This window comes from Gastrolobium bilobum, unplaced genomic scaffold, assembly GCF_033153095.1.
Source record: "Gastrolobium bilobum isolate Gb01-03AN ecotype WA unplaced genomic scaffold, APGP_CSIRO_Gbil_v1 utg10862, whole genome shotgun sequence".
Taxonomy (NCBI): domain Eukaryota; kingdom Viridiplantae; phylum Streptophyta; class Magnoliopsida; order Fabales; family Fabaceae; genus Gastrolobium; species Gastrolobium bilobum.
Genome location: NW_026897833.1, coordinates 242,234 through 294,685, shown reverse-complemented (window position 1 = coordinate 294,685; position 52,452 = coordinate 242,234). Strand labels below are relative to the sequence as shown.

The window sequence follows — 52,452 nt, the reverse complement described above, 5'->3', positions numbered from 1 at the left end:
GGGCAGATGTTGTACTCATCTCTTGTTTTCTCATCAATCGCATGCCTTCATCTGTGCTCCACAATGACATTCCTCATAGTCTATTGCTTCCAGATGTTCCTCTTTATCCTCTAACTCCACATGTCTTTGGTTGTACTTGTTTTGTTCATGATCTCACTCCTGGTAAGGATAAGTTAACATCCAAAGCCTTTCAGTGTATCTTTCTTGGTTATTCTCGTCTTCAAAAGGATTATCGTTGTTATTCTCCCGACCTTAAGCGTTACTTAGTTTCCGCTGATGTCACTTTTCTTGATCAACAACCCTTTAATTCTATCCCATCTCAGATGTCACAGGTTGATCATGTACTTCCTGTCCCTTTTCTTGACTTGTCTTTGCCAGCTGCAGGTGCTTCTATTCCAGATGAACAACCTATTGTTTCTATACCTGAGGACCGTCCACTTCTCACCTATCAGCGTCGCAAAACTGTGCCTCCTGTCGACTCGACTCTTGCTGACTCATCGCCCACTGTTGTTGCTTCTTCCCCTCCGGATCCTTCATCAGAGACTCTTCCCATTGCTCAAAGAAAAGGTACACGTACTACTCGTAACCCTTATCCTCTTTATACCTTTTTGAGTTATGACGGTCTTTCTTCACCTCATTTCACCTTTGTTTCTAGTCTTTCTTCTATTTCTATTCCTAAGACCACAGGTGAAGCACTTTCCCATCCAGGATGGCGCCAAGCAATGCTTGATGAGATGACTGCACTTCATTCCAATGGCACTTGAGACCTTGTTTCTGCTCCTCCAGAGAAGTCTATAGTTGGTTGTCGCTGGGTTTTTACTGTGAAAGTTGGACCTGATGGCCATATTGATCGTCTCAAGGCACGTTTAGTTGCCAAGGGTTTTACTCAAATCTTTGGCCTTGATTATAGCGATACATTTTCTCCGGTCGCTAAGATGGCGTCAGTCTTCCTCTTTCTTGCCCTTGCTGCTGTTCGTCACTGGCCACTCCTTCAACTTGACATAAAAAATGCCTTTCTTCATGGTGATTTACAAGAAGAAGTTTACATGGAGCAACCACCTGGTTTTGTTGCTCAGGGGGAGTCTGGAAAGGTGTGTCGTCTTCGGAAATCCTTATATGGTCTCAAGCAGTCTCCTCGAGCATGGTTCAGTCGCTTCAGTTCTGCTGTTCAGGCGTTTGGCTTAATCCGCAGTAAAGTTGACCATTCTGTGTTTTATAGGATTACATCTCCTGATAAGTGTATCTATTTGTTAGTCTATGTTGACGACATCATTCTCACCGGAAGTGATCAAGGCGGAATTCGTCAGTTAAAACAACATTTGTTTAGTACATTTCAAACAAAGGACCTTGGGAAGCTGCGTTACTTCTTGGGAATTGAGGTGGCGCAATCAAGACATGGCAATTCTATCTGTCAAAGGAAATATGTCTTGGATATCCTAGAAGAAACTGATATGTTGGGGAGTAAACCAGTTGATACACCTATGGATCCTAATGTCAAGTTATTACCCGGACAGGGGGAGCCGTTATCTGATCCTGGACGTTATCGGAGGCTAATTGGGAAGCTCAATTATCTTACTGTGACTAGGCCAGATATTTCTTTCGCTGTCAGTACGGCCAGTCAGTTCCTTGATTCCCCTTGTGATTCACATTGGGATGCTGCTGTGAGGATCCTCCGATACATCAAAGGAGAACCAGGAAAAGGTTTGTTGTATTCGGATCAGGGAAATACAGAGAAATTTGTGGTTACTCAGATGCTGATTGGGCAGGATCACCCTCGGACAGACGCTCTACTTCTGGTTATTGTGTCTTCTTCGGAGGAAACTTAATCTCATGGAAAAGCAAGAAATAACCTGTTGTTTCCCGATCTAGTGCAGAAGCTGAGTATCGTGCAATGGCAAATACTACCTGTGAGTTGATCTGGTTAAAGCAGTTGATTCAGGAGCTTCATCTTTGTGAACAGAAACAACCCATGACACTCATCTGTGATAATCAAGCTGCGCTACATATATCCTCTAATCCCGTTTTTCATGAGAGGACCAAACATATAGAGATTGATTGTCACTTCATTCGGGAAAAGATTCAGTCAGGAGAAATCAAGACAGCTTTTGTCAACCCGTCTAATCAACTAGCAGATGTTTTCACTGTTAGATCGATCATGTTGATCCAACGGTTATATTTATTTCCATCTTTGTATGGTCATGATTCCCCATATTTAAAGTGAAAGCATTAAATATGGGAAATCATAACAATACAAAGGTGAAAATAAATATAAAGTATTAAATTTGGAGAATCATGACCATACAAAGATGAAAATAAATATAACCGTTGGATCAATATAATCGATCTAACGGTAAGATTGATTGGTAGTCACTTAGTAGTAACACAACTTGGTTGTCACAATATTCTTTTCCTTGCAAGTTTATTCAAAATTATTGTAAACTAAATTATAGGGTGTCATTTTTATTTTTATTTTCTACGACACTGTTGTGCACGCTGTATTGATACGTAAAAGTGTATGTGTAATATTTTAGAAGTTCAAAAACGTTAATAGTATAAAGTCCAAAATATTTATTACAGCATATAACAAATATATGATCAAATCTTCAAATTTGAGTTCATTTATAATTTATTTATGAAACGAATAATCCAAACCATACAAGTGCTTCCCTCAGTTTTGGTTTTTCGTACAAGAGAAGAGAAGAACCATTGAACCCGTACACTGTACCACTTCTGAGTATCAAATCGTAATAATAATAATAATAAAATAGAGTGCACCTAGGAGGGTCAAAACCGTCAAAGCGGTCGAAAACCAGTGGCAATCTTTTTAAATATAGTCGAAAACAATGGACATTTTGGCAACCTCAATCCTATATAATCAAACGTCAAACGCTGCTCCATCCAAACACAAAGAAAACCTTCTTTGGATACAAGAGCTTCTAATCCTCTTTTCTTCTTAGCTAAGCAGGGAAAAAAGCACAAAGAACAAAGAGAAAGAAATGGGAGGTTCAAGAGCGAGTGGCATGATGAAGGGTGGAAGAAGCATTCCTAGAAGATATTCAGAGCGTCTACTTCCAAAGAGAGGACAAGTGAAGATTGGAATAGTGGTGGGGCTGGTTATCTCTGTTGCTTCCATTTTCTCTCGAAGTAGAGCTTCAGCGGGTGCTTCACCCTCTCACCTCGTTCACTAAGACATAGCTCGCTGAGGAAGTAAAGCAATCAACGAGAAATTTTTTGATCCTTTTTTATTTTGTACAATTTGGGGTTTTCTTATTCCCTTCTGTTGTGTTCATATGTAAATTTTTGATCCTTTTTTGTTGGTAAATCTCTTGTTTTCTTGGGAATTAATCTAATCGGTTCTTGTTTACCTTCTACGGAGTACAAAATTTTTAGTTGGATCTGCAACATTGGATTAATTTTAGGCTTATCTAAGGGCAAAAAAATTTATTCATTTTAATAAATTAATTTCGTATTTATTACAGTTTTGAAAATAATTACACATTTATTTATTGTATAATAAGACACTCATTTTGGGTGTCACCAATAACGTTTAAATTGGCGTCACTCAAGATGCAATCACGCCTAAATTTGGACATCAATCATCATGCGTTGACACGTGTCATATTTTTTTTTCAAAAAAAAAATTTAATCATAAAACTTCTGAAGACCATAACTTTTAACTCGAGTATCCAAATCAGATAATTCTTTTTTTGATTCCACATAACTTTTTGAGATTTACGCAATGACATCTTATTTGACATATTTTATTTCTCACAAACATAATTTAAATTTGCAAGAATTATATTATAAGAGCAATTAAACACACAAGCCTCTGAGTTCTGGGTTTGTGATTTAATATAAATAAATAAATAAATAAAATTTTGATTTGTGATTTAAATTTTTTTTATAATAACAAAAAATTGGTTTGTGATTTAAATTAAAAATAAATATAAAAATAATTATTAATAAAGAAAACAAAATAAAGATTTGATTTGTAATTTAAACTAAAAAATCAATTTGAAAAATATGTAGAAATAAAGACAATAATTAAATAAATATTCTAAATCTCTAAGGAACAAGGATATTATTTTTGAAATTAACGATTAATGCTATAAGCTTCTGGGTTATTATTCGTGGTCTGAAATTAATGATGGCTTATGATTTATGAATGTTTTTCAAAAATAAAATTACCTAAATTAGGTGTGATTGCCTCTTGATTGAAACTCAATTTAGACGTGATTGGTGACGTGTCAGGTGATGACACGTGTCACATTTTTAAACTCAGAAGCCTCCGAGTTCTGGGTTTGTGATTTAATATCAAAAATAAATCAAGATTTGATGTGTGATTTAAATTAAAAAAATAATTTTTATTTTATTTTTATTATAAAAAAATTAGGTTTGTGATTTAATTTAAAAATAATAATTACTATTAATAAGGAAAACAAAATAAAGATTTGATTTGTGATTTAAACTCAAAAATCAATTTGAAAAATCTGTATTGATAAAGAAAATAATTAAATAAATATTCTAAGTCTCTAAGGAAGAAGGATTTTATTTTTGAAAAACATTCATAAGCCATCATTAATTTCAGACTACGAATCAAATCACAAATCAAATCTTTATTTATTTTTTAATTTAAATCACAAATCAAATCTTTATTTATTTTTTATATTAAATCACAAACTCAGAACTCAGAGGCTTCTGGGTTTATCCGCTCTTATAATATCATTCTTACAAATTTAAATTATGTTTGTGAGAAATAAAATGTATCAAATGAGATGTCATTGTGTAGATCTCAAAAAGTTATGTGGAATCAAAAAAATTACCCGATTTGGATACCTGAGTCAAAAGTTATGGCCTTCAGAAGTTTTATGATTAATTTTTTTTTTTTGAAAAAAAATATAACACGTGTCAACGCCCTGATGAGTGACGCCCAAATTTAGGTGTGATTGCCTCTTGAGTGACGCTAAATTTAGGCGTCATTGGTGACGTCCAAAATGGACGTCTTATTGTGCAATAAATATGTAATTATTTTTAAAACTGTAATAAATACGTAATTAATTTTTTAAAAAACATTAAATAAATTTTTTTGCCCTTGTCTATGTTCCAAAAGGAAAGCCACTAAGATTTAAAAAAAAAATGTCTTAACTAATAGACTATTTTTTTTTAGGTAAATAACTAATAGACTAGTTTTAATTAACCATGCCGGTCTTCAACTTTGAAACAGAGGAGAGATTTGGTTTTTTTTTGAAAAAATATATATAAAAACTGGAAAAAGAAGAATAAAACAGAGGAGAGAAAAGATTTTATCGGAGAATAATGTTAGGATTTGATTTTTCTCATGTTACATGAAATAGTTTCGCATATAACACATAAAAAATGAATAGAACCCACTTTAAAAAAAAAATAAAAAAAGTGAATTTCATTCATTTTTTTATATGTTATATGAGATAAATATAAATTATTTCATATAACATAAGAAACTCATTTTCAGTAATATAAATGCAAAACCATTTTACTCATATATGTCCTGCATTGTATCCGAGCCAAGGTACCCTCATAGATGCCTGAGGCACGTGGAACTTGTCACATTATGAAGATATAGAGACTCAGTGGGATGCTGTCATTTTTTGTCGGCAACTTTCCCTAATAGGCATACTGTCCACTCCACTGTTATGTACTTAGTTAATGAATCGTGTAACAAGTGTACTATAAACACTTGTTAAAGAATTAAAATATAAAAAATTTAATAAAATATAAAAATTAATAGATTTTATAAAAGTTATGTTGAAGAAAAATTGATTCTATAATGTTATAAAGATTCATTTTGCGTGTCATAATTTTTTTTTTTTGCTTTAAAAAATATGAACCCCGTAAAATATTATGTGTATAGAAAAAAAATTTATATCATATTTAATGATGAATACAAACCACAAACTTAATACGTTGAAACTTTAAAAATTATATTACTACTAAAACTATAATTTTACTGTCACAGTGAGTGAGCTAGTTCCAGTACCGTTTATCTTTCCAAGTTTATGAAACATGTTTACGTACAATGTATCATCTGAGCAACGTATTAACTAAGGCAGCCTCCCCGCCATAATGAATCCTCACGTGTAAAAAAATATGATATGATTAATAATTATGATTTTATAATTATCTATTGTAATATTTTTTTTTATTATTATCATTAATTCAGTATAATTATGATTCTCCACATGACCATATCATTGTTGTTACATAAGAGCAGTGTTGTGAAATCCGGTCAAATTGATTCAGATCCTGGTGAACCGGTCATCGGATCGGTTCGAGTCAAATACCGGACCAGACATGTATTGACTCGACCAAAATTGGCAAAACCCAGTCAAAATCGGTGACCCGATTGGATCATCCATTTTTATTAAAAAAACAAACAAAAAAATAAAATTGTTTCATCTTGTCAAAAAAAATGTAAAACTCATTTAAATTTTTTTATAATTTTATTTGTTAGTAGTATATTTTTCTATAATGACCTCAAATTTCAGCTTACAATACTAAAACAATTTGCAGAACAAAAAAATAAGAGAATGTGACATATGTCATTTCAATGTGAATGAATTTGAAAAATATAAATTCACAACATCTGGCTTTTTTAATGTCATTGAGAGATATATTATGGGGATTTTAAGTTGCAATTTAAATTGACATACTAATAACGTGCATTTTCATTTATTTGTGCTTTGTGAACTTGTAAAAGTATGATTAAGTAACTTTTGAGCTTATTTAGTAAATCTTGTTTAACTTATTTTATTTTTATTTTTCGGTACAATATTTAACTCATTTTAGATAAGAAGAAAATAATTAAATCTATATGTTCATATTTATATATCCGTCAAATGGTCCAACCAGTGACTCACCGGTCCAACCAATGATCCAGTATCCCGACCGGATTGATAATCGGGTCGAGTTTAATAACACTGCATGAGAGGGTCTAGATCCCTTCCTCACTTATTAGGGTGTAGGGGTGTAAATTGGCTAAACAGGCCTACAAGGACCTACGACTTAGCCTATATCAAGACAGACTTGGCTGATTACATATAGTCATATAAAGCAAGCGTAGACTTTTAAAATTTTTATCTAAAAAGTAGGTCGTGAGTTTTTTTTTTTTACATGTCGGACCTATAAACTTACAGTTTAGCATATATGGTATTATTTATTTTAAATAAAATAAATAAAATAATTTTGATAATACAATAACATTATTTTAATTATTTTTTAAATTATTGTATTTAATGGGCTTAAATAGACTAAAAGATCTAGATCAAGGCTTTTATTTTTTAAATATAGATCAAAATAGACTTATAATTTAAACTTATACAAGACTAACATGCTAGGTCAAACTTAAAATATTTTATACAAATATAAATTATTTAACTCAAAATTTAGACTAACCTAACCTATTTACGAATAAATTTTTGGTGCCACAATTGTACCTAGATTTAGTACATTCCACTAAGGAGAACATTATATTTCAGCCAAAAAAATTTCTTCTCTGTCAAGTTTTCTCTCTCTTCTCTAATATGTAATGTTCCTATTTGTAAAATGCACTAAATCTAAATATAACAATAATATCAAAGATTTAATCCCTATTTACGGGAGTATTGAGTAGAAAACAAATGGATTTGATTAATTGAGCACAAAAGCACTCAATGTATACCCTTTGTGTCGCCTTGTTGTGTTGTCAAATCAAAGATGTGGTTTTCAAAAGCAAATGTAGCATTAATTAGTGGCTAAGAATCTTATAGTTGGAAGTGGAGCTGTACTACGTTGCGGCATTCCTTCCACCAATATCAATGAGATTCTCCACGTGAATAATATGCAACTTGACACAAAACAACAATAGCATTGTTTTCTCAATTGAAAAATTAAAATTGAATAATTGGATTCTATTTTTATATCAAACTTGTATTGTAAGATCTTTAATTTAAAATTTGCATACGTTATTTTTGTTAAATTAAGGCAAAGATTTTTCCATGTTTTGACAAACTTGTGCACTATATTCCTTTTAAAAATTCATCTCCCTTTTAATTCTACCCATCCTAAGTTACGACATGAGTGGCTTTTTTTATAGCTAAAAGCGTCAAAAATTTCATCAATAGAAAATTAATTAAAAATTATATAAAAAAATCAGGAGCCCGAAGTGGGTTAAGGTGTAATAGTGAGGGGACGTTGCTTGTTTCTACAGTTCCAATCTTCTATGACAGTAATAGAAACAAACCACAGCCAATTCACGAAACAATTGAAATGATTTCTTGGTTGCTAGTGAGTGCATGAGTTATTGATCCTTCAAATGTCATAACCAAACGTGTTTATTGCTCTCCAAATTCCATCTTCACAATCACCTTTTATGTACTAAACTTGTGGAGAGTGCAGAGTACCTAATTGGGACCAACCGATTTCATAACTAGTCCTCCTCCAGCGATGGAAAATGTCTATAGGCATTGTAACTTTTTATGAGGATACCACTTTAATAGATCCAATCCACTTTTAACATTAATGGCAGCAATCAATCATAATCTGTGGGACAATGTTAAGTGTTCTAAAGTATTGCCTTGGTGGGCCAGCCATGTCTATGACTTGCGATACAAACTTAATTTAAATATTAAAATTTGCGGTGTTGCCGATTTGTGGCTCTATTCTCAAAAGTCAAAAGCGACATACTAGATAACATAAAAGAGATATAAATTACAAATATGATTGTATATTTGAGGATAATTCATGATTGGAATTGTTTGAACTCAAATATAGTCACTAATGAATTTTAAGCAATTTTAAATGAAAACTTTATATTGCATCTGCATTTTGGTTTAGTGGGCAAGTGATGGTTGAATTAGTTGTCTGTAACTTTTTTGATTTTATAAGATCTGTGATTTAATTAAAGATAGATTTACTTCAGAACTATGAGATTTAGTATTTACAAGAATTTTTGTAAACAATATAAAAATTAACTAGTTTATTGCTTGTCTCCTAGCTAAATTTCTTGAGATTACATGTGAAACATTGTCGTACACTTGTACTTTGTTGTAAATATTATAAAGTAGATGAAAATAAAATAATACACTGAGGACTTCCGTTTTCTTAAGCCATTATGAAACAAGTATATTTAGAGTTAATAACTCGTAGTAAAGGAATATATGACGAGAACCCCTCATCCTTTTAGGCAATGGAAATAGAGCTTGTTTGGATGAGTTTTTTTTTTTCTTTAAAAGCTGTTTTTTTTTAAGAAAAAAAGTACTTTTCGTTTTTAGTTTGTTTGGATGTCTGCTTTTAGAAAAAGAAGAAGTCAAAAAAAAAGTCAAAAACCTACTTTTTTCAGAAGCTAAAAATTTTAACTTAAAAACAGAAGTGAAAAGCCAAATATATTTTTCAAAAACTAAATATTTTTATAAAAATATAAATTGCTTTAACTTTTGTAAAAATACTTTTAAAATAAAAAAGCGATAAAAGTTATCTTTTTTAAACCGAAACAAACGACCTCATGAGATATACAATGGAAAATTATAAATTTTAGCTTCTTCTAATAATTCGCTGTCATGAAATTTTCCTTATTTTCTTATTTTATTCACTCCAAATTTGAATTCATTTATAATTTATTTATGAAACGAATCGAAACCATACATGTGCTTAATTCAGTTCTGGACAAGGAAGAGAAGATGCACTGAACCCGTACACTGTACCACACCGTTTCCGAGTGGGAAAAAATAAAATAAGACCATCAAAGTGGTCCAGAACCAGTGGCAAACCTTTGAAATATAGTCGAAAACGAGGGACAATTTGGCAACCTCAATCCTATATTAACCAAACGTCAAAAGCACTGCCACATCCACAACTCAACCAAACACAAAGAAAACCTTCTTTGGATCCAAGAGCTTCTAAGTCCTCTTTTCTTCTTTGCAAAGCAGAGAAAAAAAAAAACACAAAGAACATAGAGAAAGAAATGGGAGGTTCAAGAGCTAGTGGCATGATGAAGGGTGGAAGAAGCATTCCTAGAAGATATTCAGGGCGTCTACTTCCAAAGAGGGGACAAGTGAAGGTTGGAATAGTGGTGGGGCTGGCTAACTCTGTTGCTTCCATTTTCTCTCGCACTAGAGCTTCAGGAGGTGCTTCACCTTCTCACCTCGCTCACTAAGACATAGCACACTGAGGAAGGAAATCAATCAGCGAGAAAAATTTTGATCCCTTTTTTTTTTTGAACAAATTGGGGTTTATTTTATTCCATTCTCTTTCTGTTCATATGTAAATCTCTTCTTTTCTTGGTAATGAATCTAATCGATTCTTGTTTACCTTCTACTGAGTACAAAATTTTTTGTTGGATCTGCACTGCAACATTGGATTAATTTTAGTCTTGTTTAAGTTAACAAGAGTAAAAAAAAATTACAAAGCTAATGGACCAATTTTAATTAACCATGCTGGGCTTCAACTTTGAAACAGGGGAGAGATTTATTTTCTTTTTTAATAAAATATATAAAGAATACATCTATCTTTTTAAATGATATAAGTTTATATCTTTTTAGATCCTAACTGTTAATTTTCGTCCATCAACGATTATAATTTATTGGATTAAAATGATTAATTAATTAATAATAAATTTGGTCCATTAAATTTGGCCCAATAAATTATAATCGTTGATGGACGGAAATCAACGATTAGGATCTAAAAAGATACAAACTTATATCTTTTAAAAAGATATATGTTTTTTCCAATATATAAAGGGTTTATTATTATTGTAACTTGATAAATTTATTTTTTATATATATAAATTGTATGATTTATATTTTTAAGAAAAGATTATATTTATAATTTTTTGTTTTCAAATTAATTTATTTAATCGGTTATATATTCTTGATTGACGTCGAATCGATTATATATAGTATAATTTATAAATTTGTAAAAAAAAAATTATAAATGAATTTTTTTCTCATACTTTTATTATCTTAAAGAACATAAAAAATATTAAACTCATATTGAAAAGAGAGAGAATAAAAAATCAATGGTGTCGCTGGAAACATGAAACGTGCAGCAATATCCCACGGACAAGATTTTACTATGCTTATTCCGATATTCAGTGTGATCTAAAACCCACCAAAATTGAACAGTGTAACACTAATTCATGATATGTTCTATAATTCTCAGTGTAATTTGACTGTCATATATTTCATCTACACGTGGCTTCCATTTTTTTTAATTTAATGTTCTGTCTACTGAATTTTTATTTTTACTCCTTAGCAGCAGGGAGCCTTTATCAAATATAATATTTTCTCCTCACCTTTTCTAGTGTTGGAGAGTCGTCATGTCAAACTGTGGTCTTTCAAATTAAGTGCTTGACTAGGCTAAGCAAAGCAACAACTTGTCTTAATGTAATAGTCAATAATTGGGATTAACAATGAGTTTGGCAACTGTCACTCATATTTTTAAAATCTCGCTAATATTTTTTTATTCTTCGAATCTTTTTTTCTCTCAACAGAATCGGATATGATTTAATCAATGAATTTAAATATTATATTTGCAATACATTGTATTTGTCAAAGATTCAATGCCCTGCAATTTTCTTTGAATACAAATTGATCTACTGTTTTTCTAAACCTACTTTTATTTCATTTTTTAAAATTTAATTGGTAGCCAATGTTTAATTCTTTCTATTATTTACTATTCTCAAATATTATTATAACTAAAAAAATTCGAGTAATAGTTGTTTTTTTACAGTTTAAAGTTAAAAACTTATTCCTATATAAGAAATTATATATTTCGTTAAAAAAATTCATCCTCGATAAGATTTGAAGAGGGTATTTGGTAAGGAATTTTTTTGAAATTTCCGGAGAGTGACAGTAGTAATTCCATTTATTCACATTTTAGTATAAAGTTTTTGAAATTTTTTTTGAGAATCTGATTTTTTTCAAAATTTTATTTTGTGTATAATTTTGTTTTTAAAATGTCATCAAGAATACCACCAAATGTGTGGTATTCTTGGAATCTCATTGAGAAATTTTTACTTTTTTTTTTTTGAGACAAAATTTTGTATAATATTTTAGTCTGTCAAATAATTTTTTAATAACATTTTTAGAAAAATGATTTTTTTACCATATTCCTAAAAGTCACAGACAAATTTATTTCCTACCAAACACAAAAGTTAAGTTATAGGGAACAATAAAATTAAATTATAAAGTTGAAAGATTCGTGTCTGGATATGTAGGACGTAGTTATCAGCAGCAGGTTATGATTGAAACTTCATATATTGCAAATTGAGCTAAGGTGGGTTGCACCATGGTTTGGATGTAATAAAAAAATGGTAGGGCCTTGAGCTAAACGACAAAACGTCACCGCAAAGGACTGCGATTCTCCAAATTCAGAACCGCCTGTATGTGCCATCCATTTCACACTAATTAGAGGAATCGTGCACGTGTTTTTAATGCAACAAAGATGATAATAATAGACATCATCACAACTCACAAAGCTTACGCTTATTTTAATCTCCCCAAATTAAATTATGGAAAATATTATTCTCCTTTTACATAAGATTACTCTTCTCTTATTCTCTCACTTTGATATCTGTACCTCATTTTTTTTTTCTTGTAATGGTGGGACCCACCTATTTTGTCTCTACAACATAAGATTTCTTATGTTGAAGGAGAATAATAAAACTCTTAAATTATATATAAACCCCATGCTGCTGGCCATTTAAATATAGCCGGCATTCGGGACCAGCGTTATGTTGTCGCCTACTGAAATTGATTTGATAACGATATTCTTCATTTTTAATTGTTTTTTGTGATCATCTTTATTGACAAATAACACACACTATACCTCTACATTTTAAGGCCCAAATTGTATGATCTCATTATTACACAGCAAAAGGATTTAAAAATATTAATGAAATAAGTTATCAAGAAGCACACTTCAAAATCTCTGACATATTGTGTCTGATATTTGATATTTTTTTACATTCACCGACATTTTAATATTCGCTGTAAATATTCAAAAAAATTCAAAGGTTATGTTGCGTTCCATTTTAAATTTCAACTATTAGATTTGTTGGATTACGATTACTATTTTATTGAGTTTAATATAAACATTTGAGATATCTTATGTTTATTTGTAAAATTGAGGAGTATTATGACTTACCAAAATAAAAGTAAAAATTGTGGAGTATTATAAGTTTAGCTTTATTTTTTTGTTAAATTATTGAATATTAAATATAATATACACTACATATATTAAACATATTATATAATTTCAAAACGTGTTCTAACGTGTCGAAATTTAATATTATTTAGAATTAACGTGTCAAAATATCGTGTCATATTGTATTTCGTATCCCGTGTCGGTGTCGGTGCAACATAAAAAATAAGTATAGTCAAATAATAAAAATTATATAAACATAAAGTAGAGTATGTAAATATATGTTACTAATATCATATATATATATATATATATATATATATATATATATATTATTTAATATAAATTCAAATTATTAAATCTTACTTTGATCACCCTTATCACTTTTTTCGTATTATGTCATGGCAAAACTAATACACGCATTTTGACGTGCAACTATATTTATCTATTTTTCAATCGAAGTCCTTTATTTTTCTTTTTGCAAGATTGGCAAACAATCAGATTTTCTGGGCCATAAACTTATGCTCGTTAGAAATATAGGGCTCAACCATCTTAACATCAAAATGTCACATTTTGGCATCATATTTACTTTAAACATTTTCACACCAAAATAAATATGATTTTAGCTTTTATATTTTATTAGTCTAAACTCTACATATTTTTAATCTCATGTATGACAGGATGTTACAAATAACCTTTTTGTTTTGGTTAAAAATTACAGCTATGAATTTGTATACTCACTGTTGAGCATTAGCATCTTGACTATTGACCCGTTTTTCTTTACCGTGTGTATCTATTTGCTTTGTTAATGAAAAAAAATTACTCTTATGCAATATTAGAGTAGTTTATTTCCTACGCACTCATTGAAAACTGTAACACTCCTTTTATTTTTATTTTTTAAAAAGGTGGGCCTCATCACATATGTAGTTTATCTTCTCATATGTTGTATGAGAAGATCTCTCATACAACATAAGATTAAATGAACCCTTGTTAAATATATTAAAAGACCAAATTATTTGCTCTAGTTAACTAGTGTTGACCATTGACCTTGCTATCTTGCTGTATTCTATACAATTTAAATCCGTGGTACACTGCTACTGACCATAATTAACTGTTGACCTTGTTATAATATGGACAAACAACGCTTGTAAGTTGTATTTTTATGCACAAATACATGTATTATTTAATTGTTTTATGCATATTATTTATTTAGTTTTATCTCTTTATAATTGTTTTATATCATTCGGACAAGACGAACTATATACGAATGCTACTTAGTTTCTCTTTCTTTTTTTATAAATCAAACTATTAAAAGCGATGTTACTTTTTTTTTTATAAAGAGTACTATAATAAATTTTAGAGAATGATCCATTTACAAATTTTTTTAACAAAGTACACTAAGTATGACCGGTTATACACTCTTGATTGAAATATGACCAGTCATACTTAATATAATTTGTAAATAAAAAATTTACACATATAACCTTCCCCATAAATTTTAACAAAAGTTTATAATGACTTATTTTTATTTTATACTCTGTAATCCTTTTCAAGCCCTATATATTGGATCCAATATCAAAGCCTACATCTACAATCTTGTAGAGGGCTCCCCCATCAGCATAGGATTCCCTCCCCCTCCTTTGTTTTGCGCTATTGTCTCTGTACATGGACAATAAATTCAGCATGCTTAGCCTGAGAAAATTAGGCTGGCTAAGTGACAACTCCCCATTTTCTCTCACAAGCTTGATAGATAGAGGCATCTTTTCTCTAAATACCCGTCTCACATATTGAAACGACATCTTCTCTTCTATACAACTCAAAAGCTATTATTCTGCACATTTGTGGAGCACTCTAGCCTCTCTCACAAACACCCATTTGATATGCTGCATCATGGAGATCATCTACAATATTTTGGTCTCTACAATTACCACCGTAAACATTCCTATATCAACATATTATATCCTCCAATGATACATTGATGAACCTCCTCCAGCTCACATTTACAAATAAATTTTGTCAATGTGTTTTCTCATCTTTCCATAAACTATTTTATTTATTTAAAAATTATTAACTTTTTTTTTATAAAAATTAAGAAATTAAATATCTTTTATTTTAGCTCTTTAACTTATTTCCTAGTAATTAACACACATTAACAGAAATAACTTTTTTTCATCAAATAGAGTTGAACTTAAACTTTAAAAACAAAAGTGTTCCAATATTTGCTAGTAACTAATGAAGTTTTTTTTTTTTCCCTTTTATTTTTGGAGAAATAAGGTGAAGATGGAAATATCAAAAGGTAGGTTTGACTTTAGGGGACGTTTGGTACACGTCATTCTTCAGGATTTTCGAAAAACTGAATTTTTCTAAATTTTTAATTTCAATTTTTAATTTTCGAATATTATTGTAAACTGAATGTAAAAGTTATATTTTAAAAAATCGAGATTTTCGGACAAAAAAATATTTCTCCTCTACCAAACGACCAATGTTATGCGGTCAATATCAAACAAAGAGAAACAGGTACACCCCCTCACGAAAGTCGTAACAAAGAAAGGCTGCACAGCTAGCAACGAATGCAATGTCAAAATCGTCACCGAATGGTTAATGAATCAAAACCCACGACTCCGAGAGACAGCATCTTTGATTGAGACATAAACAAAAGAACAACATTTAAAAAAAAATGTAGTAATTTATTAGAAAAGAAGGGGCACTCTAATAAGTTCAATTCAGCATCTATATATAAGTGGAACTCTACGAATTATAACGATACAAAGCCTTGTGTTTGTGTTGTGTGTGTGTCTCTATTGGGGATAGCTGGTTAAGCAGCCGTTGAGGCTAAACTTGATTTTGAAGGAAGAAGAGAAAAAAGGAAGCTAGGCAAGGCAAAGATGGGTGTGGTGGTGATGATCACAAGAAGGGATTTGATCAACGGTAGGCATTTGTCCAGCACGAATATTTCTAGCCGCTTGATCCCGAAAAGGGGCCAAGTGAAGTTGGGGATTGTGGTGGGTCTGTTTCACAGTGTCTCCTCCGTCTTCTCCTCCTTCACCACCCGATGTATTCACTTATCTTGATTCTTTCCACAACCATGTTTTGACCCTTATGGAGTTGCTAGATTAATGGTATTTTGTGAACTAAAAAGTTGTACAAAGATCCTAATTTGCTTATTAATGTTACATACATAAATTGTAGTTTATTTCCTAATACCATCTAATTGATTGATTGATAGTTCTACCTTATAGGTATTTTGTGGTCGAGTAAATTTATTCTAACACAAACCCAACAAGCCGTGGTCCATGGTCGGAATTTCTGTTTATCTTTATTGCAATGGAAACAAGAAATAAAATAATCGTAATTTTTGTCTGAGCATATTTTTATGCTTCTCTAAACAACATGCGTTTCACAATTCACGAGCAACGTCATGTTTTAATTCATTATATATTTATCGTTGATTAGACCTATAGTGTAACCGACAAACAATCCACGAATTCAATGTAGCGGTTAATACAACGAAAGTCAATAATTCATTTTTAATGTTCAATACTGACATTATTTTTAGGGTGCATATCTTCTTATGTTGTAGGATAGCAGGAGAGAAAAAAAATAGAGATAAGTTAAATGTGGGTCCCACATTTTAAATTAAAAAAGAAAAGAAAAATCAATTGGCACAGAAAACGAATTTGTGTAGGAAAAAGTTCTTATCTCATGTAGAAGGAGATAATGATTTCCCTTATTTTTATTAAATAATTCGGATTCATCCTTTATTACTGAAATCGGTATAAAATATAATTCAATATTAAAAAAGTATTTAAAAAATGTTAAGAAAATATGTAACTAATATTATTTTTCTACGCGTTCACAACCTTTTCAAAAAACATAAAAAAGGAATAAAAACCCTATTTGATACTCGATAATAACCTTGTCTTAAATTTGGAAGAGAACTAAATTTCTCCTTCTTGTTGTACATTCGATGATTATATAAAAGTCTTGAGTTATAGTAAAAAAAAAAGAGAGTCTAGAGTTATACAGTTAAAGTGGGATCAAATTTCAGGGATTTGACTTTTTATAAAGGCAGCTTGCATACTTATGAAGTGAAGGGAAAATAAATAAGAGTTACACAAAAAAATTATTAGCTATTAAGATCATAAAAAAAGAGTTTAAAAAATTGGGCAAATTTATCCATTTTTCCATGGGAACAGTAACAGCGGGTTAGTGATAAAATATTAAAAGCATAAAAGGAATTTTTGAAACTTTTTCCTTGCAATAATTTAAAAAAAATAATGTGAAAAATAATATGAAACTAAACAAACTAATGAGGTATATGACCATTACAAATAAAGATTGTTCCGTTCAAATATCATCTACATGTATCTTTTTATGTTGTCATTTATATGTATCTTTTACATTTGTCGATTATTGTATTATTATTATTTTTTGTGAACTTCGATCATTGTATTTAAATACATCATTGTTATGTGTCTATATTTATATATATATATATATATGATTGCTAAAGAAAAAAATAATATTATCCCAATAGTTTAATATTTTGTATTTCATTTTGATTCAATCTATTTATTTTTTAATAAATTAAAAGTTAATATTTGAAAAAAATAGAAGACTAAAATAATATATAATAGAGCACTAATAACATATTTATTTATATTTTTTTTAAAAAAATTATGCTATCTAATCTTAATTTAAGTAAATTACAAGAGTGCCCAACAACTTAATGATGAGCATATTAATTTTGATTTGTTTTCACAACGAGAAAAAAAAATACAATTATAAGATTATTAACATTCATTTTCTTTATATATTTTATTAACACTTATATTATATTTCTTCATTTGTTTTCTTAAAATAAACCTCTAATTACTTTAAAACACGAAATCCCAAAATCAGCATGTCTTCACGTGGGCAAAAAAATTAATTTAATGCTTTTTAATAAAATAATTATGCGTTTATTACAGTTTTGAAAATAATTACGGATCTATTACACAATGTGACATCCTTTTGGGCGTCACATGAGGCGTCTCATCCTAAGGGGAGACGCCTCAATGGGGCGTCACTCATCAGGTGTTGACACGTGTCATATTTTTTTCTAAAAAAAAAAATTACTTTAATCATAAAACTTCTGAAGGCCATAACCTTTGACTCGGATATCCAAATCAGGTAATTCTTTTTTTGATTCCACATAAATTTTCGAGATCTACGCAATGACATCTCATTTGACATATTTTATTTCTCACAAACACAATTTTAATTTGCAAGAATGGTATTATAAGTGAAATTAAATCCAGAAGCCTCTGAATTTTGATTTTGTGATTTAATATAAAAAAAAAAAATTTGATTTGCGATTTAAATATTTTTTATAATAACTTTTTTTATTATAACAAAAATTTGGTTTGTGATTTAAATTAAAAATAAAAATAAAAATAATTATTAATAAGGAAAACAAAATAAAGATTTGATTTGTGATTTAAACTAAAAAATCTGTAGAAATAAAGAAAAAAATTAAATAAATATTCTAAATCTCTAAGGAAGAAAGATATTATTTTTGAAATTAAAGATTAATGCTATAAGCTTCTAGCTTATTATTCGTGGTCTGAAATTAATGATGACTTATGAATATTTTTCAAAAATAAAATTACCTAAATTAGGCGTGATTGTCTATTGATTGAAACCCAATTTAGAAGTGATTGGTGAAGTGTCAGGTGTTAACACGTATCACATTTTTAAACTCAGAAGCCTCCGAGTTCTGCGTTTGTGATTTAATATAAAAAATAAATCAAGATTTGATGTGTGATTTAAATTAAAAAAATAATTTTTTTTATTTTTATTATAAAAAAAATTGGTTTGTGATTTAAATTAAAAGTAATAATTATTATTAATAAGGAAAACAAAATAAAGATTTGATTTGTGATTTAAACTAAAAAATTAATATGAAAAATCTGTATTAATAAAGGAAATAATTAAATAAATATTCTAAATTTCTAAGGAAGAAGGATTACCTGATTTAAATTTAAATGATGTTTGTGAGAAATAAAATATATCAAATGAGATATCATTGCGTAGATCTCGAAAAGTTATGTGGATTAAAAAAAAGAATTACCTTATTTGGATACCCGAGTCAAAAATTATGGCATTCAGAAGTTTTATGATTAAAAATTAACTTTTTTTTTGAAAAAAAAAAATATAACACGTGTCAACACCTGATGATGAGTGACACCTAAATGAGGCGTCTCTCCTTTAGGTGTGACGCCTTAAAGAGACGTTACATTGTGTAATAAATATGTAATTATTTCCAAAACTGTAATAAATGCATAATTAATTTATTAAAAAACATTAAATTAATTTTTTTTTGCCGTCTACACATAGACAAGACAACTGTACAAATAAGGTGCAAAATAATACAAACTTTTCTTACCCTATAGCTCTGATTATAAATACAACCGTTTCTTAACTCAACTTTTGATATTGATAATAAAATTAGAGGGAAGATACTCTAATAACTAATTTATGTTACTATTAAATTACTACTAATTAATCTCATCATTAGATCGATTATGTCGATCTAACGGTTATATTTATTTTTATCTTTGTATAGTCATGATTTTTCATATTTAATACTTTATTTTTATTTTCAACTTTGTATGATTATAATTTTTCATATTTAATGCTTTCAATTTAAATATAGGGAATCATAACCATAAAAAGATGGAAATAAATATAACCGTTGGATCAACATAATCGATTGAGATTAATTAGTAATAATATGATAGTAACACAACTTGATTGTTATAATGTCTTTATCCATAAAATTATTGTTTCGATTCTTGAAAATTCCCCATTTTTTTAGTTATTAGAATCTCATCAAATTGCCAATTTAATAAACAGCTGTGGTGTAAATTGGTATTTGAGCGAATTGTATGAACTGTAAGGTGCAGGATACGCCAAATAACCTAAAGTTACTTTTTATAAACAGAGAGAAGAAGATGAAGACACCGAGGATACATCTTCATTGTTCAAAACGATTACTTCTGGTTAAAAAAGAAAAAGAAAAAGAAGAAGAAGAAAACCACTTTCATTTATTTGGCTTCTTGTCTTACCCTTTAATTTCCAGTCACCTCCTATCCTTCCTTCATATAATTAGTGAGGTTATCTATAAGTTCTTTACAATGAATTCGAAAAATCATCTTTTATTGTGAACACAAAATATGAAGAATAATTAATTATCGTAAATTTTTTCAATTGCAATTGCTTTTTTTTTTATTTTTTATTTTTATTTTTTATATTATCATATAAATTATACCGTGATTACAAAGACCAAAAGAATGCATAGGCTAAACAACTCAGCCAAAATAATGAGACAAAAAAGTTGACAGGTTTTGCTGCAACTAAAATGAAATTTCAACCTATTCTGGTGTTGTCTCTGCCGAAGACTAAAGTGGTTGCCCAGTTCACAGCCACGTAAAACCTGTTTCTCCAGCTTATTACACTTGTCAGATATGCAGAACGCCATACCAGCCAGCTAACAAAACCAGCAAGTGACAACCCCTTTCCATCCTACAAAAATATATACATATGTAACACAAAAATCAGATGCTATTTTATGAGTTTACTAAGGTTCTTCTTTGTTTTAATTTTTTTTTTTAGCAGTATGTTTCCCTTTCTAAATTATATATAATTTTGTCTCTGTTCAGATTATATATATATATAAAGAGAGCGAACCAGAGCAATAGTAAAGTTGTTCTTTCATGACTGAAAAGTCATGGATTCGAATTCAGTAAACAGTATCTTTGCAATTATGTAAGAGTAAGGCTGCGTATAAGGATTACCTCCACTTCACACTCTCTAGTCGGGTTTAACGGGGAGTGTTTTTTTTTCAGATTATATATATATATAATATCAATTTATTCTTGATCAAAATTTATTCCTATTTAATCAAAGTGATAAATTTTATTTTAAAGTAGAGCAAAATAATAGATGAGTCTATAACTCCATGCTGGAGGTTAGATATTAAAGATAGAATTACAAAATTTCCTATTATATACCTTTGATTGTCTTAGATCAACCAGTGCTTTATAGCCACCTACTGATGCCATGCTCCCAAGATGCTTGTACACAAAAGGCTCTCCAAGTGGTATGCCTTTTGCAGAGAAAGCCTTGCCTGCATTCTCTTTCCCTATTTTGTTGAACAACTCCACAAGAAACTTACCCTCCCTTTCAGCAACCTGTAAGTGACCAATTTATAGGTAAGTATCCCACTCTTCAGATCATGGGACATGGACAAGCTATTGATGCTTGTTTTTCCAGCAAAGAATGGAATAGAAGCTTTCCTACTTTTATAGTAATATATTATGAATAGAATTCCTATAGTTGCAGGTTAGGTAACTATTATTTTGATGAGCACAATGTCATTACTCATTCATTAGCCTTTCCAGTTGCAGGGAATGACTAAGCCTATAATATGAACAATGACAGATCACATGAATAGTTGAAGTGGAAAGTGTGTATCATTTTAAAGGACATAAAGTTGTGTCATTTTAAGTGAGAAAAAGAGATAAATTATGAGAGAGAATGAGTGGAAAAAAGTTTTAAAGGCGTGAGTTTCATCTCTTTGTGAAAGTGAAAGATATAAGGTGTGTCATTTAAAATGACACACCTTTTTCCCATAGTTGAATATTACAAATAAATGGTGCGTAGCAATACATATATTTTAGTATAGCCTGAGCAACTACCAAAAGGACCATTAGGAAGAGCCTGGATAGTATCCTATTATTAAACTTGTTCCACCAAGCTCAGGAAAAAACATATAGAGATTACAAGCATTTACCCTCATTTGGGAATTTTCTTATTGGATTCAAGGACAACATAGATCAATATAGGCTTAACTTTAATTAGTTCTTTTCTTGATCACTTTATCCATTTCAGTTGGCAAAAGAAGTCAAAGACAAAGGCTAACCTGAGCTAGAGCTGGAAGCACTGGCTTTCCAGTTTGTTCAAGAAAACCAGCACAATCCCCAAGGGCAAAGACATCTTCCACAGAGGGAACACGAAGCCATTCATCAACACCAATTCTGTATCATTCAACAACATTAATTTAATATATATCATAGATAGAAAATGGGCTTTTTGACCCTTATAACCCTTTATTATTAATTAATTACCGATTTGACCTTGATTATAAACTATTTCAAAAATTTAACCCCCTCAGAAAACATAACACCAATCTGCCCCTGTTTGACCGTTGACCACCAAGCCTACCCGGGTACACCCCTCTGTACCCGGGTATTTTTTGAAATTTTTTGTCTACCCGGGTAGGGAGGCGTGTACCCGGGTATTGTTCTTCGCACCTGAGAAATTGCTTGAATTATTTACCCGGGTAGAGAGGGGTGTACCCGGGTAAATCTTCAACCACCCGGTATGATTACTCTTTGGATCTCTCATGCACTCTTCTTCTCCAAGCTTTGAATATGGAGGCACCGACTATCACGTGCTCTGCCTCTGCAACTTTTTTGGGTCTGTAAAGCACACAAATATTTTTCAATGATTATTTCAGAAAGAGAATTCTCAGTTAACAGTATAAATCCACAACCACAAACCTTGTCTCATGCATGTCTTCCCTGAACGTGATAATTCGTCATTTACCAGTAAAATGAAAAGCTGCATGCTCACACTAAATTTCTGTACCATGAACCCTGTCTTTATTTTCTTTCCGTCTCACTCTCCCCAATAGACCCGGTACCACATTTATATATAGGAGCGCGATTTTGACGTACATAAAAGTAGACCCCATCATAATCGATACGAACAGAGACCGCTTTGATGAGCAGTAAAGTGTTGATGTATGGAAATTCCAAATCCATTCTCAAAGCTAAAAGCTCTTCAAATTGGTTAGGCATGCTTAACTTGATAATACTGATCTATCTCATTAGCTGTAAAAAAGAGAGAAAAAATACCAAATGGGTGGTCGAAGATTTACCCGGGTACACCCCTCTCTACCCGGGTAAATAATTCAAGCAATTTTTCAGGTACGAAGAACAATACCCGGGTACACGCCTCCCTACCCGGGTAGACAAAAATTTTCAAAAAATACCCGGGTACAGAGGGGTGTACCCGGGTAGGCTTGGTGGTCAACGGTCAAACAGGGGCAGATTGGTGTTATGTTTTCTGAGGGGGTTAAATTTTTGAAATAGTTTATAATCAAGGTCAAATCGATAATTAATTAATAATAAAGGGTTATAAGGGTAAAAAAGCCTAGAAAATGAGCAAAAGAGTGAGGTGTTTTTATTTTTTCGCTGCACGTACCTTCCACCAAGAGACTTGGGAAGATTTAGTGATTTCACAAACTCAGAGGGACCGACCCCTGTGGACCAGACCAAGAGGCCATAAGGTACATCAGTTCCATCACTCAGAACTATCTTTTTGGGATGCACCTCCTTCACAACACCCCGCATAAGCTGAACCCCAGACTGATACAAAATTGTATGTGTCAGACTTAAACTTGAAAGCTGAAACTATGAGGCATGTAGCAAATCTTGACAGACTAAAATGTATGATCAAAACTCAGATGAATATACCTTTGTTAAGTGCTTTATTGCATATTGCCGGAGGCTAACATCAAAGGATGACAGTATCTCATTTGCCTAATCATGAAAAGTTAACATAAAGGTTAAGTACACCAAATTCAATCTCTACTCACAAATAAGACTTTGAAATATAGAACTAAATTCAAACAGGTACCTCAATGAGTGTGACGTGAATGTAATCTTTAATGTGAGTATAGCGCTCATGAACATCTTTCATGATGAAATCACTCAATTCACCACTAAATTCCACTCCTGTAGGTCCACCTCCAATAACTACACAGTGTAAAAGGCGTTTCTTTTCTTCTTCTGATATGCCTGTTACATGGAAACGTTTTAAGCCTTAGGCTTCAGCAAAAAAATGACTACTGCATAATAGAAACTAAGCAAACAAAATAAAAAAATAAACCATGTAGAACAAATTTAAATGGCTCCTGGAGAAGAAAAATACTAAATGAGAAAGAAATCTCATGCTCTTTTTCAGATGAAGGGATAAATGTGAATTAAAGCCGAAAAAAGGACAACTCAGAATATGTGAATGACATAGAGAATTGTTGCATTGCCCAAGTTTATTTTCTGTCAAAATGACTAAACTAAGTGAGAAGACTTAAACTATGATGTTACATGAAATACCCACCTGGATTTTCAGAAAGCATCAGGTTCAGAAGAAGTCTCTTCCTTATTTCTTGAGCATGGTTCACTTCACGAAGAAAAAAAGCATGTTCCTTAACTCCCTTGATACCAAAAGTTAAAGGCTCAGATCCAGCTGCAATCACAAGCTTGTCATATGCAACTTTAAATTGGTAACGCTCTCCAGCCGATCCACCATTTTTAGCTGCCTCACAGTAGACCTGTTGACATATAACAAAAATCACTAAGCATTTCACAAGAAAGCTTCAGAATTCAGACTGCAGCATTTTATAGAAAAACTTAGTTATAACCCAAATTTACTAGTCCATTAATATTCCACATTGTGCATTCCATGATTTTTAGAATTTCCAAAGCATTTTTAAACAAATAAACAAAGGGTAAATAATTTTACTAACTTCGTGTTTGCCTGTGTCAATGCCAGTGCAAGAAGCTAGAAAGAAGTAGGAGTTGGGGTCCCTTGCTATTGCATCCTGTATTCTGCTAACAGGCTCAGCAACAGACCTGAATTCCAGGGTTCCAACGCATGTTGAAGCCAACAAAGGAGTATAAACCATATGATTCCTCGGAGATATGCACACAACATCATAAATTTTGGTATCTAGCCCTTTAAGGAACCTACAAGCAGCCCAACCCGTACCAAGAACAACCACCCTGGGCTTTTCACCTGGCTTTGTTGCCTCTAGTCCTGCATATCTTGGCTGATCATACTCCAACTCTGACTCAGACTCCTCTATAACCCTCTGTGTGTTAACTGAAGGAAGCTGATAGTATGGAGTTCCTGCTATTCCCCTCATTGAAAAGTTCATATAGTTCTGTTCCTTAATTCTTGGAATATATGAAAACTTTCCACTTGCTTCGGAATTCACACGGGAAGGTAAGGAGCATTTGCATGTGTATGCTCCCTCATTGAACATATCCTTCTCATGTGCATAACTACCAAAAGCACCTCCTGATCTTCTCAAATTGGCCCTAGCAATCCTTGCCAATGCCATTGTTAGAGAAACAGTACTGGAGGCAAGCCTTTACACCGTCTAAGCTTTCTGAAAAGACCAAAGTTCAGAGTTTTTAGTGCTTTCAAGTTTTAACTGTTCAAAGGAGAAGAATGATATGTTTAACAGGAGATAACAACATATATATATATATATACAATTTGGTAAGCAAATTTGGTGCTTCAGAACATGAATAGAGACAAAAGGAAGGACAACTGGAGTTTGAGGGCTGCAAAGAAATCCTCAGTTGACGATCATCGTTTCCAAGAATATGGGACAAGAAAACAAAAAGTTAATATGGCTCTGCTCATCAGCCATTGGCAGATACAAAGAAAGATTCCCGTTAAAGTTTAGAAACTCCCAAAATTTTAACTGAGTCTACAATATTCGACACAAGTAAATGACACATTGAACTTGACACACTTGTTTAGAATATGATGGATACCAAGACATGTCATTTATGTCTAAGGTGGTTTGGTAAAAGATATTTGTATCATTCAATTTTAACGGGTTAACATCATATTAACTTTTGGTGATGCTATCAAACATATTGTCTAAAAAAACTGATCTTATTGAACAAAAAGCTGATCGAGTTAGATTGTCATAAAGATCAAGAGGCTATGCTGTGAATGATTCATGATAAGCGTTATAATTTTTGTAGAGTTGTCCACCCAAAAAAAATAAAAATAAAACCTTTTGTATAGCTTGCACACGGTGGCGAAAAACAAGCTCATTTAATCTCAGATTCAAAATCAGAAGATGAATTTGCATTAAAAGAAAAAAAAAACAAAAAAATTGATGTTCAGAGCTGAGAGGACCAGAAGTTTGGTTTCATTCAAGAAAAATGACCAACTAATTCATAACAAAACAGAGGTATAGAAAGATCAAGAATTTGGTTTTGTCACATTTACAATCCACACAAAAAGCAATGTGACAAAGACATATATAACATCGATTCTCAAAGTCATAACAAAAGCAAGACCACATAAACCAAAGTAAGTTAGCAGAAAGAACAGCTTATTTAGCACAAACCAAAGTACCTTTTTTTTTTTCCCTGTTGGGAGGTTGTAGTTTGGTTATGAAGTGACGAGAGATGAAGATTCAAGAATGAGGCTTTTTCAGGCTTTGTTGGTATGCCAAATTCTCATAAAAAGTTGCAAGGTTTAAATGTGGTGCTTTGCAGGCTGCTATTAAAGTTGGGAGTAGTTAGATACATACGTTATATCTTTACATATACCTTATTCCCATGTGACAAACTGCGCCGCCTTGAGACCCAAGAAATTAGGTTGTTTTTTGAGATTCCAGAAGGTTTTACTTGTTTTTCAAGTATGAATTGTGTGTTTGAAAGAGTAAAATATTGCCAAGTATATAATAATCTAACGGCGGTCCACATGCCCAAGTTATTGGAAAGAAGCACATTTTCCAGCATATGCTATTTCTTATTCTTATGCGGAAGCAACACTAACAGTAACGGTGAACATTTGACATGGTAGAATGTGAAATGACGTTGTTTGGACGAATACAAAGACTACTCTGTCCCTGTAAATTGGCATTTTGTGTTTAGTAAGTGAGAGGATAAATGAGCCTTTACGTCATTTCATACGTTATTTAACAAGATCTGATTTAGATTATATTATTATTCTCTCTCATCTCTCATTATTATTAATTATTTATTTATCAATGAATAATTGTAATTTTTATATGATATGATCATATTAAATACCATATCATGTTAAAAAATGACAAGATATAATAACATCCCCTCCTTCCATATTTGAGGTAATGGAAACTTCCAATTCTCATGAGGCGGCTAATAGGTCAAGTGGACGCGGGAAGGAAAGAAACTGGTCAAAGACGGTGCAATAAAAAGTCTTGCGGTGACGCGGTGATGAAATTTGATCAACGGTTTATAATAATGTGACAACGGGCCCCACAGTTTGTGTCTCCATGAAATGAGTTTTTCCTTGAATCTTCCGTACGTGTCAAGTTCCAGCCTCCAGGTATTGCGGAAGTGTTTTCTTCTTTTGCCACAATGTTGGAGGCCCATTGGGCTGAGTGTGGCAGACATCATTTTATTGTGTGTTTCAAATTCAGTCTCCGCAAGAATGGATCCTCTAGTCTTGCATGATGATATCATGTGAGGCCATCTCTTTCGTTTATAGGTAAATTAATAGTAATTTTTTTTAATATTTTTTCCAATCTGTTTTCTCAATTAATTAATTTATAAATGATCGAGATCTTCTGATATGATGTGACATGAAAATATCCATTTCCCTAGACAAATATCTATTCAATGGTTAACATTTCCTTTACTTTGACAGTTCTTGCTTTATGTCATATTTCCTTGTTGATATGTAAGGGAAATTGACCCTTTTATACTGTTTTGAATAGTATTTACTAGTATGTCACAATTCAATAAAATGCTCCTAAAATATCATCACATTTTTGCTATGCCACCACACGAGACTGGATTGGATACATGACAATGTGTTGCAGGTCACAAATCTCACATAGCAGTGTAGCGAGATTCATAGTCAATGTGGTAGACTACTATATCTGTGAAAAGCTGTCTACGTAGCTAATCTCGCTGGATTGCCCAACGAGAATTGGTATACCTTTTCCACGTGTCAACACCTTAGCCTATCTCATTGGGCTGTTGACCAAAAATGGTTGAAACCGTAAAACCAACAAATGTATGTAATCCACGTGTCACATCCTCACCAATCTCGTTGGGCAGGCTAGCGAGTTATTTGCAGCCAACTCCCTATATATATACCCCACCACCCACTACTCTCAACTTTTTCACTATCTTTTTACAAAATTTGTCTATGTAATTGTGGATTTTCATTTTAAGGTTAGTATTTATTTTTTATTATCGTCTCTGTAATTGTTATTTTTTATTATCCTATGATTTTTTATATTATTTTTATTATCTTATGATTTTTTATATTAACACATGCTAATAACAATAATAATATAAAATAAATACTAACCTTAAAATGAAAATTCACAATTACTTAAACAAATTTTGTAGAGAGAGAAAATTTGTAGAGAGATAGTGAGAAAGTTGAGAGAGATGGGTGGTGGGGTATATATAGGGAGTTGGCTGCGTATAACTCGCTAGCCTGCTCAGCGAGATTGGTGAGGATGTGACACGTGGATAACATGCATCTATTGGTTGTACGGTTTCAACCATTCTCAGTCAGTAGCCCAGCAAGATAGGCCAGAGTGCTGACACATGGAAAATGTACACCTATTCTCATTGGGCAGTCCAACGAGATTAGCCACGTGGACATCTTTTTGCAGATGTGGCAGTCTGTCACATTGTCCATGAATCTCATTACACTGCTGGGCGAGATTTGTTTGTGGCCTACAAGACACTGTCATGTGTCCAATTCAGTCTCGCTTGGTGGCGTAGCGAGAATGTGACGTGATATTTTGAAAAAAATTCATTGCATCGTGGCATACTTTTTTTTTTGTGGAGATTACAAGGAATTGAACACAACACCCTACACTACACACACTCCTAACACACACACCCCACACCACTAAGCTAACCCTAGTGGTAGCGAGAATGTGACGTGATATTTTGAAAAAAATTCATTGCATCGTGGCAGACTAATAAATACTATTCAAAACGATAGCAAAAGGGATGATGTCCTCATATGTAAACACTGTTGCAATGCCAATCAAAGTGGATTTGCTCAAGTTTGCTGTGTTAGTTGCTATATTGCTGCTTTGGAGTTTATTGGATTTACATGTTGCAATGATGGAGATAGTTGTTGCTATGTTTGGATCGAATGAAAAAAAAAAATGATATAAAATTACATTAATTGTTATTGTAACCACATTAGTTTTTTTATTTTGGATTGTTTAAAATCTGGTGATATCCGACTGTTTAATTTCACCACATTTTAAACAATCCAAAATAAAATAACTAATGTCGTTACAATAACAATTAATGTAGTTATTTATATTAATTGGGTTCATCTACTATTAATCCCAATTAGTTTGGGATAAAAATAATGTTGATATTTAAAATCTGGTGATATATAATTAACCTTAAGAAATACATTTTATCCCATTTCATCTAATATCTGCATTCTCTCCCTTCCCATCCAAATTTGAAATATAGAGTGAAATTTATTATTTATTAATCTCTTATCATTTACTCATTTTATAAACATAAATATAAACTTTCCATCATTTTTTCATGAAATATTTAAATAATTCTCAAGTTTCTCTCTTAAGTGGGCAATATATAATCCCAGGAGACGCATCTTACCCTAATTTAAATGTTTATATAATAAACCCCTAAGGGTAGCTCAATTGAAAAGTTGAGCGCCCAAGGATCTGCCTTGTCAATAGTCAATGCAAATTCTTAAAATTTTTTGGGGGCTAGAGTGCGAAAAAAGCTCCTTTTCGGTTGGGATTAGTCTGAGAGAAGCTAGTCTTAGGACCGTACTCTGAGAACAATGTGGTCGGAGGAAATTGAGTAGAGACACCCTAAGTTATATTACAAAAAAATGTTTATATAATATGAGATTAGTATTTGTACTTTTAAAGAACATAAAATTATGTCATTTTAGTCAAAATTGCAGTATTTTATAATGAGTATTAGAGAATAACATGAATTATTAAAAAGGTCGTCATCTAACATAATAGTGAGAGAAAGAATTAAACAATAGAAATCATGGTAGAAGAAAATGAGATTTTTTTTAATTTAAATGTTAAATAAAAAACAGTCATTCGTTTAAAAGAATAAATATTTTTGCCATAATATATTTATACAAACAAAACCAGACTTCAGCTGAAATGCAAGTTATTGAATTTACCTGTTGAATTTTATTTTATTTTATTTACAAAATTGTTCGTTTGGTTGATGAAATGGCTATACTTTCACCTAAAAATAGTATTGTTACAAATTGGGTAGCAATATAATTGTTTTGTTGGTGGGTAAACCTTCACATAGTTGCAGGAAAATTAAGTTATTTTTTACCTATGGGCTGTTGTTGAATTAGTCCATTAGGATCTCTTAAGTGGAATTGTTGATGACTTTGCGGACTAGTTTTTAGGTTGGGTTTTTCATCATGTTAATATTGCATTTTCTAGGTATGGACTGAAAGTATCACTGGTTCCATGGAACAGTCGTTAACCCCAATGTTGATCCTTCTTTTGAAAGACAACTGAATATTCAATAAGGTTAGGTGAAACAAGATTGCTGACCACCAAAGAAGTCCCATTGCCAACTACACTACCTGCATTAGGTAGAGATGAGGAGAGTGTGATGTGAGGTAACTTTCACGTGCCTGTGCCTATTCCAAACCAAACAAAGTGTCCTCTACACAAGGCTCAATGAAGACTCAAATTAATAGGTCAAGAACTAAAATTGTGTTACTTTGAGTTAGAAGAATTGTCAAATGGAGAGCACTGAAGTGAAGGTCTTCACTTTTGGTACACCCCCAATTGACAGCAATATATATATATATATATATATATATATAGAGAGAGAGAGAGAGAGGGGTTTATATTTCTGCGGTTGCTGTACATACAGCAGTCAAATATTTACCATATATATACATGAAAGTATTAAATGTGAGAAATCATAATCATACGTCTGTTCTGTAAAGCGGCTGTACAAATGATTTTACCATATATATATATATATAGGGTAATGTTTTTCTTATGCTGCTGAAGAAAGCTTACCTCATGCCTTAGACTCTTCGAAATTTGAGCCATCAATTTCTTTTTTTCTTATAGTGTAAGATCCACTTGAAAATGTCTCTATAGGAGATACTCTTATCTTCAATGACATGAGAAAAGACAATCCCATATATATATATATATAGTAGGAAATGATCCCCTAAAGATGTGTGTTCAAGCTTGAGCAATTCTAGTCTTAGGAGTAAAAATACGGTTGAGGATAGCTGCTAGTCGCACACCACCTTGAGCCAGCCTTTTCTCCACAATAGGTAGCCGAGAAAGGAAGTAATCATCTACATTATTAAATAGAATAACAAAGTATGAGAGGTCATCCTTTACATATTATGAAATCTAGTAAAAAAAGTTGTACAGTGGTGGCAATCATCCAATGTTGAATAATTTGGTGCATTGTATTGGCCATGTGCAGTAATCACCAAGTACAGAGAAAAATATGAGACAGACTTTAGATTTTGTTTTTATTATTGTTATTTGATAAAATAAAAAAAAGGATTCACTAGAAGAGAAAAAGAATGCAATCCATGAGGACCAGTAGTCCTCCTAAAATAGAAAAGAAAGAAACAGATTCACTCAAAAAAAGATAAAATCAACCCCTTATCATATAAAACAAGGAAACTCCATTGAAGCTAAGCAAAACAAGGAGGCTCCAAAAAACAAAACTACCCCACAAAAGATGAGGAAGAGAAAGTATCTAGTTGAAGATTCTGGAGTTCCTAAAATATTTTAGTTGTAGATGAGAAAGTAGGAAATACCTTCCAATGTGCTTCCTGGTGTGGCATTCTTGTACGCAAACTTGCATGCTAAGCTAATGCTTTCAGAAGCATACCTGAATTGTAATCAATCAAATCATGATATGTAGTTTCTTTACAGAGGTTGTGTAAGAAGTTTTGTAATTTCTAGTAATATGCTAATATAGTAATATGGCAAATCAAGGGGAGCCCATGGCTGTCAAATACACAAGCAAACATTTTACAACACATGGATTAATTAGGGAATTTTCACATCATGAATTCACTGTGTTTTCAAGGTGCAGAGTTATGATAATGAGGCACAGCATATGTGTTACGGAATTAGAGGATGTAGTTCCTAAGAAAAGCTATCCAGCTGTTTGGAGAGTTTATTCCCATAGGCATGAACCTTTTAAAGCTGTGGAAGGTAGGTAGTTAGAAAGGGAACAGTAGTTTGGGTTTTTGGTATAAATAGACACGTGTGATTGGAAACGGATGCTGAGTGTTTTGTTAGTCTCATAAGGAGAGTCTCATTGTGAAGGGAATATTTCCCTTGCTGAAGAGCTAGTCTCTTGTAACATTTCTTTTCCAGAATCAATAAACATTCCCTGTTCCTAAAATTCTTTCTTCTGTTGCGCTAATTTTCCTATTGTGAATTCTTTTAGCTGTAACAAAATGAGTCCATGAAATCTGAAAATATGCATATGAAAATATCGAATGCCAAGCAATACAAAGTGTAACCAGTTTAATTCTCAGCAACCAATCAGACAAAACTAGTGTAAAATGATAAAGAAGGTTGGACAGGATATGTATTATGCATATACCGATCTGGACAAGCTGTGTAGTTGTGTGCACAATGTTCCCAAATCGATACATCAGTTGACCAAATATCCTGCAGAAAGTTAGTAAAAACTATAGTCTCTTGGGCCTATACATAATACAAAATACAAGTCCAAGAAAAGTAATAAGCATGTCCACAAATGAAAAAAATTTCACTTTATCTATGCTGGGTATCTTCATCATTTGAATAAATGCATAAAAATATAGGGGAAATAAACTTACTGTAATATTCCTTTGAATAGCTTGTATCATAATTGAAAGATCTGAACCATAGAATGTTTTCAGAGCAGACTCAATGATCATATTATCCCATACCTGGACCCAATCCAAACTTACCAAATTTAGTCAATTTACTGCATTATTTACAAGGACAGATTGCACAAGCATAATGACAAACAGATCAAAACCAAAATAATATGTGGAAGAGCTCCATGAAAATGTAATTAAGAAGCAATCTCAAACTTTGGCTACACATCCTTAGCTATAGCATGTGAGAATAATACAAGGTTTCTCAAAATTTGGCACCAAATACTAAGTTTAGGAATCTATGCAGAGAAGACATAGAATTGAAGTTAAAATTCAAATTTATTCCCTTTTCTTTAAATTGGATAAAAATCTTCAATATTTCCCTTGCCCATCTAACCTCTTTGTCCCAACCACAATCAATAAAGCCACAGCATAAGAAATCAATAATCATATGGAGTTCTCCAATAAACCACTCCCCAATAAATCCCGACTAGAGAGGGAAGGGGCGAAGGCAATCCTTATACGTAACTTTATCTTTTCATATTTGCAAAAAAGTTATTTCCTAGATCCAAATCCGTAACATTTTAGTTACAAAGGAATAATTTTACCGCTGCACTAGGCTCGCGCTCTAATCATATGGAGTTCCAATGCTGGTAAAAATTCTATTAGAAAAGAATGAATCTTTGATAAAAGACAAGATGAAAAGAAAAAAGCACACTCTCCATCAATCAAAAATACTCCATAAACAATGGGATAAAATGCCTAATACATAATAGTTAGGTAGCATAAAGCAATCAGCCTGCATCAACTAGCATACAATCTGATTCTTAAGACTTACATGATGAAGATTTGTTTTCCTCCGGTACCAACGAACTGTTATTGAGTTTCCACCTAGGTCTCCTGTGAAACCAACATGTAGGGGCTGCACCAGAAAATGGGAACTAAATCGAACCCTTTAACACAAGTTTGGAGAAAGAAAAAAACATATTTAACCATATGATTGTAATTTTTACATTGTACATAGAGAATAATGTCATAACCCATTCCCAGCAATCCTTGTTTTAAAGTTTCAAGTTCTCTTTTGTCAACTTAACTACCTATAGGTAAACTCAAACTCTGATATGCCACTCAAGCAAATCAAGGACAAAGATTTGAAAATCATATGCACTTTTTAGACCAAGTATAAATTTTGCTGTTTATTAGATTTTAAATAGGAACCAGGAAGAACAAACCTGATGAACATCCCCAACAAAATGAGACAAGAACATAAGTGCCTCTGTCAAATTATCTGTAATTGATAAAGAAGGAACAGCAAATTCAGGGACCTATCTTTGTATGGAACGAGCAAGTTAAGAATATATTCAGTAAATGCTCACAGTTTAATTCAGATGAAGTGTCTGCATCAGCTGATTTGAGTTGTATTGTATAATTGTATATCGCTCCGGTAACACATCTATGTTTATGTCCATAAGAATCATGACAGTCTCCTATAAGAACCATGAGATACTTATAGGAGATTGAGCAGTCTAAATATGCAATAATGTTAACCACAACAATTTCATCTAGACAATTGTACTAAAGAGCCAAACTTACTGCAGTATTCATAGTTACATCTGTAATCTGGTGTGTCAACATAATGTAAGGCACTACTCCAACGATAGTGGTAATTATGCCTAACCTCATCAGCCCAAGAGCAAACTGCAGCAAGATCACCTTCAGCAGAATCTGGAAGCAGTTGTTTGACTGCAAATAGAGCATCTTCAGTAAGATACTCCTAGAATTTCAAACATTCAAAGACCTTTGATCAGCCCAACAATCTCTGAACAAAACCTCTTATACTCCTCAATTCAAATTCTAACTTACCCTTCAATTAAATATCAATACTCAATCATTTAGCATTCATGACATGCTCTACACTTCAATATCCCATCTATTATTTATTTATTTATATCTAAACCAATTTAGGGTGTGTTTGTATTGGCTTTCAAAGAAAGTCTTTTTTATCACTTCCTTATTTTAAAAGTACTTTCTATAAAAGTTACAACTATTTAGATTTTTAAAAAAATATCTGATCTTTGAAAAAAATATTTGACTTTTGACTTCTGCTATTTTTAAAAGTTAAAATTTTTAGCTTCCAAAAAAAGTAAATTTTGACTTTTTTTATGACTTCTGCTTATTTTTAAAAGCTAACGTCCAAACGGACTTTTTTCGAAAAGTGTTTTTTTTCCCTTAAAAAAACCAGCTTTCGAAGAAAAAAAAAGTCCATCCAAAGATGAACATCATGGAATATCAATAGGGGTCAAGAGTAGTTGTTTAAACACTAGAAAATAACTGAGATATGAATGTAGAATCAAATGTTAAAATTAAAATTTCACAAGCTTTGGCAACTAAAACAGATGGTATGTTTACCTGTGTTATCTTACAAATTGCGTAGTGACCCTCCTTTCCCCAACCCAGAACAGCTGGCAGTGGCATCAACAACAGAAGAAAGATCACTCTCACTCTCCCATTACACAGTAACTCAGAGACACCCAAATTCATATGCATTTCGTACAACACAAGTTCTCAAATAATGGGGGAACAGACAGACATAGACGAAATCATCGTCAGTGTTTTTTGCTAATACCAGAATGCTAAATGTGCCACGAATATTTTAGTGCTAAGATTCGTAGAGGACCCAAACCCCAATTAACAGGTGACTTCTGTCTAAGGAATGATGTCATGGATGAGTGTATATATAATATTAAATATTGTTATTCAATTAAACTTAAGATTTTCTGTAATGATAAACAAATTTAACAAAAATTAAAAATTAGTATAACACTTTAAAATATGGGGAAAGCATTTCTACATCTGTGCCACAAAAATAGATAGAAAAAATAGAGCGGGATCCTCGTGTCGTGTCATTAGTTTCTCTCTTCATTTTTTTTTTATGTGGCAGAAAAAAACAGACGCAAAAATATTTTTCCCTTGAAATAATATTACATAATAACTTAAATACATTAGTCTTACATAAATATAATTAAAAAAATTTATATTATAAATACTACATATGCATTCTAAACTAAAAGATATATATAATTTATGATAATTGTTTATCTTATTTAACATAAGATAAAATCTTTTTTTTTCTTATACTCACGTATATAAGAGAGAGGAGAAAGAAAAAACATAAATGAATCTCATTCCTATCACTCAATATGTGTGTAAAAAAATGACATTTTTTAAATGACATTTTCACATGACTCGAGTTCAAATCCCAACGGCTGCAGCCGGTTTTCACAACACTGCTCACATATATAAGAGAAAGGAGAGAGAATAGGAGAGAAAAAAAAAACATAAAAGTGTAGGCATTTTTGGATTTATTTTATTTTAGGAAAAATCTTTCAAGTAAAAGATTTTTTGAAAAGATTTTAAAAAATAATTATTTCTTAAACAAATGGGTTTTCCTTTATAGGGAATAGTGGTAAAGCTATAAGTTGAGTTGAGGAGATTATCAAAAAAAAAAAAAAAAAAAAACTAAGAGCAAATATCTTTTTTGGTCCTCAACAAATCTCACGATGTCCGCTTTAGTCCCTAGCAAATAAAAAGGCCCATCGTGGTCCCTAAAAAATTCAAAATATGAGTACTAATATGGGTCTTTTTTGAATTTGTGAAGGACTAAAATTTCAACTAAATGAGTCCATTTTGAATTTTTTAAGAACCACGATGAGCCTTTTTATTTACTAGAGACTAAAGCGGGCATCGTGAGATTTACTGAGGACCAAAAATGATATTTACTAAAAAAAAAAAACTATAAGTTGAGGAGGGGAGTTTCATTCTTCCTATTAACAGTGGTTCTCTTCGTCATTTAATTAGTAAAGTTAAGAAAACGAGTCACTTAATTTGCAGCGCTACAATTTTTTGCAGAATGTTTCTTGAAATAATAACTTTGAAATAGTATCTATTTTTTTTCTAATTATATTATTATTCTTTACGAAATAATCATACTTGATGATCACATTTACTTTTTTTTTTTTTCGAATTGAAGAAGAAATTCAAAAAAAGTTAAATGTAGTTTGCCTTGTTCATGTGATCGACATAGAGTAATTTAACGAACAATAAATTAAACGGGATTTAGAAAAAAATTAACATTTAGCCAGCTAATAAGAGACGTGTCATGTAGGTTAAGACACATTTTCACATGTCTCCACTGAATATGTGTCATTAGTTAAAAAAGTAATAATTTTTTGGGAGAATAGCTCCTGCCGTCCCAAGCAGAAAGTTATTCTTATGCTAGTGATATATTCTTTGCATTTTATTTTTTTTTTGTTAAAATGAAAAAATATTTGTTTTTTTAAAAGATATAATTTTGTATCATTTTAGATATTAATTATTAATTTTTTTCAATCAATGATTATAATCTATTAGGCCAAACTTATTATTAATAAATTAACCTAATAAATTATAACGATTGATTGACAGATATTAACGGTTAGGATTTAAAATGACATAAAATTTATATTTTTCGAAAGCACAAATATTTTTCTCTTGTTCAAATATGATAGGGCCATTCAAAAACTACATCTGCAAAAATTTCTCTTGTTCCGTGAAAGGAGAACAACAAAGCCTAATAATTTTTCCCTCCTTATTTTTATTCCTCCTCTCACCCATTTAGGCAGAATTATCATTTCATATAAGTACGAGTCAAATTGTTATTTTTGTTTATTAGAATAAATGGATATTTGAAGGCCCAAAAGGCCTAATATTTGAAGGCGACATGAAAATTATTCAAATAAAACATCTAAAAAACAATTTTTTTTTAAGAGAAATGTTCATGTCAAATTGAAGCTTTACGATAATCAATTTATTCCAAGCTTGACATGTCGATTTTCAGTATCTCAAAATGAGGAAAGATGTATCATTGCACAAGCACATGATGGTGATAAAGAAATGTTGGGATCCTCTGGTAAGATTTATTTACCTAAAATAATTAGCAGTGTTTCTTTAAGAGGTCATTACATTTTGTTTAAGGAAATTGCTTCCTTGGACATGATGTGCATGATAAATGGTACAGCTGAAAGGAGAAATGACTTATACATGATAATCAATAAAGCTTCCCAGAATTCAAGTACGGCAAATAGCAGCTGTGGAGCTACAAGAAGTAATGTAGATGAATCTCTTCTTTGGCATAGAAGATTGGGACACTTCTCAAAGGATGTACTACAAAGAATGTCTTTGTATTTTCCTTTTATTCCTTCCACACATGTAACTCCATGTGATATATGTCATTTAGCAAAGCAACGAAAGCTTCCTTTTAGTTCCAGTGAGACTAAAACCAGTAAATTTTTTGATTTGGTGCATACAGACATCTGGGGCCGTTTTTCAACTACATCAATAAATGATCATCGTTTCTTTCTTACTGTTGTTGATGACTATTCACGTTTTACATGGATTTTTCTTATGAAAAGCAAGAGTGAAACTAGACAACATATTCATGATTTTGTAGCCATTGTTGAAACACAATTCAACACTTCCATTAAGTCAATTCGAAGTGATAATGGAATTGAATTTGCTATGAATGATTTTGACAAGAAAAAGGGAATTCTTCACCAAACCAGTTGTGTTGAGACTCCACAACAGAATGGTTTAGTAGAACGAAAGCATCAACATTTGTTAAATGTAGCTCGTGCATTTTTATTTCAAGCTAACCTGCCACTCACATTCTGGAATTATGCCATTCTTCATGCTGCACATATTATCAATCTTCTAGTTCACCTCTTCTGGCCAACCAAACACCATATCAGAGATTATATGGAATGCCCCCATTGCTGATTCACCTACGGGTTTTTGGCTGTTTATGCTATGGTTCAACCTTGCTAGCTCATGGCACCAAATTCACTCCTCGAGCTCGCAAAGCTGTGTTCTTGGGATTCAAAGAAGGAACAAAAGGGTACATCTTATATGATCTAAACTCGCACCAAATTTTTATCTCAAGGAATGTAGTCTTTTATGAAACACATTTTTCATACCAACCGAATCATACCATACAAAACACACCTTCAAGTTTATTTGAAATAAGCCATCCAAATGAACCTCCTTATGACAATTTTCTTCCCTCCACACAGCCACCTAACCCCCCACATTCACCATACCTTATGCCAGATGTAACCATTTCTCCCATTCCCACACAAACTCACATCCCATCAACCATTCCACATACCACACCCAACCTATCATATTTCTTACCTCCTTCTGATTCAGACGCCTCACCTAACATCCATGACAAGCAACCAACCTCAGAACATGCCACCTCATCCAACATCAATGACACAAACAACACAGATGGCAATCTTCGCCGCTCCTCACAGGTTCGAGTACCTCCAAATTATCTTGTTGATTATCATGTTGGGCTCTCCACAGCTTCCAAGAGTCCTCCAAGTAGTTCCACATTTCCCACAAGGTATCCCTTATCCAATTTTATTTCATATGATACTTGTACTCCCTATTATCATCACTTTTGTTTGACATCTTCATCCTACACTGAGCCACGCACATATATACAAGCTGCCAAATTCACACATTGGCTGCAAGCAATGGAGAAAGAATTACATGCTTTGAAACTAAACAATACTTGGGTGGTGGTACCATTACCTGCTGGAAAACAAACAATTGGGTCAAAATAGGTTTTTAAGATTAAATATCAATCCAATGGATCCATTGAAAGGTACAAAGCAAGATTAGTTGCCAAAGGCTTTACACAGCAAGAGGGAGTCGATTATTTTGATACATTCTCCCCAGTTGCTAAGCTAACTTCCGTACGCACATTGCTTACCATAGCTTCTATCAAAGGTTGGTTCCTCGAACAGTTGGATGTAGATAATGCTTTTCTACACGGAGACCTCAATGAAGAGGTTTACATGGATCCTCCCCCTGGCCTCTCCTCTTCTGGCAATCTTGTTTGTAAGCTCCAGAAATCATTGTATGGCCTTAAACAAGCCAGTCGTCAATGGCATGCAAAGTTGTCTTCCGCTCTTTTGTCCTTGGGATACATTCAAGCACATGCAGATCATTCTATGTTCACACTCAGAACTGAGTCCTCCTTCACAGTCCTTCTGATTTATGTTGATGATGTCGTTTTATCTGGTGACTGCATGACTGAAATACAACGAGTTAAATACACCTTGGCAAGCTACGCTATTTTCTTGGCTTAGAGATTGCACGTTCCAAATCTGGCATACTTCTTAACCAACGAAAATATGCATTGGAGTTACTGACAGATGCTGGACTTTTGGCTGCAAAGCCTGTCCCCACTCCCATAGTACCAGTTTCATCTACCACTCAGGCTCAAAGTCCTCTCCTATTAGATCCTACAGTCTATCACCGATTGATTGGAAGACTTTTATACTTAACTACAACCAGACCAGACATTGCATATGTTGTTCATCATCTAAGTCAGTTTGTTGCATCTCTGTGTGCTCATCACCTTACAGCTGCTCACCGGGTTCTACGGTACTTGAAGAATGCCCCAGCCAATGGCTGTTTTATCCTTCTCATGGTTCCTTGTCTATACGAGCATTTGCTGATTCCGATTGGGCATCTTGCCCTCTTACCCGTAAGTCTGTTACAGGCTTTTGTGTTTTCATAGGAGATTCGTTAGTGTCTTGGCGTTCTAAGAAGCAGACAACTATCTCTCGTTCATCTTCAGAAGCAGAGTACAGAGCTCTAGCCAGCCTATCTTGTGAATTGCAATGGTTCCAATATCTTTTCCAAGATCTTGGCTTATCCTGGCACACTGCCTCTGTCTATTGCGACAATCAATCCGCTATGTATCTTGCTCACAATGCCACATTCCATGAGCGTTCTAAACACATTGACATTGACTGTCATGTTACTCGAGACAAGATACGTTCTGGTCTAGTCCGACTTCTTCCTGTATCTTCAGCTCATCAAATCGCACATGCTTTTACCAAGCCACTACACTCCTCCACGTTCATTTCTGGTATTTCCAAGCTGGGACTGGTAAATATACTCAGTCCAGCTTGCGGGGGCTCTTACAAGAGTCATCAAACTCAAGCCCAAATCAAAAGACAATTGATCCAGGCCCACAGTATCAAACACAAAACAACTTCCGGGTTCCACACAATACCAAGCCACATGGGACCAATCATAATAGATAAACCAAATCTGTTTCAGTTAATTGTTGAGTTTATTAGAATTTGTTAGTTAGTTAGAGTTTGTTAATTAGCGCTGAACGTTCAAGCTTTACTTTGTAATTATAAATAGCCATATGTAATTCATTTAGTTCAATTAATGAGAATGAGGAAATTTTCAATTTCAAGAATAGAGAAATTGAGTTTAGTGATACTCATGTAAGATACAAAACTTCAAAAAAAAAAAAAAAAAAAACTATGCTTGTAGATAGTAAATTTATGCTTAAGAAAATTATTGGCAACGTTATAATACGGATATGATATATGATTATTTTGATATACATCAATATCTTGCAAGGATTATGATTTGAGCCTGATTTATTTATTCTTAATGATTTAAATCATGAAAGGATTTTTTTGTCAATGCCAGATTTTTGTGAAACCCTTTTCATTGTTACTTTCACTCGTATCAATATCTCATTAAGTGTATTGAAGATAAAAATATCATTAAAAATATTTGTATTTTTTAATATTTAATTATGAAGTTTTGTTACTAGGGCCGTTAATTTTTCTATTGTAATATTTGTATTTCATAGACTTGTTATTTTTTTGTATTATAGAGTGTCTTTATACCTTATGTTTATTCAACAGTATGTAACTTGATATGGTTAAATAATATTTATATCTATATCATTTATTTTATAAAATTTATATTCCTAGTTTCTTTATAATATAAACGTAGTATTTTATTCAGAAAAAAAAATAGAGTACATAGTTAACGGAGGATCAATAATATTAAATGTGGGCTGAAATAAAATGAGGCTGAAAAGTAAGGTTATAGGGCTAGCCTGCGAGCTCTGACCCATTTTGACAGGTTTAAGTGACAACAACATATTAGACGTGTCTATATTAATATAGGTTAATCCAATACATGGACAGGACTGAAAAATGGGGCTGTGATTAGTGTATTAATTTTTGAATAAAAATCATAGGTACATCCGGTATACTAAAAATGTCCACGGACAGGACATATGTGAAAGATTGTTAAATTACTTTTAGGGGGTGTTTGGTTCAAGTTTTTGAAGATGATTATCGGTAATCCTTCTTTGGTAAATGTAATTACCACGTTTGGTAGAAGGAATAAATTACGATTCCCGGCTATCCAAGGATTACCGGTAATTTGATTTATAAAGAAAAGTCACTATTCAGATTACCAAAAATAATATGGTAATTCGGAATACCAATCAGAATACCAAGTAAAGGGAAAGCACAACAATAAATTTTGAGACAAAAATACCCCAATACACATAAAAATCTAGACCCAATCTATCAATTACAAAAGTAAAAATAGTTTGGGGTTATTTTTGTAAAATAACCTCATATTCCAAGTCATATTTCGTTCTAAACCAAATATGGAATCAGTAATTTTTACCCAATATTTCCAGTAATATTTTGGCGAACCAAACACCTCTTTCATAAGATTCCAAGTAAACTCAATTTCTACTGAATTCCTATTAATCATGATTCCCGGTCACCAAAAAATTTCTCTTGTACCAAACACACCCTTATTTTATACGTATATTACCTTAGTACGACTTGTTATGTTATTTAAGACTTATATTTGTTTAAGAGAAATATTTAAAGTGCACCGGAGTACGATGGAACTTCCATTGAAAGCATGACACTTGGATTAACAATACAAAATTCTCTCTCCTCCGTACTGTTTGCACAGAAAATGCCAGTTTCTCATTGGTTTATCTCACCGAATCTCTTGTGTACCGGGTGTAGTAAAATTTCACTATTGTTTAAGATTCATTATGTTGTTTTTTTACTTCGTAGGAGACATGTTATTTTTAATTCAAACATATTATGTAGAATATATCTTCTATTTCATATTTTGATATCTATTTTAGCAGTTTATTATTTTTTTTTAATGTGGTAAACTCTTGAATTTTACTCAACTCAAACTAAAGCGAGTCAAGTGGAAGGAAAAAATTCCTTGACCAAATCCAACGCACTGTTCAAAAATATCCTAAAGAATACCAAGAAAGTATTATTTCTGCTGTTAAAATTTGTTAACTAAAATGTTCGACGATATTTTACACCGGTGCAACATATTTTCGTGTGGACAAATCCGATTTTCCAAATCAACAAAAAAGTGATAAATATATATAAGGATTAATGTTTCTTTAAGAGATAAAATTCTCTCCTACACACACATTAAATTGTGTAAGGCTCATGTGTAGCTATATGAAGAGAAGAGAAAAAAAAATATGAACCCTACACACTCTTATGTGTATGTAAGATATAAAATTATTTATTTTATCTCCTATAACATAAGAAATACTATATATATATAGGAATAATATCTATCCTTTTAAATGATATAAATTTATATCTTTTTAGATCTTAACTGTTGATTTCCTTCCATCAACGGTTATAATTTATTGGATTAAAATTATTAATTAATTAATAATAAATTTGGCCCATTAAATTTGATCTAATAGATTATAACCGTTGATGAACGAAAATCAACGGTTAGGATATAAAAGGATATAAACTTATATCTTTTAAAAGGATAGATATTTTTCCCTATATATATATATATACACTTCTCATGTCGTTACAAAAAAAGTTCTTTTTATAGCAAACACATATTTACTAGAATACGAAGTCGGATCTTGTCATTAAAAAAAAAAAAAATCAATGGGTCACATTTTTTCAATGTTTGCTGCAAACTTTTGCTTTTCACAGGAACTATAGAAAAAGTAAATCTATAAAAAAAAAAAAACAAATTTATAAGTCAGACAAATATAACTGCTACACTAATGCCAATAAAAGAAGGGATTATGAACTCTTATGCAATAAGAGATAGTAGTTTTCTACCAAGACACAACCTTAATAGGTTTCACACTTAAAAGAAAAGAAAATGAAGGCTCAAATCTCTATCTCTATGAGTGTGTAAGACAAGGATGTTTTCTTATACAACATGAGAAGAAAATTATTGCCCATAAAAGAAACAGTCGCGATAACAAGTAAAAAAAATGCACATAATAATAGGGATGTGCATGGGTCGAATCGAACTGAATTGGTTTAAATGGTTCGGTTCGGAAGTAATTCGGTTCGGTTAGAAACGGTTCAGTTCGGTTCGGAATCGGTTCGGGTCAACCCTCTTTTGAAAAGAAAAAAAATTAAAAAGTAAAGTTATAAAAATCAATTTGGTTCGGTTTGAAAACGGTTCGGTTCAATTCAAAATGGTTCGGTTCTTAAACTGGTTCTAAAAACCGGTTCGGTTCATGAACTAGTTTTTTAAAAACCGGTTCGGTTCATGAACTGACTTTTAAAAACCGATTATTTTAAAGGCGATTCGGTTCATGGTTCTGTTTATTTTTTTATTATTTTGCACACCCCTAGATAATAATACTCAACAAAGGCAAGTCCCTTGCTAGTTTTTTGTTTGATAAAACTAAGGGGAAAACGATGCATCTTCTGCTTTAAAAAGTTTTATAGAATTACAAAGCAGAGACTTTCGAGGAATTGAGAAACAAATGCATTTGCTAATATTAATTGTGATTGCCATGAAATCTTCCTGGCTGCGATAAATAAATTTGCTGCGGGAGAAATTGGAAAAAAAGAATGGGGAGGATAAATGCAATAAATCACTAAGCCCTCAAGAAAGTCCCTCACCATTCAAAGGCAATTTAAACAGATGCAGCCTGCTTCACATGTTTCACAACCTAAACACTTTCCCCTAGAAATTAAGACGACGAAAGTAAGTAATGCTGCTCACGGTTCTACTTCTAGGATTGTATTACAACAACAACCGATCTCTGCAAACAAACCAAACAAAAAAAAAAAAACATTATTTTTTCAGAGTTAGATATTTGGCCTTATTTCTCACATCCTATTACATTAAGAAATGTAAAATAAGAACAAATAAACAAAAATCTAGTTAATATTGCTTCAGAAGAGAATGTTTCAAGGATAGAAAACAAATGGGTTCTAACTATATAACTGGCAATCCACAGCAAGCAATGCGTGCTAAAAGTTTTAAGACTAAAATTAAAGAGAAAAGAAAGCGAGCAGAAAATATAGGAAATAATCATTAATTGATGTCATGCTGCTACTGTGCTTCACTAGTTGTTCATAAAACAAATTGACGTTTTCAAAGAAATTAAACAGATTTTTATTGTTATTTTTTTAAAAATAATGACCACAAATATTGCAATGATATTGTGACAAGTCAATAGTAAGCGCACGACATTCAAATGTTTTATTCAGCATCCATACTATTATTCATCGTGATTGAAAAGTGGGAAGGAAATCATTGTGCGCATCGCTTGGCAGCCAAGGCTATGGATGAAAAGTTCAGATACAAGGAATACTTGTCTCCTCCATCTGATTTACTTGCTGAAATTTCTGCTGATATAGATATATAGTCTATCCATAGGAAGTCTTTAGTTTTGCTTTTTGGGCCTATGCCCTCCCTATGTACAAAAAAAAAAAAAAAACAGAGACACAATTACATTCACTACATTCTCAAAAACAATCACAGATGGAGTAGTAGATTAAAAGCAAAGTTAAAACTGTCAATACGTGGGAAATGATCAATTAGATAGAAGTTAGAGTTTGCAAACCTCATTAATAGTTTTCCATAATTTTTTTGAAGAGCTGCTTTGGTGCTGCAAATGCAAAAATGGAATCAAAGAAAGAAAATAAGATGTCCAAACCAATCAGATCAAATAAAGTACAGACCAAAAAACTAGGATCGAAAGGTATATGGAACTTAGTTAATTAGAATTTGTACGTCCAGCTTACCCGGCAATCCAGTAAACTTCTCATACTGTTCATATGCTTGTCCAATAAACATCTCCAATCCTGTTACAACAGTGGCTCCTGATTCTTCTGCTTCCTTCAAGAGTCTAGTCATTTTGGGCGTGTAGACAGCATCAAAAACCAGGGAGTAAGATTTCAAAGCATGCTGCAAAAACAAAGGAATGATTAGTTCTCCAGAATTCAACTTACTCATGTTCCATATCATGAGATTTTGTGCCTTAATGGAAGTTCATACTAATAATATTTGATAATGCACCCATCTAGAACAGAAACACGATGGGCCAAAATTAAATGGATGGTGAAAGTGTGTTTATTTGGGCCAACGCTTGATTTCCAATAAAAAATGAGAATATTTTTGTTGGCTAAGTATTTGATATTTTGCTCAAGTTAAATTCAACTATACCAAATGAACACACAATCCTAGAGAGTTTCAAACCACAAGGTCAAAGTCACAGACAAGGCTTATGAAGCATTTAGGCATTATTAACCATATTGATTTCCAACCAAACTTCTGTTAAGTCAGGGATATCATAACGTAAAATGACATATAAAATTTTAGTGAGATCCAGTAATGAAATATGCATTTCCATAACCAATAATCATATTTGATTTGAATAGAAATCAAATCTTCATTAGGAAACTGGGGGTAGATATAATGGTCAATAACATATCAAATTCAAGACTGCCACTACCGTTTACTTAAATAAATAAATAAAAGAAAAAAAAATCCACTAATAATATTACAAGACCCTAATTGGTATAGCACTGCCATATTAAAGGAGCAAACCTTAGAAATTGGTGTTTCATCGACTTTTGGTTGCATTCCTATTGACGTTGTGTTTGCAAGAATCATATCATCCTCTGGATGGTAATTATCTAAATCAGCAAGGGCTAAAGCATCTCCTCCAATTACATCAGCAAGTTCTCTGGCACGATCTATATAAATAATACATATAATACATCATTTAATGCTTAACAAGGAAGAAAAGTAATAGCTAAGATTGTTTCTGTCAGATAAGCTATACCGTGAATGCAATATACTGATTCCAGGGCAAGCAAAACTATGCCATATATTATATTAATAACTCAAGTACCAATACAGGAAGGTTACATAAATAGAAAATGGAAATTAAGATCTATTGAGACTTGAGAGATCATTTCCTCAATCATATTTAAGTAAGTAACTGATTCTCCCTCTCTCTCTCTCTCTCTCTCTCTCTCTCTCAACACACACGTATGCTATTATCCAAAACTTCTATCAAAATTTTGCATCCACGTGACAATTAACTGAACAAACAAATCTACTGACATGAGTGGAATATAAAATAGTAAATAGATTAAGCCTTCTATTATTTAAGAGAGGAGTTTTAAAAAGAAAAAGGAGAGTAATGCATATAAAGGTAAACAAAAGATGAAAATTGAAACAGGCTAGACATTAACATTTACAGAATGCAAGTTGTTTTATTAAGCTCGTGATCAATATATCAGAAGAAGTACAACCCAAAGAGAACAACCGAGATGCTTCAAACCACTATAATTATTCCCAAAATCATGTAACTTTTTGCTATAATGATTGATTTTTCTCTTCTAGACCAGAAATGTCTCACGAAGGCAATTCTCATCCTTAAAATCAATTATAAATATTCATTACATTATCAGCTATCTTCCACATATGATGTTTTGTCAACAAGGTCCTAGAAGAACCTTTCACAATTCAATGTGTTTTAACTTTAAGCAGGAAAATACAAATAATGAAGCTTACCATAGGTGCGGTTCGCAACCACAATCCTTGCTCCTTTCTCTTTTGCACCATAAGCAAGTGCCTTCCCAGCACCACCAGCCCCAATAACAACAAACAGCTTACCAGCTAATGGCGAAATAGCTGTGCCACTACCATTATGTTTACCTGCCAAGAAATAATTGAAGTACACAACATCTTCAGAAGAACAGTTACCAAAGGCATAAATTGCTTAGCCACTGAATTTCACATCTACCTCGTAGCCCATCCTCAATTGCAGAAATAGCACCAACATAATCTGTGTTATACCCAATCAACTTCCCATCAGTGGGTCTTCTTATAATGCAATTCACAGCTCCTATTAACTGCACTTGTAACCAATTTGAAGTGTTTACAAAAAAGGAATAAAAACTCTTCGAAATACTGATCCATGATTGTCAAACATGCATTGTAACACAACATGAATTAATAACTAAATACCTTAGCCACTGGATCAACCTCATCACAGCACTTAAGTGCTGCCTCCTTGTGAGGAATGGTAACACTGAAATATAAATATTAAAGATCAAACTCTAGTAGCTGTGTGAGAAGTTTAACTATGTAACAGAGAAAAATGGTTGAAATAAAACAATGCACTAGTGACCTGAACAATGAAAAAGAGATAAGGAGTAACAAAAGAATGAAAGAAAAGAGTCTAAAGGGATAATTTGATGAGTTCCAACAATAGGACAATATTTATAGAAGGGGAAGAGAACTAGGAATCATATAAAGGGTTCCTTGGGAATTTAAGCAAGGGTTTAATTGTATTACAAAATATAAAGATATAGATTCACAACTGCTTAATTTTTTCTTACTTATATACCACTAGGGCCTACATCCCTAGATCTGAAAGGATTACAATATGTATGTGCCTCAAGGGACCTTATGCTCATAAAGTTCAAAAAACAAAATAAAATAACACTAATAGCATATATATGACTGAATGGCATACCAGAAGTATCATAAAAGATGTGAACCAACTACATTCATTGGCCAGCAGCTTGGAAATGTTAGGGTGCATTTGATTTTTTTTGTTTTCATTTTCAGTTGATATATTTTAACTAATAATTACAAAAATGCCACCTTTTTTTCACTTTGTTTCTCGTTTTCATGATTTTGTAAAGGAAAAACTGAAAACAACAAAAATCATGAAAACAAGAAGCAAAATGAAAACCAGGTGGAATTTTTGTAATTATTTCTTAAATCATAGCTGAAAATGTACACAAAAAGCAAACCAAACAGTAACACACCCTTAAAGAAAGATTCATCAACTCTAAACAGTGAACTAACATGAAATAAGGCTTATGAATTCTAAAATTCAAATAAAATTAATCATGAAATGGCTTAACGAGATTTTACATCCACGCTTGATTTGTCAAATCAATGTTTGAGCCGTTGAAATACTTTGACAACCCTTTCTAAGTTCTGAAATATTTCTAGGTATCCTCAACACTTAGTATAACAACATATCAATAACCCAAGTCACTAAAGTACAAGCAGTAGACTAATAGAGCTCTTTAGCAAACCCAGGAAAAATTTCCAGCATGCAAAAAGCATCTAGAAAGTGTTATCATAATATAACCACAGCAGATATGCAAGAAACATCAAACATTAGATTACATAAATTCAAACAATCTTCGAAAGGAATTAGAACCTGAATCCCACAAAATCTGTTGATGAGTAAGTCCTGAGAAAATTGGCAAGATCATCCACCAATAAGAATACATAAACTCCATCAAAACCCACTGACTTGTAGGCTTCATTGTACAATATGGGTGATTTACTGTGACTGACAGGCTTTCCAATGATCCCATATACTTTTGTATCAGGTCCAAGTTGTCTCAAATTGTATAGATCCAATAGATCCTTAAGCGTAGGTTGACCAGGAGCTGAAATTACTCCTGACTTGAGGGTACCAAAAGTCAGGTACCCACCAAATTTTGTACAAAGTATACGTGAAATCAATCCCCTATCACCCATTACAAGTCCAATAAATGGAACCTGTAAAATCCAACAATGGTTATGCTAAATTAATTATTATCATATAAAAAGCCTCAACATAGTAATCATAAATTTCAGTGCTACCAGTCAATATATAATCAAAACCAGACGAATATTGCTCGAAGGGAAAGTGTACGTATAAGGTCACCTGCTCATGAGAGATAAAAGAGAAAGTATACGTGGAATTAAAATTTTGTTCAAGTTTCCATTTGTAGACATACGCGTCTTACTTGAGAGTGCACCATTATTTGAAACATGCGTGCCACATCAGTGATCTCCAAGGCAGTTGTAGCAATCTTCACTATGTCTGCCCCGGTTGCTTGTATTCTAGCCACAAGGTTGCCAAGATCCTCAACTGACGGAGTACACTGATAGTTGTGAGATGAAACAATGACCTTGGTTTTATTGAATGTCTTCCCACGTATAGAGTCATAGAACTGAGGAGCAACCTTTGGAGATATGGCAGAAATAGGAAATGTTTCAGAGTTCAGACATTAGACAGCAAATAATATGAAGACAGTATCTGGCTTCATCAAATGAAGGAAAAACGTTTAAATGGAAGACAAGGATAAATTATTTGCTTTCAGGTCCACTATCTTATATTTCTAGACACTACTTTGATTATCAATATATGAGAGAAGTTACAAGCATTCAACCTGCAGCTGATTTCGTAAAGAAAAGCTCAATGCCAGATGCTACTAACGTGAGATATTTCCACTAGAATCATGCGAAGATTGAAATTTAACCAGAAACCTCTACAAAACAATCTAAAGGCATCTTTGGGATATGTATATTTTCTTCAGCATCATCATGATGAATAATTGATTCATAATGCATGGAACTGGTAAACAAAGAGCATAACTCATGAGGAATGGAATATAATAGTATATACAAATAAACTGCAGCCAATTTTAGTCCATAACATAATGTATTGGCAAAACTAAGGAACTAGATTCAGCCAAATTTAGTACAGTAGAATAATCATATCAACATAACCTACCCAAGAATTACTATTTTTCTTCTTCTTTTTTTAACAGAACTCTCCCAATTTGTCTGAATTGAGTAAGATAGCATTTAGGGTTATATATCTAAGTATTTATATTATAACGAAGATATTAGTGGAGTGCAATGCTCGATTTATATAGACAAGGGGAAAAAAAACCTGCAATTCAATGTCAACGTAATCAGCTCCCAACTCCATGGCCAATCGTAGTGCATCCAATCGTCTGTTTTCATCACCATCATACATACCACCCTCCCATTTTGGCCTTAGAAAAGATATTGAATTTCCATCATTTCCATATCATATCATATCAGATCATAGTGATCAACAAATTAAGACTTAAAACACAGCACGTAGCATACAAAAAAGCACAAGATTTGTAAAAAGCTGGCAAACCTGTAAGTAAACAACAAGGGCAAAGCATGGTCTTGAATCAGAGTGTTAAGGTCTTCATAAGGGTTGAAGGTGTTCAAAGAATCTAATCGTATTTCAACAAGGTCAGCACCACTAGCTTTAGCATTATGTACATCAATCTTCATTTGGTCAACTGATTCCCCCATTATAGGAGCACAGATTAAGGTTTCACTCTTCCTCATTCCTTCACTTCGCGATGATGGCGACACAAGCTGAAGAACACCACAAAACAATGATTAAGATTGAATATGAAGAAGCATTAGAAAGATATTATGCATCTTGGTAAGTTAAGTTTACATGGATTGAGTTGGTTGCAGTCTTGCAGAGAGAAAATCACCAGAAAAGAGAAGAAACAGAGAATGAGGAAAGTAAGAGTGTTACCTGAAGGTCCATTGGAGCGTGTTTGGGGAAAAAAAATGGAAGAAGCAGATAATAAGATGACGATGGCTTTTGCGTTTTGCGTTTTGCGTTTTGCGTTTTGCGTTTTGATGAAAGGGTAGGTGGCTGCCACATCACTCAAAAAGGAAGAAGGGAGTAGTTGGGGTTGAACTTTTTTTTGGTGGGTAATGCTTGCAACTTTGTCACGCAATGGTGGGTGGGAGTGGGACAAACAAGGACTATCAATTTTATTCTATCTATTTGTCTAGCTCTAGAAATTATCATAATTAGAAATGTTATTATATATCACTTGTGTACTAACACTTTTCCATTTTAGAAATAACATTTTTTATTTTTATTTTATTTTATGCATTTTTCTTAAAACTTGACATATTTTTATTTATTTCATAAATTACACACATTCCCCATTTTTTATAGGCAAAGATCATGTATTTAAAGTGATAAGGAAATTGTTCCTTCGAACTAAGTTGAATAAACCGGTGGAAAAAAAAAAAGTGTTTAGCCTTGTATTCTCTGGTGATCTTTTACCATGTGTTTGCTACAGAAATGGCACCACACATTCCCCTTGTGAAGTTCATGTGCACCAGAGAAATTGTATTTTATGCTTTTGGTAGGTAGAAATATGTTTGGTTGAAATGATTTTTAGGGTGCGTTTAGATGATTTTTTTTTCTTTAAAAGTTGCTTTTTTTCAAGAAAAAAAACACTTATCGTTTTTAGTTCGTTTGGATGTCTGCTTTTAAAAAAAAAAGGAGAAGTCACAAAAAAGCCAAAAACTTACTTTTCTTCAGAAGCTAAAAATTTTAACTTCTAAGAAAAACAAAAGTCAAAAGTTAAATATTTTTTTCAAAATCTAAATAGCTTTAACTTTTGTAAAATGTACTTTTAAAATAAGGAAGTGATAAAAATTACTTTTTCTAAAAGCTTAAACAAACGACCTCTTAATATGGTTCAGAGCCCGATTCTTATGTAA

At 32.3% G+C, this 52,452-nt stretch overlaps 3 protein-coding genes across 7 annotated transcripts; all 3 read right to left on the bottom strand.

The window, feature by feature from the left end:
• Positions 1–20,565: 20,565 nt before the first annotated feature.
• On the bottom strand, positions 20,566–26,114 carry LOC133310731 (internal alternative NAD(P)H-ubiquinone oxidoreductase A2, mitochondrial-like). Its single transcript, XM_061511709.1, has 9 exons — positions 26,078–26,114; positions 24,791–25,435; positions 24,382–24,595; positions 23,902–24,062; positions 23,739–23,804; positions 23,467–23,630; positions 22,121–22,235; positions 21,210–21,389; positions 20,566–20,721 (listed from the first exon to the last, which is right to left on the bottom strand). The coding sequence occupies exons 2-9, from the start codon at positions 25,385–25,387 to the stop codon at positions 20,566–20,568; spliced, it is 1,653 nt and encodes a 550-aa protein (XP_061367693.1). The 5' UTR covers positions 25,388–25,435; positions 26,078–26,114.
• A 4,833-nt stretch (positions 26,115–30,947) lies between these two features.
• LOC133310725 (endonuclease 4-like) lies at positions 30,948–35,529 on the bottom strand. 2 transcript variants are annotated; one of them, XM_061511701.1, is made up of 9 exons: positions 35,329–35,529; positions 34,513–34,693; positions 34,296–34,481; positions 34,152–34,207; positions 33,758–33,841; positions 32,896–32,988; positions 32,658–32,725; positions 31,858–31,931; positions 30,948–31,380 (listed from the first exon to the last, which is right to left on the bottom strand). In XM_061511701.1, exons 1-9 carry the CDS (start codon positions 35,464–35,466, stop codon positions 31,262–31,264), a joined length of 999 nt encoding a protein of 332 aa, XP_061367685.1. In that variant the 5' UTR covers positions 35,467–35,529; the 3' UTR covers positions 30,948–31,261. The 2 variants fall into 2 exon arrangements, with proteins under 2 accessions (XP_061367685.1, XP_061367686.1); XM_061511702.1 differs by having other exon boundaries at positions 34,296–34,406.
• Positions 35,530–44,643: 9,114 nt separating this feature from the next.
• Positions 44,644–51,475, bottom strand: LOC133310724 (bifunctional 3-dehydroquinate dehydratase/shikimate dehydrogenase, chloroplastic-like). 4 transcript variants are annotated; one of them, XR_009751491.1, is made up of 13 exons: positions 51,464–51,475; positions 51,065–51,294; positions 50,828–50,933; positions 49,887–50,114; positions 49,319–49,665; positions 48,106–48,169; positions 47,882–47,990; positions 47,650–47,793; positions 46,675–46,823; positions 45,870–46,032; positions 45,689–45,733; positions 45,342–45,538; positions 44,644–44,881 (listed from the first exon to the last, which is right to left on the bottom strand). XR_009751491.1 is itself a non-coding variant. In XM_061511698.1 (12 exons), exons 1-11 carry the CDS (start codon positions 51,473–51,475, stop codon positions 45,693–45,695), a joined length of 1,593 nt encoding a protein of 530 aa, XP_061367682.1. In that variant the 3' UTR covers positions 45,094–45,538; positions 45,689–45,692. The 4 variants fall into 4 exon arrangements, 3 of the variants coding, with proteins under 3 accessions (XP_061367682.1, XP_061367683.1, XP_061367684.1); XM_061511698.1 differs by lacking the exon at positions 44,644–44,881 and having other exon boundaries at positions 45,094–45,538; XM_061511699.1 differs by lacking the exon at positions 44,644–44,881 and having other exon boundaries at positions 45,095–45,538; positions 49,896–50,114.
• Positions 51,476–52,452: the final 977 nt, after the last annotated feature.

Coding starts and splice junctions, on each gene's coding strand:
- LOC133310731 (XM_061511709.1), bottom strand. CDS start 25,387: ATGGCATTGGCAAGGATTGCTAGGGCCAATTTGAGAAGATCAGGAGGT. Junction 24,596..24,790: donor TTGACACAGGCAAACACGAA/GTTAGTAAAATT, acceptor ATATGTCAACAG/GTCTACTGTGAGGCAGCTAA. Junction 24,063..24,381: donor GATGCTTTCTGAAAATCCAG/GTGGGTATTTCA, acceptor TCCATGTAACAG/GCATATCAGAAGAAGAAAAG.
- LOC133310725 (XM_061511701.1), bottom strand. CDS start 35,466: ATGCATATGAATTTGGGTGTCTCTGAGTTACTGTGTAATGGGAGAGTG. Junction 33,842..34,151: donor TTGTTGGGGATGTTCATCAG/GTTTGTTCTTCC, acceptor TTTCTGGTGCAG/CCCCTACATGTTGGTTTCAC. Junction 32,989..33,757: donor GGAAAACAAATCTTCATCAT/GTAAGTCTTAAG, acceptor GATTGGGTCCAG/GTATGGGATAATATGATCAT.
- LOC133310724 (XM_061511698.1), bottom strand. Junction 50,934..51,064: donor CCCTTGTTGTTTACTTACAG/GTTTGCCAGCTT, acceptor ATCTTTTCTAAG/GCCAAAATGGGAGGGTGGTA. Junction 46,033..46,674: donor ATGAAACACCAATTTCTAAG/GTTTGCTCCTTT, acceptor TTGTTTTTGCAG/CATGCTTTGAAATCTTACTC.